The sequence below is a fragment of the Patella vulgata genome, chromosome 7 (assembly GCF_932274485.2).
Source record: "Patella vulgata chromosome 7, xgPatVulg1.2, whole genome shotgun sequence".
Taxonomy (NCBI): domain Eukaryota; kingdom Metazoa; phylum Mollusca; class Gastropoda; family Patellidae; genus Patella; species Patella vulgata.
Window position 1 is genome coordinate 14,075,422 of NC_065885.2, and position 60,948 is coordinate 14,136,369.

Consider the following 60,948-nt stretch of genomic DNA (forward strand, 5'->3'; position numbering starts at 1 on the left):
GACTTCAGACATGGAATGAGAGAAGAAATTTAGAAAATATATGCAAGAACTGAAAATAGAAATGCTATGATCAATCTAACCACGTATTAATAATGATGCTGGGTTACATTTGTGGATTCTCATATTCAGCTTTCTTCCTGTCCGACCATCTGGAGAAATTTATGGCATCAAAGAATGTATTATTTTGGTAGACGCTCTTCGTGTTCGTAGGGTCGCGATAACCAAGTGAGCAAGACGCTGGGTCGGTAGCCAGAAGGTCTCGGGTTTGCTCAGGGTTTTGGCCGAGAAAGTTCCTATGGATTTTTCGGCGTGGTTACCCCTTGTCAGTGGTACAGGACAGATGGCCTGACAAGTATAGCGTCTAGTCGTTCGGATAAGACAATAAAAGGAGGTCATGGGTACACATTGGCGTGCACGTAAAAGAACCCTTGACAATTGGAACTCGATATAAAAGTAGACAGTATCGCAACTGTCCAGGTAAAATGTCCCCCATGGTACACTGTATGGCGTATGCTCGTCTTCATTAGGCCAGTCGGAGCAGAACAGTAGGACGTTAAACCCCATTTCATTTCATTGTCTTCGTGTTCCCAGTTATAGTCACAAGTTCAGAAACTGATTTCAGCCTGTGATAGGACACCTCAAATAACTATGGAATTTTCTGGCGTGATTTTTCCTGTGTCAGTTCCTGGAGAGCCTGGCAAGGAACAGAGTCGTCGTTTGGGCGGGAAGAAAAACCCAGATCAGGTGTACCCGTTGGCGGGCACATAAAAGAAACTTGACAGTTGGAATTGGAAATAAGCTATAAGTTGTAGAGTTACTGTCTTGACATAATTTCCCTGGATGGTCTAAACCCCATTTCATTTTGATTATATATTACCAATTCAAGGAGCTAACATACAGTTAATGGAATTTTTTTTTTGTATTGTTTTGTAAAAAAAAAAAAATTATTAGGATTACATTTTTTTAAAGAAAAACAGCAACTTTTAAGTCCTTATTTTTTAAATTTTAAATAAATGTTGGTATTACAATGTAATGAAAATTTTTTAGTTTGTATTTTTGTTCAATTTAAATTGCTTATTGGTCGCCTGGAATATTAGGGTTTTTAAAGTATTGTTTGTTCTTTTATAAAAAATATATCGATCGAACCATAGTATAAGATTACAAGAAATACATTTATAAATATAATCACATTGAGTAGGGTCGTGGGATTGACAAAAGATCAAATTAGTTTCCGAAATAGGCTCCCCACCATTTGTTAATAAATGGAGGAAATGAGTATTTTGTTTGATGTTGTTCAAAACAAAAAAAAAGAAAGAAAACCCAAAAAAGCCGTAAACAGGACATAAGGGGGAACAGTCAAGAGACACTCTAGTTCACATTTCAAACAATGGAGACACAATTAATTTGCATAGGAAGTGGGCTTATTGTCAGATAAGGTGAACTTTGCTTTGGGTTAAAGTGTTGTTGTGAAAGGGATAGTTAATAAGTCGTATCTTTATAGAAAATGAAGAATTATACAACAATCTGTCTGTAAACAAAAGCCATTAAATTGAAACTTGGCGACAAACTTTGATCCTTTCACGAGACCGGAAATGAGTGCGGATATGTTGATAAATGAGATTTCCAGTAGTCTTGATTGTCATAATATGAGCGTCGTTGAATTCGTATTTTATTATGAACTGGATATCAATGTCTTTTTTGGATAATTAAAAAGATAACTGGTTTATTATTGTTCGTAAAGAGTTTATTCAACAAAATAACGTTTGCTTCTGACAGTTGGTGACTGATCGATGACATCATGTGCATATATTCAAGTAAGTTTTTTTCTCATTTCTAGAACATAAATTGTGGTTATGCATACCCCGATAAAGGTTAAATAGCTTACCGCAAGCAGTGGTCTAATTGTTTCTTCATTTATCAACAATTTGAGAACTTACCGTGGACGTTAAATTTATTTTTCTAATAAATATTTTTTTAAAAACTAGGAAAGCAAATTATCAACCCTGTTCAGAATAACCTCCCATTGTAGGGTATGTCAAATATTTACTCAATTCTGGCTGCACTTTTTTTTATCTGAAGTCAAGATTGTTTTTCAGCATGAATAAATCTTTGGAAATTATGACCTGTAATAATCACATTTTTTCCTTAAAAGAGTAGGGCTTGCGCTGTATAAACAGTCTGTAAACTTTGGTGGCTCGGTCACTAAACTGAAAGTTCATCGGGATTTTCAGGCGTGGATCTCCTTTGCCACCGGTGCAGGACGGGGGCCTAACAAGGAACAACATATAGTCGTTCGGATGGAATAAAAAAACCGTAAAAGACCCTTAGGCACTAGTGCCCCCTGTCTTGGCAAAATGTCCATCATAGCACGGCGTATGCCCCTCTTCATTAACCAAGTCAGTGCAGAATAACAGGATGTTAAAACAATTTTATTTCATTTCTTTGATTTTCCTTGATTGACAATTTATTGTACATAGAGCAATAGATGTGTTAGTTTGATCTCTTAGCCTATAGGGAATAAATGACTTTATTTATAATACTTAGTGAATAATCGTATTAACGACTTGTCTAGGAGATATAACGGCCCCGGGATAATATTTTGACCTATAACAGATATTCTTTAGATATCCGTGTTCTGCAAAAGTACACATGTTCGCCTTCTTAATACCGTTCGACAAAATGGCCGCCTTCGGCTTTTATTGCCATTTGAAAATATAATGTGATAGATAGTCGTCGTAACAAATAGGAAGTCACGGTGGCTCAGTGGGTATGGCGCTGGCTCACACGACGGGTGTTGGCTGAGACGTTCCTCGGGATTTCTCCTTGCCAGGCGTGTAGGGTACGGTACGGAAAGGCGCTTTGTCGTTCGGTGCCGTATATACCATTAAGATTTCCCTGGCTCGGTTGGTACAGAACAGATAAACATTAAACTCCATTTCATTTCATTTCTTGGCTCTCACACATAATACCATTTCTAAATAAGTTAACTTAACTACCGTTAGTGGGGAAACAAAAGCGCCCATGACACGTGTCATTTTGAAATGTTCCTCATAGCACACAGCATGGCGTATGCCCGTCGTTTCTTTTTAGAGGATTTCTAATAGGATCTGAAGCGAAAGCGAAAGGGCTGTAGGTAACAAATGAAATGGGGTTTAACGTCCTTCTGTTCGGCTCCGACTGGGCTAATGAATAGGACATACACCATATAGTATGCTATTGTGCTATGAGGGAAATTTCGCCCGTACATCGAATTTCAACTACCAAGGGGTCTTTCATGTGCACGCCAATGTGTACACAGGACCTCGATTTTTCGTCACATCCGAACGACTATACGTTGCCCATTGCCAGCCGCTCCGTCCTGCATCATTGAGGACGAGTCGGGGGGGGGGGGCACTCCGGCAAATCCCGATGATCTTTCTCGCCAACACGGGACCTCAACAGGCTAGCGAGCTAACGTCGTACTCACTGCGCTACCGCGGTTCCTTGTGGGTAACAAAAAAATTAAGTATCGGCTTCCAACGTCATTGAATCAACATTAATACAAATAAATGGAAATTTTATTAAACAATTATGCAGACCATGTCGCGAAGCCGTCAATACAGATTAGACATCGTCTATTACGCACAATAAAATTAATGTGCCCAAATCCCCGGTTTTCACACTGGGGGATGCGTCCCACTGGTGGGACATTTTGCTCTTCCGCGTGGGACACGAGCATGGCTTAGACTCCAGTAAAATCTTCCCAGCGACAGGAGGTTAAGGCCGGTCGCCGGTCTCGGGCTCAGTCGCTCAGCCAACTAGCTGCGAGACGTCTGACTTAGACACTACAACTATGTTGCTTTGGCTCCGCCTGATATCCAGGAACACCTGATGTTACTAAAGTCCGAGGTTTAGAGATATTTTCCCGACCTGGATACAGCTCAGTTTCAAGTCACCAGAAACCCACTCAGTGTCAGGGTTTCGGACGTAAACGATCGAGTTCAAGAGGATCTCGTTCGCTTACGAGAGGATACTGCATCAAAATTAGTGTTTGAAATCCAAACCGTATCCACGTTTAGGATGCGTATCAAACATGAATATCCCGTGTTAACGGATCTCGCCATACAAAAACTTATGAATTCCCCATCGACATATCTCTGTGAGAGTGCATTCTCAACCTTGACATGTATCAAACCAAAAGTAAGAAACCAACAAAATATTGAGTATGACATTCGACTGTGTCTCTCCGACACTGACCCTGGTATCACGAAACTTGTAGCTAAGAAACAAGCCCAACCATCACATTAATATCTGCGAATTGTGAGATGTCGTGACCGTTCAGTTGTTAAAAGTATAGACTATTATATAAATAATTTCTTCTTCTTGTTAGTCAATTCTGCAAGAAAGATTGAAACTTCGTTCGTCCATGGGACGCGTTATTTGGGATGTCGGCTTAAATGTTGAAAACATGGGGTCTAAATAGTTGTCTCTAGGAGGCCGGAACCAATAGTAACTTTAAATATCAAAATAGTCAATTTTAAAGTTAGCAGCTGAAGATCCTGGTATTTCTTGTGTTTAAATGTCTTTTAATTGTTAACCTATATAGCAACAAACTACTAACTATAAACCTTCCAGCCATACTATAGTATAACATTATTACTAATGTAAACTTTCCAAAAATCGATAAGATCATTTTCCAATCTACATTTTTCATGATATCAGAAGTAATGGAGAATTTAAAAAACAAATGTAATCCACCCATCCACTTGAAAAGGTCAAGCCAAAGACAGCTATTACTAGCGTCTATCATAGGCGTTAACAATCACGTTCTCGGTCTGGTAGACCGGATGTTGGTACACTTTATGATTAAAAATTAAAATGAAAACCCAAAAATATTAGATAAAAATTCACTCATATATATATGTTGAGTCATTATGGATTTGTCAGGTCAAGACAAGAATCTAAATTGTCAAAAGAATATTCGATACCACATGCTTATATCGAAATAAATTAAAATTTAACCATTCTATAAAAATCCACATAAATCTGACTCATGTTTGGAAATTTGATTTGATCTGTCTGATTTTCCGTTTCTTTAATTAACAATAGATAGCCACTCATCGGTTAATTAGATTAAGAGTTTCGTATTGAACGTTTCGCTATCAATAATTATTGTGTAATTAATCTATGATTATTACATTAATGACTTAAAGGGGCATTATGTAAGATTGAGATAAAGTGCTAGCCGTTTTCGCTAAAACATTTCCAAAATAGATAATACAAAATGAATACATTGAAATTTCATTGAAATTACTCTAAGTTATCAGTGGCGCAACGGTTGTGGATTTGACAAGATGTATGCTTTGATCAACCACCGTACTGGTCATTCGGGTCTTAACCTCGCTTCTCCATTACTTACAAGCGGCGCCATCCGATTCCGATGGCATCGAGAGTTGATTATGATCTTGTCATGTTAATACTTGTCTAATTAATAATTTATGTAACATATAAGGCCCAAAGAAAGACCTGCAATAGACACCCTTTTTATAGAAGCCGGCGATCACGGTGGCTAAGTGGGTAAGGCGCTGGCTCGCTAGCCTGGAGGTCAGGTGTTCGATCCCTGCATTGGCCGAGAAAGTTCATCCAGATTTTCCGGCGTGGTTTCCCCTTGTCAGTGATGCAGGACGGAGGGCCTGACAAGGACAGCTGTCTAGTCATTCGGATGAGACGAAAAACCGAGGTCCCGTGTACACATTGGCGTGCACGTAAAAGATCCCTTGACAGTTGGAATTCGATATAAGAGTAGGCCGTAGTGCCGCTGTCCGGGCAAAATTTCCCTCACAGCACACTGTATGGCGTATGCCCGTCTTCATTAGCCCAGTTCGGAGCATAACAGTAGGACGTTAAACCCCATTTCATTTCATTTCTTTAGAAGCCAGAAGAGGGTCATGGTGTTTCAGTCGGTAAGGCTCGTGCTCAGGGAGTCGTGGGTTCGATCACGATGTTGGCCATGAAAGATTTTCGAAATTTCCAAGCATGGTTTCCCTCGCCTTCAGTTAGGGCCAACTAACCCTACTTTTAGCTAACACTAAGATATATACAGAAAGCATGTATTACAAAGTTTAGGGTTAAAGGATAGGGTTACCTTACCCTAGTCTAATCCTAAAATAATAAAATAATATATTATTATATAATAAGTAATGCTATGTTTTAATTAAGACTTGATTTTAATTGGTTTATTTTATATATATATATATAGCTTCGACTGGTAAAGGTGGTGTATTACCCAGAAGGAAATGGCTTCATCGCAACCGAACATCGCATGGTACATATAACACAAGTAAGTAAATTAAAGGCCCTACAACACATCGTTCGTATTGGAGAGAGAGAGAGAGAGAGAGAGAAATGGGGGTTTAACGTCCACTCGACACAAACTAGGTCATTTCGGGACTAACATATGGTTTAATTTTAGTTACATAATTCGCTTGCGCGTAGGGGTCTTTAGCAGTGGGAGGAAACCGGAGGTCCCGGAGAAAACCCACGAGTTTGGACAGGCGACCCTACTCCTTGCCACGTACAACCGGGGATTCGAAAGCACGCCAGTCGACTCAATGACAGACTTTATGATACAGCGCGCGCACGCTAACCATTCAGCCATCCGTTCGTATTGGATTTCATTTCATTGGGCATTGTGAATTGATATAACAAAGAAAAAAATGGGAAGTTTACAAGGCAAACTGGATATATCGTTATCAATCGACTTTCAGCGAAATTGGTGGACTGATTTTTGGACCTTTATGCGATAAAACATGGAATATTCCTTTATTATGACAGTCGTGCTACTAGGTTCAAACATCAACCCCATTCTTGCATATTAAGTAGCCTACCGCAATCTTTACTTTTAAATTTGGTCTCGTTCGTCTTAACACTGTTTACCTACGTCGCGCATTTATAATTATTTGTAGAGTCATTGCTCTCAAAACCGTGTAATCGCTTTAAACAGGTCAGACGTTTGGAGATTTTTTTTTCAAACCCCCTGCCATTGTTTGATAAACTCTGTAAAAATTAAAAATCTTGCTTCAATTAGACCAGCTTTCAGAATTACTGCGTTTGTCATCAAAACCATGTATTTGTAAATACTTTAGTTATAAGCATGAATCCTACCAAAATCAAGAATCACCTATCAAATCAAGTTATTGCTCTTGTCATCGAAACTTCGTCATTTGGGGATTTTTTCTTCTTCAAAATTCGAGAGAATTCTTTTCAAAACATCTAAACATTAAAATGGCGATAAGCTCCATAAACAGTCGGACGATTAAACTGCTGGAAGGTGAGTGTTTCGTTACCTGGCAGATTTCTTTAAATTTGTAAACAAAGAACATTGTTCGGAGCAATGGCAAATATAACGTTTGATCACCCCGCCTTCATTAGCCAGGTTGGAGCAAAGAGGTAGGGCGCTAAACACCATGTTTTCTTTACGTTTGGTCACGAATCAAAAGCCTTGTCAATAGAAATGTGTAGTAGGCCTTGGCTTGAAAAACATCGTATACTGAAGTAGATCAATTTGAAGTGGCCCCGTATATAACATCCGTCATAAGTCTAGCAAAAATATTGAACGTAATTAACTCGATAGAAGAATGTGTGCTTGTTCGTAATGTTACAACCCAGTAACACACATTAACTGAGACGTATTCTAATCATAAATAATTAGAGTTGTTCAACTTCTAGTAAATAAATATTTAGTTAAAAATGGGTTCAGGTAAAGTTATATATTTTACATATAAAGTTAGTTATTAGAATTTTACATATAAAGTTATATATTTTACATATAAAGTTAGTTATGAGATATAAAGTTAAGTTATGAGATATCAAGTTAGTTATGAGATATAAAGTTATATATATTATTAGATATAAAGTTATATATTGAAGATATAAAGTTAGTTATTAGATATAAAGTTATATATTTTACATATAAAGTTAGTTATTAGATATAAAGTTACATATTTTACATATAAAGTTAGTTATTGCCTAGTGGATATAAAGCTATGTATTTTACTTATAAAATTAATTATTAGACATAAAGTAATATATTTAAGATACAAAGTTAGTTATTTCGGACATAAAGTTATATACATATATTTTAGATATAATACTAGTTATTAGATATTTTCTCATTTTAAAAAGACATATTGCACTGTCAATGAATGTTTCTTAATTTTTTGTATCTGAAATTTATACTCTCGTAGATGTTTGTTAAATTTTTTTAATCTTAATGTTATACCCTCAATAGATGTTTGTCAAATTTTTACATCTGAATGTTATACCCTCGCAGGTTTTATCTTAATGTTATACCCTCGTAGATGTTTGTTAAAACATCTGATTTCTATCGCAATGTCTCACTGTTTCTGTTGTTTTGCTGTACAGTTATTCAGCATTATTAACGAATTTAAATATTTTATTTGTTGTTCATTTACAGGTACTGGGATTAAATTTAATATGACACAAGGTAAGGTGATAATATAATAATTATATATTTATATTATAGATCCATTTATTCATTAGTCGTGGGTCTAGTCTCGTGTTCTTGTGGACAGTTCGCTTGTGCCTTTAGGAACCTCGCTGAAAACGATGGGGTTGTTCCACGTGTTTATGGGATTGTTCTACATGTTTAAGACGGGGTAGAGCGTGTTTCTTTAAAACTCGGCCCGGGCGGTGGGGGGGGGGGGCGAATGGTTAATGCGTGCGCGTTGGATTATAAGGTCTGTCATTACGTCAAGTTGAAGTGGCGTGGTTTCGATTCCCCGCTTGTACGTAACAAGGTGCAGGGTCGCTTGTCCAATCCCGTGGGCTTTCTCCGGGTCCTACGGTTTCCTCCCACTCACTGCTAAAAACCCACGACGCGCAAGCGAATTATTTTTATAAAATTAAATCCCTATGTTAGTCCCATTTCTTCCCCTCTCTCCCCTTCCTTAAAACGCGATGTTACTTCCCATGTACACAAGACTAAATTCAATTCTGAGGCATACTGACACAGATAAATAACAAAAACTTAATTAATAATGAAAAACAATGCAATTGGGGTTTACTTTCCTGTACGAACCCAGATAGTGAAGAGGGGCATACGTCTTGCAGTGTGCTTTGATAGATATTTTACCCGAAGAGATGCTTTACGTCCTACTCTTTCGATTTCCAACTGTGCCATCAATGACATACACATGAGCTCATTCTTTCGTCCTACCCGAAGGCCTGGACCCTTTCCTTACCGAGCCCTCCACCCTGCAGCACTGACAAATGGAGGGGACCAATAATGAACAATCAATCAAGGATGTCCGGGCAAAAGACTCCTCTGCACACGTGACCATAGAAAAAACAACAGTAAGCTCATCTAAGCTACACCGTGTTAATGATACCTTATACACCACTCATCTCCTATCCTAATTAAATACTAAATAACAAGAACATGATTTAAGGATAAAACTGTTTACGCGGCTAACCATGATGCTTATAACTGCTTTATTTATTTCAGTTCCTCGATATAGCCAGGCTACGACCAATGATATAGATTTTTGGGATTTATCAACCTTAATTGTAGCGGCGTCTATAATATTTACCTTCACTATACTAGCTATTGTCTTGGTTGTTTTCTTGGATAGAAAAAGAAAATTTAGAAGGTAAATACACAGTTGTTGAGTAAGGCCCGATAGTCCCCAAATGAATAGGAAGCATGGTCCCATAGTTCCAAAAATGAATGGGCAGGAAGGTCCGATAGTTCAAAGTGCTGACATCCAAAAGTCCGATAATCCAAAGACCCATAAAATGAAAATGAGATTTTATAATTCTAAGCCCCGATAGTCCGTAGAGTATGGGTAGCTGGATGTAAAATATGAATTATTACGTTTAAATGTTCTGGATTTGATGTTCAGGGCTTGATATATACTCTTCAAAAAAAAGTAGAGGATATTCAGAAACAATACAAAACTGCGGAAATGCACTGCTGTGTTTATTAGAGGTAACCAGTGTATGTTCATAACAGGCCAATTGCCTACACATGAACATAAACAGTTCAAATGGGCGGCTTATCTGACGGCCCCATTTCACTCGCAAAAAGATACACTGTGAAAAGTGAAAATGAACGTTTTTGATTTTTGTCTTAATAATGAGTAATTGCTCCACCAATCCCCAGACATTCACCAATTCGTCGTGGCCCCCAATCAACTGTCCAGTCACGATTTGGGGCAATCTGACCGACTCCTCATGCAGTGCCACGGGCAATTCCTGCAGTGTTGTCGGTTGACGTTGGCGTTGACGTCGACGAACACGTCTCCCGATCAAATTAAACGCAACACACTAAAGCAAAGGTTCGCTAAACAGTAAACCTTATGCAAGAACCGATAGGAAAGCAAACATGGATAGATAAACCAGCACGCAGCAGTTTTCATCAACCCTTCCTTGACGTGTCAAATTTGACAATGAACCCCTCCCACGTGTATGGCGCTATTGCGTGTTGCATGTGCAGCTCAGTGGTTCTATTGGGGCGATAAGTTCTTCATCTGTGAACATACCCTCAAATCATGTCAAATGTGCATGACTATATATCATCTCACAACCTGCATAGGTATTTGCATTTCAATATCCTCAACTTTTTTTGAAGAGTATATTATAAGACGACAACATCTTCCCGAAGATTTTAACTTCAAAGGATGTCCTCGAAATTGACCTGAACGTAAATAGACAACAGATCGCAGGATACATTATTTGTCAGCTCCTGTATCCTGTTCTAGAATAATGTCCGAATATATATTATATATATCTCCTTTCAGAAAATCTATTCCCATTCCAAAACAACGATTTGGGAAGTGCCGTTGTCAAGAATCTGTATACCATGAGATAAAGAAACCCGTAAGTACCGGTATTAGTTGTGACATGAATTTTATTAATAATGTCAGTAAATGGATTTGTCGAAGGGGGGTCGAATGGTCTAGCGTGTGAACATTAGATCATAAAATCTGTCGAGTAGACGTTCAACTCATTTCTCTCTGTTACAGGGGTTTAAGAATATTGTTCAAGATAGCAGGACACGTAACAAATCATTACTGCATTGTAGACGTTTAATATAACTGCCCCTCACCGTCTTTCGACGAAAGGAGGGGTTTATTAAAATGGGTTCGTCCGTCGGTCTGGTACAGTTGATACAGTTGCGAAAATGTACACATTGGTGCGTGTCTAGCCAAATTCTCCATATAGTTTAACTTTCGTTTTGATTATTCCAGGGTAAAGAGAAACGTCATAAAACACAGGGTTGTTTGCCCAGTCGTATCACAAAATCGACAAACTGCAACCAGAGTGCAAAATCCGAGTTCGCTAGAACCAGACGACCCGTGATCCAGCCTGCTGAGATAGCCGATGTCATCTATGAGACACTAGACGGTAAAGATTGGAAACGAAAGAAATATCAAAAAAGCATTAAAGATTCCCCCCTACCAAAAATAGAATCTGCGTATTCCAATCCATTAGACGCTATCCTGCCCTCAAGCCACCCCCCTGAACGAAGACCATCGTCACAAGTCAACAGTGAAAATAGTCGAGGCTCTCAGTATGACAATCCACCATGTGCACACGCTTGTCAATTCTGCAGAAGTCATTCGGCACCGGCAAACAATTCCTCTCCATATTTTGAGCTAGAAAGTCAAACTAGGAAGACTGAAACAGTAGATCTCAACTTTCGGGGACCTAAATACCAAGAAACGGTACCAGAAGCCATGGCACTAGAAAAGAACTACGGTCGCAGGTTGATCCATAGTCAATCGGTTATACTTCATGATAGACTACCACCACAACCACCAATAAGGACCTTACCACCGCCCAGGAATTTCAATATCTATGAACCCAACCATTATCCAAAATTTCCAAGGCGATTTAGCTGCGACAATTGTGCCCAAAGTGCTAATTTATCGAATGAATATTTCTCGCTTGAACAACAAAACCAATCGAGAGATGTTGATTATTCGGAGGTACGGCGAACACACAAGTCTCATATTCCGATTTGCGAAGAAGCGTCTTTTAAAGAATTGGGGTCTAGCAATTATTTTGTCTTAGAACGCGATTATATTCCAAACCAGTTGCAGCCCATGGAAAGTAAAGATTCAGAGTATGACTTCCTTTCCCGTGGAAATTATTCCCGATTAAGCAATCGACAGAGCAACATTCCTATTCATCAAGATTGTGTCCGCCGAATGCTAAGTTTTGACCAGGAATATTTGGATAGGTTAAGAGACAATGGTGGGGTAAGAATTGTATTTCTGAATCAACAGTCAGAAGGACTAGCTAACAATGACACTGATGATAACCAAAAAGTAAAATCTGACTCGGTGTATGATCGACTATATTTTGATTCTAGAAGGGAGTCTTTATTCGACGATAATGACACAAGGGAAAGAATCCATTCATCTCCTGCATGAATATTATAATGATCTATATCGGGACCAGCTCATCTCCAGCATGAACATTATAATGATCTGGGTCGGGACCAGCTCATCTCCAGCATGAACATTACAATGATCTGTGTCGGGACCAGCTCATCTCCTGAATGGGTTTTTTTTTAAAAAAGTGATGTCATAAATAACTGGTTATCTTAGCACGATCGCCCGTTCACTCTATAGTTATTTTTTTACACAATATTTTATTCATTTAAATTTACAAAATTTAAATAATAAATACAAGATACGATAACGGGGTTTCGGAACAGGCTATTCCGGTTATTTCAGGAATGTTTGGAATAAATCAAAGACTTCACCTTGGGAGAAGAGGAGAGATTATTTGTTCATTAATGTAATGGGTCTAGATAATTCTCACATCATTCGGGCCATTTCCGTGGAAATCACAATCTACGAAATTGATCTAAAAAGCTCGGTAGTGCTTGCTTACAGGTTGGATAAATGAAAATGCACTTTATTGTCGTGAATTAATCTTCGGGTCAGTTCACTGTTATAGTTCTCCCAACATCACGGCCCTGTATTATAAGGTCTGTCATTGACAACCGGCGTGGTTTCGATTGCCCGGTTGTACGTGGCAAGGAGTTGGATCGCCTGTTCAACCTCGTGGGTTTTCTGCCGGTCCTCCGGTTTCCGCCCACTGCTAAAGACTCCTACGCGCAAGCGAATTATTGAAATAAAATTGAACATATGTTAGTCCCGAAATGACCTAGTTTGTGTCGAGTGGAAGTTACCCCCCCCCCCTCTTTCTCTCTCTCGCTATCCAGGAAAATTTGTCTTCGTCTGTGGCGCAGAGAAGTAATACGTTAAACCATATTGCATTTTATTTCATATGGATAAGTATACGATTATTCGAATACTTGATAGATGGAACTATTGGAACTAAGCCAGCGAGTTATTTTGTAATATTCTTCTTGATTGTTATTATATATAGACATTACTATATTCACAGCAAAGCAAGAATATGTCCAATTTAATATACTATTTTATTCTTAAGGTATGATTAGATCCAATGTTTAAAGTGCTCTTCTTTTAATTTGTATATTTTTAGTTATTATATATTTGGTAAAATAAAAATATTATGAATACAAAACGTCATACTTTTAAAGACTACATGTTCTAATTGTTCACTACATGTTTACACCCTCTTGAACACTTGATGTCACTTCTTATTTTGTGAAAGCTACATGTGCAAGCCCCACATGGGGTTTATTCGCCACTTGCGTTCTCTTCTCGTCTTCTAGTGGACCGGTTTTCACCGGAATCAATGTTCATATTCTCAACTTGACGACGTTCACTGGAAACAAGGGGGTGTACTAGACGCCGTCCAACAGTTTGTACCATTGATTTATATTTTGTACATTTGAGCTTTTCCTTTAAAACATATCCCTGTACATGCCGTGTGAATGTAATGTGATACGTTTCAGAAGACAAGTGCCAATTTCCTTCTAGATTTTTTTATAATGACGTCATTCTTTTTTTGAGATAATTATCAAGCATTTGCCAAAAGTGTTCCATCGGAGACTCGAATTAATTAATCTTTACAACAGACTCTACAATCGTCTAGCATAAACATCGTGTGATCTGTCGAGGAGGAAATAAATCATTCCAACATAGGTGTGCGTGCAGTTACACTAAATATTCCATTGTTAAGCTCACTTATCGCCGTTTGTTCCGGAATGTTGTAGCTTTAAGTCTGTATGAGAATGCTTTAAGATCCGGATTATGCAAATACCCATTAGGCTGTCAAAGTTACTGAACTCAATGTTATTTATCAGCCTCTTTTGGTCCTCCGGCTTAGTTTTAGAGCCGGTTGACCACCGCCCCACTCTAACCCACTTCGGCATGATCGACTTGTTCATACGGACCAAATTGTGGCTGCAACCTCCTCAGCCTCCGTTAAAATCTTCCTCTGCTTCCACATTATTATCTAAATGGGCATGGGGCGTTGTATACTTGGGGAGCCACAGTGGCCCAGTGAGTAAGACGTTGGCTCGCTAACCTGGAGGTACCGTGTTCAATCCCGGTGTTGACAGACAATTTTCATCGGGATTTTCCGGCGTGTCCCCCATGTCAGTGATGCAGGACAGGTGGCCTGATTAGGGCCAACGTATAGTCGTTCGGATGGGACGGAAATGGGTGGTCTCGTGTACGCATTGGCGTACAGGTAAACGAACACTTGACAGTTGGGGTTTGCCCAGGCAAATTTCCCCCATAGCACTCTGCATGGCGTATTCCCGTCTTCATTAGCGAGAGAGAGAGAGAGAGAGAGAGAGAGAAATGGGGTTTAACGTCCACTCAACACAAACTAGGTCATTTCGGGACTGATATATGGTTCAATTGTATTTCAATTATTCGCTTCTGCGTAGGGGTCTTTAGCAGTAGCAGAAAACGCGGGGGGGGGGGGCGGAGAAAAACCACGAGGTTGGACAGGCGACCCTATTCCTTGTCACGTACAACCGGGAAATAGAAACCACGCCAGTTGACACAATGACAGACAACGCACACGCGCTAACCATTCGGCCATCCAACCCTCCGTCTTCATTAGCCCAGTCGGAGCAGAAAAGTAGGACGTTAAACCCCCATTTTATTTTGTATACTTGAAGTCAATTATTTGTGACCTGCTATCGGGATATTAGAAGAATAAATTGCATGCCATAATGATAGTTTACACACGTTACATATCGTAATATTAACAACTTTCTTGTTTGTGTATGGCCCATTTCGTTAATGAAAGATTGCTATCAGGGATAATTGCAATTTATTTGAACACAGGAGAGAGTTGGATAACTAAGTTCCCAGCTCGCGGTATGGATTGCAGTATTCTGGTTCGATCAAACGATAATTGATTCAGTTAAGAGCTAGCTCGTTTGAAGTCATCCAGGGTTTATTAAGACCCGGAAGCTTTATACAAGTTGTGCGTTCTAATCGCACATAAGTGCAGAAGAAGCGCACTATAACTGACAGAACCCAGAAGTCAACCCATGAAAAAAGATACATCACTTACTGTCACAAACAACATACAACAAAGGCACCATGAAATCGAGTGAATTGATCCCAGGGCTAACCGCAAGCGTTCACCGCGCTTTACAGTCTCGGGTCTGCAAAACGCTCTTCACTGAAAATGAAAACAAACACACAAGGGAGACAATCCACAAAACGCAAACCACGAAAAAGGGAGGATTTTCAAAAAAATTGCACCATTTTAGTGTTTCACAAGTCCAACAGACAGTGTCATAAACACCAAAAGCTATGGAAGCAGTCGCGAAGTCTGGACACATGTCCCCCATCCTCTTCCCAAAATAATCAAAAAATATTTGCCGCCTCAGTTCCGAAGGTTCTACCCTCAACAAAAGAAAGAAGCAAGGCAAAACGTTGTGACCAGCCCTTGCAGAATACCGTCATCAAATTAGCTACAATGGTTATAATTAAAGACCAGCCTTCATTAGCCCAGTCCTTGCAGAAAAGTAGGAAGTTAAACCCCATTTTATTTCATATAATTAAAGCTGCAATCCCACGAAAGTATTTATAGGCTATTAGGTTTGTTATTTCTATAGAAGTATGACATATTTCGTATATACAGAAAAATAATGTAACGGTCTAACGGACAGTCTGCCTGCTCGGGTGACGCAAGGGGTGCTTCGTGTACCTTGATCTAATGGCTAGCGATTGTGAGAACTTTGGGAGACTAAAACATCCAGAAAACGACAGAAAAAGAAGTGGACAAAGTCAGGGCATCTTTACCAATACTGCTGAAAAAAATCAACCCTGTCATTTTGCACAAAAAAATGATCGGCTATTATACTTGAAAGAATTTGAATCTTGGTATGTTGAAAAAAAAGCAGTACATTTAAAATAAAGGGATCTTGTTCTAATAAAAAATATATAGTTGGTAGTCGTCAGATATTGTTCAAATCGAAGTACATGTGAGAGGCACTTTCATCAAATCATTCTAGAAAACGACTTACTAAATGGATCAAAGCAATTTTTTGTGAACAGTATGTTGACACATTAGTGATTAATTCATCACAATTCCAAGACATTACGAGAAGGTTTAGAGCCTGTATACAGTCTATACATCAGTATCTGGTGTGACCACCGCGAGTATCAATAACAGCAGCGCATCTTCTGTACATAGAGTAGACCAGACGGTTGATGAACGCCATTGGCACCTGGAACCACACTCTCAGAAAAGCCTGGCGCAATCCATCGGCTGTGTTTGGTCTCGGTACGAAGTTATTAAGTCTCTGAATTTCATCCCAAAGATGTTCAATCGGTTTTAAGTCCGGACTAAGGGCTGGCCAGTGCATAACGTTGCCACCGTTCTGCTGTAGAAAGTTCCGAGTAACTCTGGCGGTGTGGGCACGGGCGTTGTCATGCTGGAAACGTTGTTTCGATGGCGTGCGAAATGTGGTATGACGTGGGGTCTGGGAGCTTGATCGATGTAGCGCACTGCTGTAATGCCGCCTCCTCTCCCTGGAACAAAATTTTGGAACACTACAGGACCCAGTCTCTGGTTCAGGGGTTTCGACCCCAAACCATTATGCTTGGACCTCCCCATGAGTCTCGTTCCATGACACATTGGTCAGAATAACGCTTGCCACGTCGACGCCATATTCTGGTCCTGTCATCTGCAGTGATACTCAATATCGACTCTCATCTTTGAACAGAGCAGTTTTCCAATGCCTGTGTCGCCAGTTCCGTTGTTGTTGGACAAACTGTAGACGCTCACGTCGATGGCGAGGGGTGAGGCTCGGTCCACCGTAAGGTATACAGCAATGGATGTTCTCTCTGGTGACAAGTCGGCGCACTGTATCGGTACTGATGGGTCTTCCGTGAGTTCCCACTGTGACGTGCTGTCTCAGATGCCTGTGTGAAGGGATTCTACACGTGCTGTCGCACAACATGGCGGTCTTGTCGCCTTGTGGTAACCCTAAGTCTACGAGTTCGGGGGCGATCATCCGTGGTGTTGGTGGCATGAAAGCGTTGCTGAAGCCTGTAGATGGTTCGAAAATGGACATGGAAGCGAATGGCAACGGCTTGGGCAGTGTGGCCAGCGTCGAGTCTTCCAAGCGCCTCGTGAGTCGTGGCATGCTGCTGACGTTGTAGTGTGAATGATTCAAGCAGGTATGGGGGTGCATTTTATACGGCTGGTCCCGGTGAACAGCACGTGCAGCATGAGTTACATGAAAATCATGTAGAACACATTACCATCTCAGAAGTAAGGTTGCGTTTTTGAGAACATTTCCTGGGTTCAATTCTGTGAAGGAGCCTTATTGCTCAGGTAAAGTTTGAGATGTGGTCACAAATACAATAAAAACATTTGGCAAGTTTTATGCAATGCGTCTATTCAGAGTAACATGCCAACCTGACGTTTCTTTTGCTGCTTAGTATACAAAGTAACATCTGGTGAGTTAATATTAACTTCACAGCCGGATTTAACCCTTTTATTGAATATTCGGACAATGCCGTTATTATTTATACCAGGTATTGATATCTATGCCGAGAACAGGTGTCAGTATTTTCGTTATCCAGGACAGGGTAAAGGAAGTGTGTGTGTGTGTGTGGGTGTGTGTGGCGGGGGGGGGGGGGGATTTCATGTCATTTATTTGTTGAAAGTTCTGTTATTCTGTTATAATTGATAGCTACTCTTCAATAGCTACTATATACTTGATTCCCGAGAGCAAATTCATATAATAGGCAAATTAAAAATTAATCATAAATGAAGGGCCATTCCTACTTTTCAATAGCTACTATGTACTTGGTTCCCGAGAGCAAATTCATATAATAGGCAAATTAAAAATTAATCATAAATGACGGTTCATGCCTTTGCTGTATTACCTGGCAACGAGTTCACAAAGCATTCTCAGGCTTAAGAATTGTAAGACGTTTGGGTTTATTGGGTTACCTTCTTTTTTTTTTCTTTTTTTTTGTGGGGATAATTTTGTTTTATTTTGTGGTTTTGGGTAAGCGCTAGACATCCAGATACCAGAAAGAAAACAACTTACTTGGGAGAAATCCAGGAAACCACTGTTATAGGTCCTTCCACAAAGTGAAAGATGTTAGTTTTTCTTTCGACTCCACTCCGAAGCTGGTTCAAAATCTATAGCGTCATTTAACAGACATCAAAAATATGTCCAATATTATCACTAATCCGAAATAAATGTCTTTGAATCTCGACACGAGCTGTAAAACATTTCACTCTCCATTTTGGGGACTGTAGGTTTATTCGAGGGTTTCTTTGTCTGAACTCAAAGTCCGGGCTGTTGCCCTAAATATCTATACATAGTTAGGCCACGAGTTAAACCGCATTATTCCAATTAGCCTTTGGTGGAAAAGCCTCAAAGATCTTCTTGAAGTTCTTTGGGTAAAATTCTCGCGAATGTTTGAGCAACCTGCTGAATCATGAATGAAGGGGTGGCTTGAACATCTTTTAAAAGTCAAAGATTCAAAATGGCAAAATGTTACTAATGTTATTTTCCCTCTCACAGTCTCACAATCCAATCGTAAGATATGTTTATCTCAAAATGTAAATGGTCAGTATATATTTTGCCCTGGATTATCACCGATTCATAATATAACAATAAACACTATGCAATACCGTACTTTCAGTTGAATCCGTGTCCTATAATTGAGCGTAGGGTGTATTCGTGTTTCCGGTTGAAGAAGGAGTTGTCTCTCTTGGAATTTGACAGATTAAAGGAGAAAAAAATAACAACACTCCTTATTTCTTTTAATTTGTGAATGATAATGGTGACTTGTTTCTGTAAGGAAAGGGTTTAGTTAGAATAATAACAATGGGTGCTGAGGATGCCCTGGAAGCTGCCAAAAATGGAGATTTGGATACTTTAAAGTCAATTTCTGAAGTTGATAAAGTGAAGGACCAATATGGGGCTTCTTGTCTACATTATGCAGCCAGGGCTGATAAAGTCCACATCCTGGAATTTCTTGTTAAAAATAGAGGCCTTGATTCTTTTCTCCGCAGCAATGTTGGTGCTACCCCTGCTCATGATGCCGCAGCATCTGGAAATCTCGCAGCGTTAAAATGGCTTCTCTCAAACACTCCTTCTAAAGTTGATGACCAAGACGGTACAGGGGCCACAGTTGTTCATTTGGCTGCCCGATATTCTCACCATGATGTATTAGAGTGGTTACTGGATAATACAAATTGTGATGTATTAAAGAAGACAGGAAGTGGGGCCATACCCCTACATTTTGCTGTTGTCGGTGGTGCGATGAGTTGCTTGAAACTTTTACTAAGTGAAGCCCCTAGGTAAGTATATATATTATTAGGATAGTTTATAGTGATGAGCCCATATGGGTCATTATAGTTTTATAAATATCAGATAAATGTACTTTCCAACAAAATATCTAATTTATCTATCCATACTGATATAAATACCGAAGTACCGCCGCAATGTCATTTTTACATACATTGTACATGCACATCTTAATTAAGCCTGTGTATATTCTTTTTCCCCAAATTATTTAAAATTCTCCTTTTTTTAAAAAATAGATCAGTCAATACACAATTAAATAATGGAGTTACAGCATGTTACCTAGCTTGTCAAGAAGGACAGTTTGATATATTGAAATATTTAGTCGAATCTGGTGGAAATTTAAAGATGAATTCCTATGATGGAATGACTTGTGTTCATACAGCAGCTCAACTAGGTAGACTAGAATGTATCAAGTGGCTGGTAAGTAAATTGAAATATTTGTTGAATTTATATATGCCTTAATAATAAACGTTGTACATGTATAAGGCTACATCAGTTTCAATTTTTGTTCTTCGGAACAATTGTTAACAATTTAACAATTTTTTGTCCTAAAAGTATTTCGTCGGGGGGAAAAAACTAATTTAAAAGCCAAAAGTACTTGGTTGCTCTTCTCAAAAACTTTTAGTTGAAGTTGTTTAGGTTTGGAACTATCATGGACCTTATGGAAATGTTAAACATAACATTGTTCACAACTAGTTTGACCTAAAGATAAGGATCAAACTACCAATTAAGAATTAGAATTTAATTTATGAATTTTTTTCTATTTCTTAACCCTTCAACACCGAGTAAATTGAAATATTTGATATGCTAGAGAGAGTAACTATTTCAGGTGGTCATTACTGTTTTCCCTGCATTACATGTTTGTGAGATATGAAAAGGTTGTCATTAACAAACTTATTCACATAATGCATTATAGATATAGGTCTTGGTTATAAACAGTCTGATGTGGAGCAATCTACCATGTTACAATATGTATGTTCTTTTTATTGTTCTATTGGACAGGTGGGAGAGCAAAAAATCAATCCAAATGTAAGAGACTTTGATGGAACTTCACCCCTACATTTCGCAGCAAGTCGTGGTCATTCAGAAATCGTTAGTTGGTTGTTGAAACATGGTGGTGCTAGGATCACGCTTGATAACCTTGGAGGAAGTCCTCTTCATAATGCTGTGGAACTAGGTTACCCAAAGGTTAGTAAGTTTGCTTTGTCATAGATATCTGTCTTATTCTACTCTCTCCATAAAATAGATAACAAGTTCCAGTTTAAAAGAATATTTGCTTTATTCAATGGATAAGCACTTTTTAATAGTAAGTAAGTTTTATAATCCATGTGGTGGAGAGGCCACAGTTGACAGCATTTAAACAAGAGGCCATTTTTAGTAATTTACAGGCTAATTACTTTGGAAAGTAAACTAGACAGACTATTTTAAACTGTTTGACATTAGGAACCGAATTTTAATAAATTGCCGGGGGGTTGGATGGCTGAATGGTTAGCGTGCGCGCACTGTATCATAAAGTCTGTCATTGAGTCGACTGGCATGGTTTTGAATCCCCGGTTGTACGTGGCAAGGAGTAGGGTCGCCTGTCAAACCTCGTGGGTTTTCTCCGGGTCCTCCGGTTTCCTCCCACTGCTAAAGACCCCTACGCACAAGCGAATTATGTAAATAAAATTAAAAACCATATGTTAGTCCCGAAATGACCTAGTTTGTGTCGAGTGGACGTTAAACCCCATTTCTCTCTCTCTCTCTTAATAAATTGCCAACAATGTTTGAAACTAAACATTAAATACCGAAACTCCTGCTAAAACAACATAACTACGTGATACAGTTGTAGCTGAGTTGTAGTGCTAGACAACATGTAACATGCACATGATAACACAACACATGATAGACAACTAATATCATACACGATAGCATAAATATCACAACACACGATACTGACGATAGACAACTACATGTTGTAACATACACGAGAGCATATATCACAACACACGATACTAACATACTAACGATAGACAACTAGTAACATATAGTGTACACGATAGCATAAATCACAACACACAATACTGACACTAGTAACATACATGATAACATACATGAAATGAAATAGGGTTTAATGTCCTACTGTTCTGCTTCGACTGGGCTAATGAAGACGGGCATACGCCATACAGTGTGCTATGAGGGAAATTTTGCCTGGACAGCGGCACTATGGCCTACTCTTACATCGAATTTCAACTTCAAGGGATCTTTTACGTGCATGCCAATATGTACACGGGACCTCAGTTTTCCGTCCCATCCGAACGACTAGACAGCTGTCCTTGTTAGGCCCTCCGACCTGCATTACTGACAAGGGAACGATAGGATATAACACAAGACATGATAGACAATGTAACCTACAAGATAGCATACAACACAACACAAGATTCAACACCACCAAAAACCTTTTCATTTGGATCCCGCACAAACCAAATTATTCATTCTAAACTGCGTCTCTCTTGCAGCAATCTAAACGGCCATAAATTTTTACGTCACATTTCTGACAATCCATCCTGTAATTGTGGACATCAATTTGAAGACACCAAACATTTTTTATTGAAATGCTCCTTATATTCAGATGCCCGAAATAAAACAATAAATAATTTATCGACTATTCATCGAAACACTACTGTTTTATTGTACGGAATTGACGACGTGGAAGACTCACTCAATATTTTTAAAACTGTCCATTCGTTTTTCGAAATCACCAGACGGTTCCAGGGACAACTATAAACACTCATCATTGTAAATATATTTTCACTATAATCATACTTGCACGTGTACATTGATTATTAATTTCTAAAATGTAAATACATGTATCTATATCTGACAGGGAGAGGGGTTTAATATAGGCTATGCCTGTTCCCCAATCCCTATTCAGATACAAATCTGAATAAAATATTGCTTATAAAAAAAATAAAAAAAAACACACGATAGACAACATGTAACACTATAACACAACACACCATAGACACCATGTAATATAAACTTCTAGACAACATATGATAAACAAGACAAAACGTAACACTTTGCAACAATATCACTATGTTATATATGTAATTAATTATTGATGCATGTAAACGAAAAATTGATTGCAGCATAATAATTATTGAATTGAAACAAGTCTAATACATTTGTATATTGATGGTTAATTTAAATTTCTTTCATAACTTTTATAATTGAAGGGTGAGCAGGAATTTATTCTTTAGTTTTATTCTAAAATTGAAAATCATAGTTCAGACAAATTGCGTACTGAGGTTTGTTTGCAAACAGATGTTCTTAAAATAGTACCAAATGATGAGTTAAGACAAATTGCGTACTAAATTTTGTTTACAAACATAGAGATAATCTTTAAAAAACTACCAAATGATGAATAATCTTTTGATGTATGTGTACAACTTTTGTTTTATTAGTGGTATGAGATGTTTAGAGAAATAAACAATTATTTGTTAATGTGTAACAGTACTTACATGTAGGTTTGTTTACAAAAAGATTCTCTGATGAGTCATAAAGCAATGTACAGCCTTAGTTTTGAGAAATAAACAATTATTGCATACTAAATAGGTTTGTTTACAAAAAGATGATTCTAAAATCGTAACAAGTGATGAGTAATAGTGGGGTGTACAGCCTTGGTTTAGAGAAATAAACAATTATTGCATACTAATAAGGTTTGTTTACAATATAGCCTTGTTTTTATTAATGGTATAGGTAATTTATTTATAAACAAACCAAGGTAACCTTTTAAAAGGTGTACTGTTCTGATATACAGTATTTTCAATTAGTAATTGCCAACACAATTAGTGTAGACACAAGACATCAGTATAAATTATTGTGGGTTGTAAAACCAACCAGGTGAGACTACTTTACTTTGTCACATGGACCGTAACCACGCCCTTTGACAAATATCCACATTTCCTTTCATATCTATAAAACTCAATCAACGTTAGCCTAGACTTAAAGAGACTTATTTATCAGTTCTTTAAAATGGTAATCTAGATAAGGTTAATGAAAAATCAATTCTTTAAGAAAAAAATCACGACAGGTAATAAGAGTAAAGGGTAGTCTTTGATAATTTTATATCCGTCTATTAACTTACTATCTTTCCTAATGTAACTGAACCACTGCTGTGAGAGACTTAGTTATATGCCACAAAATTTGTTCTTTAAAATTTGAATAAGTGTAACAAAAAATCAATTCTTCAACAAAAAAAAAATCATGACAAGTAATAAGAGTAAAGGGTAGTCTTTGATAATTTTATATCTGTCGATTAACTTACTGTACGAAAAGACCTGACAAGGACAGCTGTCTAGTCGTTCGGATGGTACGAAAACCCAAGGTCCCGTGTACATATTGGCGTGCATGTAAAAGATCCCTTGACAGTTGGAATTCGATATAAGAGTAGGCCGTAGTGCCACTGTCCTGGCAAAATTTCCCTCATAGCACACTGTATGGCGTATTCCCGTCTTCATTAGCCCAGTTCGGAGCAGAACAGTAGGACATTAAACCCCATTTCATTTCATTCCTTAATCATTAAACTAAGTTAAACCACTTTAAGGAAATTAAAGGGTAGAGTAGTAAAGTGAGATGTTAGTTGATTAGTTAGTTAATCTGTTGTTCGACTAGTTAATATATAATGTTTTATACTAGTCACTGATATATAAAGACAAGAGAATAAGATCAAAGAGTTACTTTGTATGTGAACCAGATAAATGATAAATGAATACCATAGTTATATAAATAAACAACCATACATGTCTTAGTTTAAATTATTGGTGTGATTTTAGCCATATGGCTTATTATAAAATTGACACTTGAAATATTAATTTGGAATTTACTGGTTATTTACATTGCTGAAATATTAACTCATCTATGACTGTTTAGGGTTTGCTATTCTATCTAACAGATATTTTTCTGTTTTCTGTTGAGTTTTTTTAAAAAAATATTAACAAAACTCAGAAACCAGAAAAATATCTATAGGACAATGTAACGCAAAATTTTAGAATTGTCGGATACAACTAATATTTCTATTTAAAGCCTAAAAGTGGTCTGAATCCAATCCAGACATGATTATCACTAAAGGCTACTGTAGTCATTTAGAATAGAATCTTGACATATTATCAATTTAACATTAAGTTACTAGAAGTATTTGAAAAATTTTGAAATTTTAAAAAGTTAGTGGAGTAATGCACCTAAGAAATGCAGCTGCTCAGGCAAAATGTCTCCCTGGATGGCATATGCCTGTTTTCATTAGCCTTGTTGATTCAGAAAAGTAAGAAATTTGGAATGAGAAAATTTTAGTTGGGATAATGCACTTAAGAAGTGAGGAGTTCACAAGATAAAATTACAATAAATATAGATGTTTGGATCTACTCCAGAGTTATGATTAAGTTTGACAGGTTAATCAATGATCTTTCCACTTGATTAACTACAATGATTATACAATTAACTTCTTGTGTATACAGAGAATATAACATAATTTATGATAAACAATTCATTGTACAGTCATGCTTGAGTGTAGATACATGTACGTACATGGTTTCTTAAAGGTGTAAGAAGATATATTTAATTTTAAAATTCTTAGATGTTTGAAGGTAGTTAGTTGGAAAAAACATTCTTAGATTCCAAATTAATGAAGATAGCTTTTTATGTTTCAACAGATATTTAAAGATACATTATGGGAGATTCGATAACGAGTTGGCAGTTCTCACTATAATAGTTAAAAACTAGATAATGTAAAGGCAATTTGCTGAAAATTTCATTTAAATTGATCCACTATGAACCGAGAACTAAGCGATTGAAATTTCCTCCTAGCCTTGATCATCATTACTAAAGTCAGTACGATAAACAGCATAGTCTCGATTATCCATTTAATCGTTAAATCGTGAAAGAAAGTTATGCAGTAGTTCGGCTCATAATCCACTAAAGATCGCAGGCTAGCGATGCCATCTAGAAATGATTATGGTCTGGATAGGTTAATTAATGTCTAATTAATAATTTAGATAACATTTCAGGCCTAAAGAAAGTCCTGCAATAGACAGATTTAGCTCTTGCATAATGTATGTTTAAAATATCTGATTTGAAGCAAGAAATGTATTATATCTTACACACCCAACACATATGTACATTGGTATTATATGTTAAAAAGTCTCTGAACCTCATTTGAAGGATTTCAAATCTATTGCAAACTACAATGTTGTAAAAAATGGTCTTTGAGATTAAAAAGAATTATCAGACTAAAAAATGTTCAATTCCATTCAGTATTTACAAAGATATGATAAATTGGTAATTCCATCAATCTGTGTAAATCATCCATCATTACGTTAAATAATCAAAACTCAAGATATTAGGGTTGGACGATATTTGAAATTTTCATTATTGTGATAACGTTATAAAAATCCACAATATATTGCCATCTTTGCAGTATTAATCAGGACAAAGAAAATAGAGTTCTATAAGAAGCATGTAAATTTAGATTATTTTAAGGTGAAATTTACATATGTTTCAATAAAATATAATTTACCGTGACATGACAATAGACAAGTATGCCCCCAGTGAGTGTCTTAGTAGACAAATATAACAGTAGGCCATATATTATTAATAAATGACAGGAAAATATAATATACGTAATAACAATAATGTAACAAAAATAGACTAGAACACAAAAATACCACATTGGGAATGATTATTATGAATTTCAATACTGATTATATTAGCTCAATGACATGTGTTCCTACCAGCCAGCCATGAATTGAAGCGCCCTCTGATACATGTGAGTTAGCCCCCTTCTTCGATCACCGTAAATGCTATTTACCTTGTTTGGATAAATATTACTTTTACCGGACATGACTACAGACAAGTATGCCCCCCAGTGAGTTAGGGAAAGAAAAACAGGGTGAAATGATATATGGGATTATTTCAGTATCAGAAAATTATTTTCAGTAAAATTTACATATTGAGATATATATTGATTTATAAAAGTTATTGTCGAGCCCTAATTAAACACTAAACTTATGCCTTAATACAGCACTGTTGAGTATGGATTTATTGAAATTATTGTCCAGTCCTAAAAGATATTGTCAGTAAAAGTGCTAATGTCGACTTTAATAATCCAGCACAGTAATGTCTGGATGTGTTATTATTACAGTATGTATGGTATAGAGGGTGTATGTTTATAGTCTACCTGAGCAGTGACTTTAATCCAGTACAGTAATATGTAGGTGTGTTATTATTACAGTATATAGGGTATAGAGGGTGTATGTCTGTATATACTCTACCTGATTGGATGTAAACCTATCACTGTTAGTTATTAATGCTTCACTATTCAATGTCATGACTTCATTCTATAATAAGGACAGTTTGTGTATAATATATTGTCACTGAAGACGTGTAGCATATACATAAAATGTGTTTTGAATACTTCTAAATACAGTTACAGCATACCCTTAATATAGGTGGATTTCACCTGGATTTACAGTCAGAAAGGTGAGATACCATTTGTGTGTTATAATTAATCATGGATTAACTTTTTTTGCTTGGTTTGAATTATTGAATAGTGTTGGATATGGTTTAGTTTGGATCAACTTTTCATTAGCTTGAATATTGTTCTTTGATTGTTTGAAATGTAATATTGGTTAATGTAGTTATTTTATCTAGTGGCTCAGTTCTTACATTCTGCTAAGTTTCACCCACCATTTCTGTACTGCACCCATTGTTTTTAAGGTGTCATTGGGACCCCACCCCCAGCTTTTAGTTGTGAACCACCTGTTTCAAGTGTATCTGTACTTGAGTCATGAAGTTTTCATGTATTTCATTCAGAGTATTTTGACCAATACAAATCAAGGGTCTTGGAAATTCCTGGGGAAATTATTTAATGGTTCTTGGTTCACAAAACTTTAGGAGTTTGTTAATAGTTATCAATGATATTAATTTGTATTCAAAATGTAGTTAATTAGCTTTATCAGTAGCCCCTTCTATAAATTACTCTAATGCATGTGTGTTCTCAATTTTTTAAAGATACTTTCCCACAAAAGTATTTATCGGTTGGTTATTTCCAATAAAAGTATGGCAATTATGATATTTATGGAAAATACTGGATTCCTTGAAAAACACCTATGGAGCATGCACAGGACAAAAATTAGAAGGTATATCACTAATTGGCAGCCTAATGATTAAGGGCTGTCTGCAAGAGTGACGTCAAAGGTTGCACACGAAGATTGTCTGATCTCTCAGCGTAAGGGAGCGCTTGATGAATATGTTGATAAACTTGATGGTGAGTGGCTTGGAAAAAAATGAGAGACTTAAACATACAACAGTTTCTGAGATAAAAAACACAGAAAAAGACGCGGGTAGTGGATAATCTGAGAATTTAATTAGGCTTCGACAAGTATGATAAATGGACAGCGATTAAAGGCAACATCGTCTTTTATATGCAATGAATTCTCATCCGACTTCGCACACATTGCTAGGTACTGTGACAGCCAAGTCTTGTGACACAAACATGACTTCTTTTTAATGGATATTTTCAAATCACCAAGTTTGTATGCTGCAAGGTATCATTAACAATTTTTATAAACCAGGGTATAAAATTAGAAAAATTGATCACCGCACAATGTGCGCATCTTATTTTCTGGTTGTGATAGACTCTAGCAATTATTGTAACCAACCATGCATGCTACCATATACCGATTATCGTATGTCTAATGATTACTTTAACGCTTAAGTGCATCTTCTAATCATACAAGATAGTCATGGATTACACTTTATTATCATTTTAAAAAAACATAGGTATACACTGATAAATATTTCTGTAAGAAGGTACACTTCTAAACATGTCCCACATATCATTTAATTAATGAACAGAATGAGGATGATCACTGCACATTTTTTGAATGATCACTGCACATTTCAGGTTTATCACTGCACATTTTGATCACCCCACATTTTTGAATGATCACTGCACATACCAGGCGATTATTGCATATTTCAGGTGATCACTGCACTTTTCAAGTTGATCAGAGGCGCTATACAAATTCATTATTATTATTATTATTTCAATGTGCATTTTTATAGATTACTGCACATTATGCACTGTTATAAATAAATTAATATTTTCCATGATTATGCATTTTGTGCCTGTAAATGTTTAGATCGAAAAATTCATTGCTTTCTGAATCCCATATTTCTTTTGGGCAATTTGCCCAGATACATAAAGACACAATTTATTATACCTAGAGAAGGCCTTTAAACATATTATGTATTCCATTCTGTACACAGAGTTATACATAATTCAAAAGAGAAATTTAAAGTGATAGCTATTTGATACTGGTCTTATGTACAGTATATTTGCTGTTTAAGTGTTTATCAGATAGTTATATAAACACTGTACAGCCAGAATTTATTGTTAACTTTTGAGAAAAATACAACAATAATGAAGAAAAGTTCGATCTTGACACCAATTTATTTTATTAGGATCGTCTGAAGAGTTAGTTTGAATTGTTTTATGTGACTGTAATAAACCAGAATTTTATTTATAAAAGGGAAAATTGTCACTAGTTTTATCTAATACCTTTATAAATTCATTCAAATGTCTAGAGGTCAAATGTCTAGAGGTCCCCACTTATTAACAACGAAATGAAAGTAAATGTTCTCACTTTATGCACATGCGAATGCAGACATGCCAGTGTGGAACTTAGATGTCATCCACCTCTGACAATTTATCGTCATTACTACCGTTGTTACAATAATAAACAAAGTCTTGATTATCCATTTTTATGGTAACCGCATCAACCACAGAATGTATTTAAATCTACATGTACTTATAACTTACATGTATATCGCAGTCATCCGATGGCATCGAGAATTGATTATGGTCTTATTAATAATTTAGATAACATTTCAGACCTAAAAAAAGACCTGCAATTGGCAGATTTAGCTCTTGCATAATGTATGTTTAAGTTTATGTATATTAACCTGGCTTTGTGCTATATGCTATTACATATGTGATGTTTAACCTAGGATATTAACAAAAGTTACAGATAGTTTAATACCATTACACCATTAACAAATAAAACTAACAAGTCACCCAGGCTGTCATTATACAGTCTGTATGCATAAGGTGTGATAAACTGTAGTCTTGATTTATTAGGCCAAACATAAGCAGACAGGTTGCATAATAAAACCCAACATTTATATTGGATAACAATTACAGACAGTTTTTTAGCCCCTGTCATCAGCATAAATTTACATTAAATGAGAATTTGAAGCTGGTTTAACAATACAGAGTGTAATACATCAGTGTTGTCGCTCCTGGGATTATTCTTTGTCTTTTCAATAAGCTGTCTCCTGCAAGGTAAGACATTAAGTTAAATGTTAAACCTGAGTATGGGAAACATCTTAGTCCCATCACATCAGCTTCTTTTTATGGCGCTAGTCTTCAAGCCTAAAATAGTCCTCTTCATGGACCTATTCTTCAGTCCTGAATTAGTCCCTTCAAACCAGCGTCTCTTTATGGGCCCATTCTTCAGACCTGAAATAGTCCCATCAGTTAGCTGCTCTTCATGGGCAAATTCTTAAGTCCTGAATTAGTCACACCAGTTTCTCTTCGTAGGCCTATTTTTTAGGCCTTGATATAACCATTTTAGTTGTAATTGCTATTTTAATATTTTTGCCAGACATGTGTTAGAATTGATACAAAAAGAGAACTGTGGCTGACAAAGCCTGATATTACCAGTAACAAGTGGTTTACTTCCAAACTGGTTAATTTTTAAAGGGACATTAGGTAAGATTAGATAAAGAGCTGACAGTTCTCGCTATAATAGTTAAAAAAAAAGATAAAGTAAATAGATTATGCTGAAAATTTCTGAACCGAGTTATCAGCTTTTGAATTTTAGGCTAGCCTCAATCATCATTACTAAAGTCGGTACAATAAAAAAAAGTCTCAATTATCCATTTTTACATTTAATCATCCCTTCACAAAATACATTCCGATCCACTAAATATCTCAGGCTAGCGATGGCAGTAAGTGTTGATTATGGTTTGAATAAGTTAATTAATGTCTAATTAATAATTTAGATAACATTTCACGCCTAAAGAAAGATCTGCAATAGGCAGATTTAGCTCTGGCATAATGTATGTTGAACTTTTGATTGATTGAGAAACAGAATGATATTTGTACCAAATATGTTTCAGTTCATTGTTTATTACAACTGAGTTACTGATGTATGTTCGGTGAATGGCATTTAGTAATTGAAACATAATCAAATAAAACACTATTTATGGATAACAATTACTATGGTTTACTGATGTATGCTAGCCAAAGGTAGTTTGGCATGGACAGGGAAAAGGCCAAAGGGTTTCTTTAAATCTCTGGGATGTGCATCATTACTTGCATGCATTAGAGTAAGGTTTTCAATTAATTTAAACCTTGAAATTTACTAGTTCATGATAGTGGCTTCTATAGTGTGGTATTATATACAACTGAGATTGGTATACCAGTACATGTATATATTCAGATTACCAAAGTAATTAGTAAACAATGAATAATTCAATGATTCAGCGTTGTATTTTTACATTTTAAATCAACCTCTCTTTGTTCTTGTGGTTACATAAAGATTATAGATGAGCCATGCAAGGGGAATTAAAATATGTATAAAATGTTTCCCGTACCGCATGGTATAACTTTGCAATACCATAACACATCTTCTTTAAGTTTACTTCAGACACCAAATTACATGTACAGACGTTTTCTGCTTTTGAATTACAGCTATAATGACACAGTCTGATCGGAAAATTTCAAAACAGGATAGTTTCAAATAAACAAAATTTGGGTCAAAACAGAATAGTTAGAAAATCTATGATAAGTCATTTATAAATATTCATAATGTCATTCTGAATCATGCCGGAAAATGAGGTCAAGTATTCAATCAGGTAACATTGAATTGTCAGTAACCTTAAATATTAACGTGGAGACTATTCCAGAAATTCTTGCTAGTGTGTAGAAAGGGGAAAACCTCTGTTTTTCTCTACATCCAATAACTATAAACACTCTGTACTTGTCAGCTTGAAACAGTTATTCTTCGGACAACTGGGAACTACCCTAGTTAAAACTGGGTCTGTAAAATCCAGAAAGTTCTCAGCCTACGCCAGGATTTGAGCCTGGAAATTCTACTAGGACTTTAGTTCCTTAATCACTAGAGCTGCTGCAGTATAAATATAAATGTAGACGTATATATAATTTCATTAGTGCTTGTATAAATAATAAATGTTGCCGTGGTGTAATCTTGTAGATTATCTAAGATTATAGAATACAGAATTACCATATTATCACTTTTACATTACACAGTTACATTTATATACATTATTTAATATCTAGATCAGCGGTCAACTGAAACGCAATTTATCCTAATCGAAATAGTTCAATTCTAGTAGCATATGGAATGTGGACTGCTATAAATGTAATAATATTGGGAGATTTATGCATAATAACATTAGCCGAATATAAGAATTTTAGGGCTTGGACATAAACAAGTTGGATATGAGTGCACCTGTGGACATGAACTTTAATTTGATAAACACATCTGTCATGTGTCTTATTCGTTGTCAAAATATTATGAAAATAACAGGACATGATGTCAACAGTCAAGGTTGACTTGTGTATTGTTCAAAACACTTGTGAGAGAAAATTACTTTTACGTCATTAGGTGATATTGATCAATCACATAATTAGTTACATTTATTTGGCTAATTGAATGATTGATAGCAGAAGTCTAGGCATATAAAATGTAAGATCTGTGCGTGCCAGAGGAGACAAAAGGTAGATTTTTAGGCCTAGAGATCAGATACCATGTAGATTCCTTAGGAGATACCACTGAGGTGCAAGCGACACCATCTGGTTTCAGTAAACCCTGTTGAATTATAGGGGAGCCATGATGTAGTGGGATCCTTCAGTTACTTGCTCTGCGAGTTTGGTGGGATTTTGAGATAGCCTACAAGACATGTAAATTCTATGTAATCCATGCTTGTAACCTATGTAACCTGTGCTTGACATAAAATGTAGAAATGAAATTGTTGTATTGTTGTTTCTGATTGATGAGAAGACCTATAAATAACAGAAGAGAATTAGAATAATCCACGCCAGAGACAAATCTAGACGATCTAGCAAGAGAATATCAGACATCGGATGTGGTAAACAATTTGGTGGCACCACTTAAATGTCCAAGAACATGTATTGCTACATATGTCAGAAGAATAGCCATATAAGCATATCTTATTGTCTGAAATAAAGTAATGAAATGGGATTTAATTTCTTTCTTTTCTGCACTGACCCAACTTATACAGTTGGTTGTACAACATGTAGTGTGCTGGACAATGCCAATTCGGCCTGCCGGTACTTTTAAAATCCTAAGACTTTTTACACAGGACCTTGTGTTTCGTCCCATCCAAATGACTAGACATTTTTCTTTGCCAGCCCCTCCATCCACAACCACTTACAAGGGGAAATTAGGCTGGAACATCCAGAGAATTTTCTCAGCCAACCCAAGACCCCCATTGTTAGTGTGTCCTTGCCATATCCACCAAGATAGAACTATACTAGTGTTTGAGAATTTATACTTTGCAATTCAGCCTTGTATTGTTGAGGCTGTTAAACAGGAGTGTCAAACATGCGGGCTAGGTCCAGCCCACCAAGGGTTTAAAAGTGACCAGTGGAGCAAATTTCAACAAAATGACGTGTCGATAATTCTTAGAAACTAGCGGTGGAAATCATTTATTTTTATTTTCCAGTTTCAGTAAAACTCTGACTTCTGTACTGTATGTCATTCATAGATATCTAAGTTGTATGTAACACAAGAGAGCATTGTGTATAATTTTAGTCAAATAAATCAATAAAATTTTCTTTATCTCCAGCCCACTTGATGTAAGATTTTAGTTCATGGGGCCCCTGAATCAAAATGAGTTTGACACCACTGCTGTAATACATTCATGTATACATATTCATATACTCTGGAGGTTGAAAAGACCTATTTCAAGATATATTTTTTTGACAGTTTTCATGTAGAAAAAGCTAAATTTAGTTGAAATGAGAATAAATGGTTTATTTGAAAATTTTGTCATATTTGATTTTGTCACGTTGGCTATATGATTGGCAGCTAAAGAGTTGATTCATATTACTATTTATGGGTATGAAATGTATCTATGCAGGTAGACCGTCATTTACAAGTACTGTTTTTATCAACCTGTGAATGCTGTTTTGTCGTGTTGATCCCGTGCACCGAGAAGATGTGAGTTTATTATGTGAATCACAAACTTACCATTTGTCATTTCTTCAAACTTACATAAATCATGGATTTTTCTGTCATTTTTAATAGATGTTCCCACAGAACAAAATTTAAAATTGTTGTGGCCTAAGGAAATTTATTGTCTATGATTGCTGTGTAACTTTAATTTAGGATAACTTTGGTATGACTTTGTAGCAACCGGATAAATTTGGAGAGGATTTATCTGCATATCTGTATCCATGATTCAGATTTAGTCTTTAATTGGCAGTTAGTCTTGATTAAATGCCCTTTAAATTCAAGTTCTCCTGCACTCTGGGTATTTTGTTTTCCCAAAACATTGACACTAGATCAGTCCATGGACAGGTTATCTTAATCAACCTAATCATAAACGATAGGATGGTCATATCATATATATCTGTAAAAATATTGACAAGGCTTCTGTTTTGTGAAAACTAGCTTAGTGATAAAGAAATATTAAGTTCAAACTTATTAAGTTATATGCTTAGTCTACTTGTATATTGACACTTATATAGTATTATATACTTTTGTAATACAAACTAATAAGTAAGACTAGGTCATAGTGTATACTTGGTATATATCTTACATACTTATTTGTCTATATATAGGTTAGAATAACACTTTGAACATACTATATTTGCTACCAATATCTTTAGGTGTGTTGAAAGTTTATTTTCTGTTCCACCTTTGGGTTATCAGTCTTTAAAGTGAGATTATGAGTAGAAGCTCAAGCTTTTGTTATAGACATCTTACCTAGAAATTTCATCAAGACATAACCCCAATATCCTGATGACAGGTTTGCTTGAAATATTACCTTTTTTCACTGTGTTGATAAATAGGCCTACACATATACTTGTATAATCATGTGACCTTAGGGCGTATTCAATAGGCCACATTCAAATCAATTTTTTTTTATTTACATTCAATATATTTTGTATAAGTTTGTTGGTATTTGTTATTTTAGAGTTCAGAGTAATAAATTTTATATCGATATGGTGTAGCATCATTGTTTTGATTTCATTAGGGATTTGATTTTGAAATTGACGCAAATGGATTCGTTTTTATCAAACACAGCCCAACACAAGATTGCTAGTGCTTCTGCATACATACTGAAAATTCTTAACATCTATATTGGGAATTATGGATCTCCACTGTATGGCGTATGCCCGTCTTCAATTAGCCCAGGTTAGGTGCAGAAGAGTAGGACGTTAAACCCCATTTCATTTCATTTCATTTCATTTCATTTCCATTAATGAAAGTTTTGCATTTTTTTATCCTTTACGTTAATGGTACATATATATACTGCATGAAATGTTATTTAAGAAAGGGAGACAACTTTACCAGTAGAATTGATTCTGTATTGTTAGGAGATGGATAGCTTAGCCACTCCTTTTTACGATACACGTACTTCATAGGATTTGAAAAATATCAATAATAAAGCGACTTTGAAAGAAAAGTTGGTTGAGGTTTTTCTTTAATAAAAAAAAAATTGTAATAAAAGTTTGATTTAATTTTAAATCTTGAATTACCCACTCACAAACACTGCCTTTTTGTTCAATTTTATTTATTCATGACATAATTTTTTTCCGCAACTTTCAAGGGCCACAATATAATAGATAATAAAATTTTATTTGATAATGATAGCATATCATTATGGCATGTCATATTCATGCCCCTTAAAGAAACTTGGGAATATTTTAGCTATTGAAAAGGAGCCGCAGTGGCTCAGTAGGTAGGCGCTGGCTCACTAACCAGGAGGTCCAGGGTTAGATCCCGATGTTGGTCGCGAAAGTGCACGTCGTTGGCATGCCCTAAAAGAACCTTTCACTGTTCAAATTCGATAAAAGAGTAAACCGTAGTGCTGCTGTCTTGACAAAATTTCCCCCATTACCCCAGTCGGTGCAGAAAAGTGGGACATTATACGCCATTTTGTATCATTTTAGCTATTGAAATTACTTTGTGGTCAAGTTATTGCTGTTTGTATTATCTATATATCTTATGTCATATGTAATGGTACCTTTTTAGTGATTAAAAAATTGTATTGATAAATCAAATCTCTATCCAGATATAAATAGTATCTCTTCTTCAGTGATTAGTGTAATATTATGTTTTGAACAAAAATCAATGTTTAAAAAAAAAATTCTGTATAGCAGCTGGAAAATTATACTACAGGTGTGGTCTGGTAAACGAGGTACAGGTGGGCAGATAATATAAAGAGGAGGAGATAGTGGGCTTTTACCAACATTTGCCCAGTTTGTTCTTATCAGAGAAATCGTAGTTTTAGAAAGTGGTTGATTCATTGTACACAGGATCAAGTATAATAAAGGGAGTGAGATCAAGGTATGTTGAGGTCAATGTTTCGTCTTCCTTTAGAATTTACAAGTCAATAGTTAGATGTCTGGTCACCATTTGCAAGTCAATTATATAAATTCTGTTAAGGTATTGTGTGAATTCAAATGGGTACATGTAAATATCTTTTTCCTAGAAGTTTGACTTTCTTAAGAGAAAGTGGTGGAGAGATGTATGTTATAGGAAATCATAAAATTGCATGTCATATCAGCCATGTTATGTAATATGAGGTCGTCTATGATTTATATGATAAATAAGAAACCATTTGATTTAATGACAAAAGCAAAATCAAATGTAATTGAATTTTTCTGCATTAACTGGGCTAATGAAGGTGGGCATATGTCATGCAATGTGCTATGAGGGAAATTTTGCCCTGACAGCAGCAAGGGTTCTTTTACATGCACGCCAATGTGTGCCCAGGACCCAGCTTTTCATCCCACAGTGTTCCTTCTATCATGCACATCTGACAAGGGGAAAATTTCTTGGCAGACATCAGGATAGAACCCAGAACCTCGAGCTTAGTCAGTCAGCATCTTACTGAGCGATTTTTTTGTAAATATTTTCCTTTTTTTTTGTTTAAAGGAGCTAAATCGCTAATATTTTGGACCTAGAAATTGACACAAATGGGTCGTAACGCATATAATAATGTAATAGGAATATATATAAACTGTTTTACATTCAATCGTTTCCATTTTTACTCTAATTTCAAATCAGTAACGTTCGGCGAAATATGTCAGAAGTCTCAATCGAATGAAAATTTCTAGCGCCTGGTTATTTTAGTCTACATTGTATTTATTGCGCATACTCTCCCGATATGAATATGCCATCACCGTTTCACATGACTTGTTGAATGTCTAGCCTCGTTCTTCGAGTCCCTTGTTAGAATGGGCCTGAAACGCACTATGGTACACGATTCGTGTACCAATGGTAAAATGTTTATTTTGTCTTAAATATTGGATATCAGAAGCCCATCTTTTCCTGGTAAGATCACAACATCAATGTTGATTTAAATTGACAAGTAATTTGTGTTTTCAATGTCGAAGATTTTGGATGATATTGAGTTAGAGACTTAGCTACTTTAAACCATTTATTTTGAAGTAATAAGGACGATTTATTCATTTGGGGGGGAGAGGAAGTACTCTACCACTGATTATCCTTCACTCCCCCCCCCCTTCCCCATGCTTGTTCTTTTACATCTTCTCTGATTAATAGAAATTGCATTCATAATTCTTTTTGTGGTTTCCATTCTAAACTGATAACATTTCCGCACCAAAAAGAAAACAAACAAAAGAACAGATGGTGTTTTATTTCATGGAAGATGGAATAGGAATTTAGTAATATATGAAAATATTTAACATAATATAAATATATACATTTAAGAACAAAAACTAAACTCATAATTCCAGCTTAAAACTTTGGGTGTCCTTAATAAAATAATGAATAAATGGCCAAACACATTACTTCTTGTCCAAACCATAATTCTTTTTTTCTTACTAACTTTTCTGTCATGTGACTTTAATGATCTGCTAAATAAGCTATTTGTGATGTTTTTGTGTGTATGATGTGAAAATACTATATTAAACGGATAAAAAGGGCTAGTTTGTACATGTCAGGAAGCATGTTGATGTTGATGTGGTATTATTGTTAAAAACTATACATGTATTAATAGTGAATTCAGTCAAATTGGACATTAGCATGAACATGGAAGCTAATAAATATGTCAGTTTTGGCAAATTGTCATCAAATATGGGTGGACAGGAGTCTAGTCTTTCAGACATAGAAATTGTTTTTATTTTTAAATTTTGTTATGGATTTTTATATCCCCTCACATGTCTTCAAGACATATAGAAATTTGTTTTTGTTTTTTTTATTTTGTGATGAATTGTTATTTCCCCTAGTTTTTCTTCTTAACGTGAATATCAAGAAAATAAAATTTAATGTATAAACTGTGATTAAGGGGCAGACTGAGAATAAGTCTGGTAAGATCTAGCTTGGTGGCAAGTCAAGTTCCGCAACTCAGACTCGAGTTCGACTTAGTCACGGTGAGGGTGCATAACTATAACTTACCTTATTCGTCAATTGATAAACTGGCAACTTGAATGTGAAGACTTGGGACTTGACTTGGTACTAAAGTCAGCAACTTGGGACTCGAGGTGCAGCAACTCGACTCAAACCTGAAGTGCAACGTCTTGGGACTGAACTCGAAATTGAGGTCCCACAACTTATCCCCACCTCTTGAAGGATCAGGGTTTCTTTAAGATGTTAATGCTCGCACATATTTTAGGGACCCTTTCTAGTCTTGAATTTATACATTTTTGATGAAATGGTGACATTGCCACACGCTGCATTTGTGCTTAAACTAGAAACGTCAGGATATCTGATTACCATTTTTTTTAAAAATTATCATGACAAGGGATCCCAGTCAGTCCCTGCTGTGTTTCGAAATTCTGATTCTCACATTTTGCACAAAGGAAAATAAGGTAATTGACACTTTACAATATTAAAATGGCTGTAAAATTATATAGTGCTATATATGTAGGCTTGTAAAATTGGTATTAAAGATCCACTTCTAATTTGATCAGAAAAGAATCATAACAACACAAGCTTGCTATCAAAATACACTGATTATTAAATTGTGGCAGGAATCTAATCAAGTGATTTCATCTCTTGTCAAGAGGAATATTAATCAGTTTAAATCATGTTAAGAATTTATGGGGTTTATCTATTCTTCTGTTCTCTTAAGAGAGAGAGAGAAATGGAGTTTAACGTCCACTCGACACAAACTAGGTCATTTCGGGACTAACATATGGTTTAATTTGATTTCAATAATTCGCTTGCTCGTAGGGGTCTTTAGCAGTGGGAGGAAACCGGAGGACCCGGAGAAAACTCACAAGGTTGGACAGGCAACCCTACTCCTTGTCACGTACAACCGGGGATTTGAAACCACACCAGTTGACTCAATGACAGACTTTATGATAAAGCGTGCACACGCTAACCATTCAGCCATCCAACCCCCCTGTTCTCTTAAGAGTTGACATTTAAGTTTTCCTAGTATTTTGGGTCATATTCATTAGAATTATCTAGGCAAAACCCCCAAATCAAGTTATATTTTGTGTCCATATTGACATGTCATTGTATATTGTTGTTATTTCCTTCCATCTCTCTATCCACAAGAGGCTAAAGTTCTCATCTGATGTATTTACTGTCTGAGTTATGGCCCTTGATCAATTTGGAAAATCTTGTGGATGATCTAGAGGCTAAAGTTATCATCCATTTCAATTTGAAATTTGTACACAGTGTATGTTCATGAGATGAAGAAGCCTATTCATTTCCAATAACTCGATCAGTTGGTACATATTTTGTGTAATAGATGTTAGCAGGAGGATGAACAAGAGACCAACCAATCAAATTTTGATTGCTACTGTGTTTTGTTGCCTGGCAACCTATCTGTTTAGTAAGAAAGATCAGTTGTACTCGTAATGTATTTGTATTGTATCTTTAAGATGTATTTTAAAATAAAGAAGATCATATTGTATTTGATATATGATATCTAACCAGGATGTTATATATAGATATACTATTTAGGACTTTATTATCTGTTATATCGTATTTAACATGATGTACAGGTGAACTGATAATGACATTGTTTTACCTGGATTTTACATACAGGTAGGTATTATCAGTCTATATACATGTAACCTTGAGTCAATTCTACTGAAATGAATCCCTGTTCTATCTCGTATTCCTGAAGCAATGGCCTCAGAAATCCCTCTCTGGATCTTTCCTACGACTTTGGACAGTGATTAAAGGTATTAAAAACGTTGATAGTATTGTTCGTCTCCAAATAGTATTGTTTACATTAAAGCCGTTTTGATAGCCTCGTTTGTCATGCAATTAGTTTTCTGCACTATTCTGCTATGCACTGGTTAATTGGACATAATAAATTTCGTGAGTCATGATGTAACGTTATGTAAACAAATTTGGAGCTATGTTTTAAACCGAATGATATTGTTACACAGTCATAATTGGGAACAGAAATTTGCAGTGTTAAGTAGGATTAGGTCTAATCAAATGAAACACTGTGAGGAGTATGATTCTATCCAGACATCTTCATTCAAACATCCAACTTTTCAGGATATAGACATATCAGTTCCGGACAAAATGACAGGTACTAGAGGTTTAGTGCCTGACAAAGCCTGAATCTGATATTGTCTTGTGACAGGTGCCTTATTTCCAGGCTTGACGGTAAACCCCATTTCATTTACAATACTACATGAATTCTGTGTTTAATTTAACCTTGTAGCCTCCGGTTTCCTCCCACTACTAAAGACCAGTACACGCAATCAAATTATTAAAATAAAATTGAACCACATGTTAGTCCCGAAATGACCTAGTTTTTGTGTCGAGTTGACGTTAAACCCCATTTCTCTCTCTCTGTTTTATTTAGCCGAGACATTAAAATGATATACAGACTACCTGTTACTTACTTTTTTATTCACAGAAATTAATCAGATTAAATATTCTCATGTTGATTACTTTTTATTGATTTACATGTATGTTTCATATTCTATTAAATGCAGACAGCCAACATGCAATCTATATAAGTAGAATATGTATTATGTTAAATGAAAGAAGATGCTATTATTATTGCATCATAGACAGTAAAATTTACCATTTTAGGAAACATAAAATGTATCTTTTGAATTTGATAGGCATATAGAAAATTTATTTTCCTTTTAGATATTAAATATTGCTAAGATATATGAATAATTTTCTTCAAAACATTGATGTAATTATACATTATCTGAAGTTTCATGGGATATGTTATACGAATTTATTATTGATTTAAAAATTAACTGTATTGCTAACTCAACATGAGGACAGACTTTCTGGCAAGTTTGTAACATTAGAACTACAATTTGAAGAAAATTTCTTTATAGCGTTAATGTAAGTAGTTACTGATCTAGACTTTGTATATACAAGATAAAGAAGACAAGAATACCAGCCACCATGTTTATGCATCAGAAATCGGATAGCCACTGTCTTTTCTACACACTGTAAAGAAAGTGATAAATTTCTCGAAAGCCAGATTAGTATCCAGAGGGCTAATGTAACATTTTTGGACAGACAACTGTAAAAATGGAATAAATGATGGTCTACCTGTGTCACATTACCCGTCAACTGTGTGTAAGATCAAGACTACACATAAAATATTAAACTAACATTTCACTAAAACTGGGCCGACACAAATTCAATGAAATGTTAGCAATTTATATAGCATCCAAACCAATCTCCTGCCATTTTTTAAATGGCATACACTAAAACAAAAACAGCCATTCCAGAAAGGGACAAATTTATTTCCATGTGACATAAAAATACAAATTTAACAAGACAAATATAAGACCACTTGATTAATGTAGTGGATGAACAGACCTTCACTGGGGTTTGAACAAATTAATTTTCAGATCTTTTTTTTTTTTTTCATCAGTATATTTTTAAGTCTGTTTTAAAGAAAACACTAACCATTATAATTATGCAAAAACAAATTGAAATAAATGTTATTTCAAAATATTCTAAAATCTTGGTAAAAATATGATGAGAAAAATGTCTGTCTTAAATGATGTAGTTTATTTTAATCAAAAAGTACATCAATAAACCTGATATTAAGTATTTTATATGTTCAATATATGCTGATTTTGAAGATAAGAAAAAAAACGTAAAAACTCTTTTCCTTTACTAAAAAAACCCATGACATTTGTTAAATACCCTCTGGTACACTTTATAATAAAACATGCCTTACAGGCCTGCCAAATGTTCTTATTTTACACAATTAGTTCACAGTAAACATAAAAACAAAACATTATAGAAGAGCACTTGTCGGCCGCATGGTTTTCCCACAAGGAAATAAAGGAAATAATTCATAACAAAGGTAATGAATTGTGTAAGATATATTTTTTAATGAATGTCTTTAGACACCCATTTTTAAAGGTGATCTTTAGTCTGTCAGCTTATGTAATATTCACACACTCTAGAGGTAATATTTATGGAAATTACTTGAGATATCATTTATTTGGTATTTGGTGCGTGATAGTAAAAAGTAATCTTATTCTTATTCAGTGTGTTATTTGGCTCTATATATATGGAAGGCCAAACAGCTCTTTATTCAGTGTTCTTAATTCTTAGTTCTTAATTGATAGTCCTTAAATCTTATTTCTTCATTTGTTGTCTTATTTGGGGGGTGGGGGGGGCTTTGGATCGGCTGTAAAAACGAACAAATGAATATCTTTATTCTGCATGCATATCATCAAATATGCACAAAATTATACAGCTTAAAACATCGGTTGAGACGTGTTCGGTTATATTATCTCAAGCACTCGACTTAGTATCTCCTAAATCAGTCACCGTAAGATATATATAATACATTGGGATAATTTTTTCACAAAAAATATGTTATTAACCTGAAGTATACAAAATACTACAGAGTCTGTAAGAGGAATATAGAAAAGTAAAAGTAGACTGTCTAGTATGAGAATGCTAAATAAAAACAAACAATTAGATACTGTACCAAGTTATCAGAATTTCTGAGATTACTAAATAAAAACAAACAATTAGATAAGTTATCAGAATTTCTGAGATTACTATATAAAATCAAACAATTACATATCAAGTTATCACAATTTCTGAGATAGCTATATAAAAACGAACAATAAGGTAATAAGTTATCAGAACTTCCCTATTGGGACATTACATCATAGATACATTTACGGTTGACACCAGGATCAATCTACTTTTGTTTAATACTGTCAAAGTTTGTGTGTCTTGTCTGCAGGTTTGTTTTATAGGTGTTTTGTTAATGTGTTGTATGCTGTGGTGTGGTCCTCCTGCATGTACTATTGTTGATGGGAAAAACAACTTGTTATATTAAAGGCGTGTATGTATGTCACATGTAGTCTACTATTAACTGTATTATCATAGACAAGGGGTAGTAGTTAGTGAAAGGTTATATTATCTACAAGATACATCCATAAATCTACTTATATCATCAGCAAGGTAAGAATAAAAATATACTGAGCATGTGTGACAGTTATATATAAGTATATGGATGTTATTAAATGGTAGCCTTATTAAAGCTATACATGTTGTATTAAATGGTGTTGCAGTGTCTTATTGTTTGGAATTAAAGTGTTATGGTTCAGGGGAAGATTATCATTAGTTTTATTCTAGAGTTGACCTTGGATTAATATGATTATCATTTTTAATAGACATGTGGTTTTGTTATTATGTTATAGTTATGTGAAGGAGAATATCTAGTTTACTAGCACCTGTAGTTCGATTTTACTAGGGCTTCTTCAGACTTGACAAATTAAATTTCGATTATAATCCACATTGACAGGAAAGCTTTCACTTCAAAGTCTTGCCTGTCTGTCAAATTTATTGTGTTGACTGATGATGGACAAAAATCTTATATAGTTTATGTACCCGTTTGTTATTAGTAGAGTGGGAATTAAAGTATTATTCTTTAAAATGTTTGATTTTATGGCAGATAAATTGCCTTATTGTGGTAAATTCGTCATCTAGCAAAAAGCCACAAATATGATCAAAAAAAGCACTTGATATAGATGAAGATATATTGAATTGATATTTGAACTGAGAAAAAAGCGTGAAATAAAATGGAGTTTAAAGATACATTATGGGAGATTAGATAAAGAGCTGTCAGTTCTCACTAAAATAGTTTAAAAAATAGATAATGTAAAGTGCATATGCTGAAAATTGCAGTCAAATTGATCCACTCTAAACCGAGAATTTAGCGATTTAATTTTCAACCTAGCCTTGATCATCCTTACTAAAGTCAGTACGATAAAAACATAGTCTCGATTATCCATTTCATGATTTAATCATGAATCAAAGTTGAGCGACAAATCCAGTAAATATCGCAGGCTTGCGATGACATCGAGAGTTGATTATGGTCTGGATAAGTTCATTAATAATTTAGATAACATTTCAGGTCTGAATAAAGACCTACAATAGGCAGATTTAGCTCTTGCATAATGTATGTTTAACATGCTACTTTTCTCCACTAATCTAATGAAGATGGCCATGCAGTGTGATATGATCGCAATTTTGCTCGGACAGTAGCATTTCCATCAAATTCCAACTGTCAAGGTTTTTTTATGAGCATACCACATATCAAACCGGAATTCCCAGTGACTAAAAGCATTACCTTGCCAGGCCCTCCATCTGCAGCCAGTGAGGTAGCAAAAAACTCACTCAGCCACCTTGGTTCCCATGGTAAAGAGTACATATGTAACAACTGATTGAAGAATTTTAATATGCCAGTGATTTGATATATCTGTAGCTGCAAGTTACTATAATGAGTGACAATACGATGTAATGGAGTATCTTTAAATCCGAACAATCATCTTACTCATCCTTCATGATAATATTATCTTGTTAAAATGTCAGAATAAATAAAACAAGTTGAGGAGGTGTTAAGATACAATCCATCATCCTCCATCTTTATATCCTTAACTAGAAGTACTGTTGTTTTTAACAAGTTTGTATTGTCCCAATATGGAGTTCAGTTATTTTTTCTGCATGTTGATTTGAATACCAGTGGAAAGAAAAGAGGTGTTTTTGCCTTCCAGTAGACTAGGTGTTTTTGCCTTCCAGTAGACTAGGGCCTAATTCACAAAAGCTTTAAAAAAAAAAATATATATATATTTTAAGAATGCATCTTCTTTTTTTTTTTTTAGAAAATTTCATAATATTTGCACTTGGAATAAAACCCTCATCAAAAAAAAAAAAGCTGTATCCTTGAAATATTGTAGTTCAGATTTTCATAAATAAGACCCCATTGTAATCTTTGTGGGTATTGTTGCCTACAAGGCATCTCTCTTGGTATTGTTGCCTAAAAGGCATCATTGTGCACATTGCTGTCTAGAGGGCGTCATTGTAAGAGACATGTCATTAACTGTGTGGAAAGACCGGACAAGTATTAAGATTAATTATTAATAAGTTAATTTGTTTTATGTTTTTCAGTGTGTAGAAGTTTTACTAGAGAATGGATGTGATAAAGATATAACAGATAATCAGGGATTAACAGCACTAGAACTGGGAATTAAATGTCAACAACATCAGTGTGTTGCTTTACTTAAAGGAGAAGTTGTTCCAGTAAATCAGGTAAAATCAAATTTGATAATTTCTTTGAACATTAGCGTCTACGAAAAGGTTGTATAATTAAGGTCCGTTTAATTGAATATTTACTTCTCAGTTTATCTATGAGGGTTTTTTGTAATTTAGGTTCATTTAATTGAGGATTTACCTCAGTTTATCTATGAGAGTGGGGTGTAATTATGGTCCATTTAATTAAATATTTACATCAGTTTATCTTTGAAAGGTTTTTGTAATTAATTGAATATTTACCTCAGTTTGTCTATGAGATAGTTGTGATATTAAGGTCAATTTACTTTAGGACAATTATACATTTCTTTTACATACATGTAGCTGAGAATTATTATCTCCAAAAAATCATAGCTTTAAGTGATGTATTGCTTGAGGCAGGGTATATACATCAGATTTGTAAATCATTGAACTCTCACAATTAGGAGATCAGTGGCAGAATAGGAAGATATTTACAATGAAGCATAAATCCATACTTAGTTGACCTGATATAAATCATTCTGAACCAATGGTTTCCATCTGTCACTAGTCTCATCTCTTAAAACGATGTGGTTTCTTACATTGGTTTACAAAAGAGTTTCTCAGGATTTTCTAGCCTCTTTAGAAATCTTGTTGTTCGAATCGTACAAAAAAATGAGGTCTTGAATATGCCATTGTAGCAGTAGCCTACATGAAAGATCCTCTGACTGTTAATAAGAGCAAAATTTCCCATATAGCACACTGCATGGTGTATGTCTATCTTCATTATCTTTTTATTATTTCATTTTTCTTCAATGTTTTTTTTCTTAGCCTGATCCTGTCAGGGCTGATCCTATTCCTATCAAATCTAAAAACCTACCTTCGAAACAAGAGCCTATTGCTAAAGACACACAACAACCTGCTGCCTTTCAGAAACCAGTTTTATTCCGACCCGTTTCTCTCCTGTCAAGTAAATATTCTTTTTAATTCTTTTTTATTTCTTAATCAGCTAAGACTTAGCAGTACACAATACAACAATACTATTCCGTATAATGATATATATCAACCAGGTCTCTCGTTTCACGCACATTTAGGGGTCTTGGTCAGACTGGCAGGGAATTTTGTTATTTCAAAGAATAAACCTCAGATTCAAAGACAATAAATACAATTAGATTTATTATTTTTATGTGTAATAAAATCACATAAAAATTAATTTACAAATTGGGCAATGCTATAAATTGTCATAATCTTTCAAAGTAAATAAATACAATTAGATTAATAATCTTTAAAATTGATTTACAAATTGGGCAATGCTATAAATTCTTTCAAAGTAATGTCTTACAATCTGAGATAAACAATAATGCATGGGATATTGACTGATGAAGATGAGAGCCTTGATATCAGTGTACCATTCAATGATATAGGTACTGGTATATCATATGTGACTCTGTCTCATTTTAGATCATAAATTTTGCACTCTAGCTCTGTTCGAATCTGTTACAAATCTGTATTTAGTGAAATTGCACTGGTTACAACAGATCTGATTTTAGTGAAATATGCATGTATGTGTGTTATTTTCTGGGTAACATGAATGAGACGAGACATTTTATATCAATTGAATGTTTCTTTTTTTTATATAGCTGTTTCAAGTGAATCAGACTTTGGCCATTTTGAACCGAAGCCTGCAGGAAAACAACACAGAGGTATGCTAATTAATTAATTATCACTTGCTATATAATGATACAGGTCCATCAGATACAAGATTATCTATTGTATAAAGACTTTTTCGCACACTTCCTTAATTGTCATTTTGTGTTAATGATAACAATAAATAGACCGCGCATGGTGTATGCCCGTCTTCATTAGCCCAGTAGGAGCAGAACAGTAGGATGTTAAACCCCATTTCATTTCCAAGCCGCTTTAAGTGTAGAACATCTATTAGTTTCCTTATATACATTGTTTGTTTTTTTTTCTTTCCTTATATACATTAGTGTTTTTTTTTCTTTTTCTTATATACATACATTGTTTTTTTGTGTTTTTTTTCCTTACATGCATTGTTTACTAATCTGTTTTATTTTATTTTATTTTATTGTAGTTTTAGTAGACGTTCATACAGGACAGAAAGATTTGGCAGAAACAGGACAAAAAGAGTGTGTATCTGTTAAAAAGTCAACGGTTAATAGTCTGCCTTCCACATCCTGTAATAATATCAAAAACTTGGATTCTGCTTCGCATTATAACTATTTACCCACAATTCCTTCTTCATCGCGTAACGGTGCTCGTTCTTCAATAGATAGTAACATATCTTCACACTCATCTGGCAGTAACAAAGTGTTTCATATTAAGGAGCAATCGAAAAAAAGCAAGAAAGTTCAACGAGAATCTTACGAGAGATCACGAACATACAGTCAAGGGTTTGATAGTTGTGAAGAAAGCGGGGAGATAATTCCAGTCTATTACAAAAACATGGAGAACGGAAATGATGTAATCAATCAAAATGAAGTAGATATAGTTGAGGATCATGGAGTTAATAAGTCAGTGATTAATATTAGTAAAAATAATGTTAAAATCAACCATATTGGTTCAAATTACGATCAAAATCATTTAACTAACGGACAAGTTGTTCAGTCTGATCCCAGAGATGCTAATATTGCTAGGATATCCATATCAGGATCGGATAATGATACTTTAGATGCACCCTCTTCCCCACCACTTCCTCCCCCTCCTACTCCCCCGGATTCCTTACAGTCTTCACCAAGTAAAACAGCCACAAGTTTTCCACCCCCACCCCCACCCCCACCATCCATAGATAACAGTAATATGGTGACAGATGGGAATAGCAATATAAAAAACAGGTATGCTACATCTATATGGTGCATGGTTTCTAATACTATATAGATTATAAAAAAACACTAACTTTATTCACACATCACCTCTGGGTTCCTAACAATCTTATAATTTATACTAATTTTTTGACTCGATAACTAATATGTCTGCTAATTTAAATCTAATCAAACACTTTGATTGGTTGAAGGTATTCCTTTCATGTTATGAATATTCATTTATTAATTAAAGGGATACAGAGCAGTCAAACGGACTGGATGTTGAGCACTCTAGAAAAAGTTCAATATTATTATTATTTGTGCTATTTTTGAAAGCTGTATGACAATGATTAGAAACTAGAGGTGATGAGAAGCAGGAAAGCCTTGATGGTTTTCCTACAATGGATGTTCTAGTTACTGTAAAGCAATAAATTTATTTGAAATGACCTATTGTGATCTAAGATATGACTAGATTGAAAATTGTTCTATGGCATGAATTTAACGACACTTGATATCTTGATTGTTTTTAGATTAATAAACTGGAACCATTAATTTATTTCTTTACAGTATCATTCTTTTTTCTCACCATTTGGTCATAATAATTACTTTGTTTGCTTGTTTCCTAACAATGTTTATGATTTCTGAAATAATATTAAATGTTTTAATTTATCAAAACCAATATATACGGCAAACAAATGGTTTATTATTGTGGCCTAAATATGCATTTTATACTTTGGGTACAAGTTTCTTATTTATGAGAATTGTTTTTGTTTGAAGTTAAATTGAAAGAAATAAGATCTTTAAGGTCTGCATGCACAAATTGATAAGTAAAATATATATAAACATTTAAGATCATCCTGCTTAGATTAATACTGCTCTTTTATATTGAAATGATTTTGTTATTGTTCCATGCCTTTCAGAGAAAATTCTATACTGAATTATTTATCCTACATAAATCTGATTTGTGAAATAATATGTATGTTGCATTCATAGCCATATCTGTCTTTACTATCCCAGTTTATTGATAAAATATTGGATGGGATACTAAGATTTTAATCTTTATATTTATATCAAAGGATTTTTTAATTTTTCAGTAAACCAGTGAGAGATATACAGAATAATAATTACAGTTCACCACCACCACAACACCATGGTAACGGACCGTTCCCAGATATCGCCACAGAAATATTGCGATCTGGTGGAAGTTCTTCACTTAGAAAATCAAAACCTCCAAAATCTGGTGGAGAAATGAACTGTGTGTTTTCTTTTGGTGGAAAAAGTTCAAAGGCTTCTCAAAAATCTGAAACTAATCGAGTAAGTTATCTCCCCTGACACATTAATTTTATTAGTTGTCTCCCTTGATACATCAAAAATTTTGAAATTAAATACGGATCATTTTTAATCCTTTAGCTTAGCCTGATTACACGTAAATATATACTACCCCAATCTCCAGAAATAATCAGAGAAAACTGATGATTTTAACACGGAGTTTTATAGCTCATTTTCAAAACTACTGCTCTGTAGTCTGTAGACCCTTTCAAACCACCCACAAATATGAGTATACAGTTTTTAAATAGTTCAGAGTAATTTATGTGATTCAGGGGTTTTGTGGCACATGAGGGAACATTACTTTTAGTGGGGGCGGTTAAGGAAGAATTTTTGGTAGAATCATGCATTTTGGGTTAAAAGCATGAAACTTGGCACATAGATGGCATCAACCCTACTGATTATTTTGGGATGTGGATCCACCTCAGCAGCTCCCCCTGGTGGTCGTTACGGCCATCTTTTCAAAAATGGCTGCCTATTCATTGATATACATATAACTAGGGGTGTCACAATAAGACATTTTTTTACAAATCATTTCAGGTCAGCAATTTCCAGATGCGAAATTGCTAGCTGAACTCGATTTTTGAAAAACGATTTATCTATGACGTCATTTTCGTTTGAGGTTTGCCTGATTTCAAAAATGAATTTCCAGATAGGATGGGTGATTATCACGCAATGTGTGCCTTGTAATATATCAAATATAAGGTTTTTGTTGTAATTGAACTGAAAAATAATCTCTAAAACTAGTTTCCCCAAATCCAAGATGGCGGAAATTCAAAATGGCGGCCAAAATATACCCAAAATGGCCAATTGATCAGATTAAAGTCATTTCACAGTTTGATTTGGTTTGTAATATATAATTTAAAGGGTTTACATTGTCACTGAACTTAAAATTAATCTAAATAAAAAAATAGTTTCCAAAATCCAAGATGGCGGAAATTCAAAATGGCAACCTACATTTATCTAAAATGGCCTATTTTTCAGATAAAAGTCATTTCACTCTATGATATGGTTTGTAATATGTAATATAAAGAGTTTTCAAAGTCATTGAACTTAAAATCAAACTAAAAAAAAAAAAGTTTCCAAAATCTAAGATGGCGGAAATTCAAAATGGAGGACAGAATTTGCCAATAATGATCAAACTTTAGGATAATCGTGAATTTTCTGTTTGATATGCCTCATAATATGTCCTCTATTAAGTTTTCAGAGTCAGTGAATTTGATAATTGTAGATAATTGTTTCAGAAAAAAAGGGGCAATCACCAATCTTTCTATTGGATAGGTTTATAATAGCAAAGTGTAATAGTTTTTCAAGGGCAACTGAAATTGACCGGACTCAGGAATCTACCCGTCAGTCAATTAACCATGTGCAGAACTTACCAGTCAGCTAATTAGAATTTCAAAGAATTTAACCTTAAGACACAATAAATGTAGTTTAATTGTTTTATGCATTAAAACAAATGATGCGAATGATATTGATAATGTTAAGAATTAACACATTCTTTGTAGAAAATATCTGGTTAGTCCGACCCTCCACCCCTATCCCATAACAATACAACGGGGCCAACTGAGGCATTTTTAATTTCATCTCCTTTGTCTTTGCACCATTTTACCGGAGTGAGAATCATTTATGGTATATGCAGTTGTTAAGAATTTAAGTTCCCTTATTCCTTCAGAAATGGTAATGTGATCCGTTTTTGCATCGAAGACTCTGTGTCCAGTAACTTTTGTGGTAGAGTCTAGATGTGGTATCCACAGGTAATTTTCGTCAGTGACGTATTTCACAACAAGTTCTACATGTAAGAACAACACATTAGAAAAGAGGAAATCGTGGGGGGTGACTTTTTGGGGGATACCTATACTAGTCGTAAATGCATTTCAAATTATTTTTGTGATGATTATTTTTAAACTTAGAACTTGGTGTGCGATACATTACAGAAGAAAATGATCTGTGGATACCATATTTAGACTATACGACAAAAGTTGACCGACTTTGATGATTCATTTTACACTTTTCACTGGTTCAGAATACTTATGTCCGGAAACCGTTTGTGGTATCATCTAGACAGATGGATTCATACTTGTCAGTCATGTATTTCACAATGTGAAAAGTGTAAAATGAATCATCAAAGTCTAAATATGGTATCCACAGATCATTTTTGCTCTAATGTATTGCACCCCAAGTTCTCAGTTTAAAAATAATCATCACGAAAATAATTTGAAATGCATTTACGACTAGTAAATGTGGATACCACATCTAGACTCTACCACAAAAGTTACTGGACACAGATCTTCCGATGCAAAAACGGATCACATTACCATTTCTGAACGAATAGGAAAACTTAAATTCTTTACAACTGCAAATACCATAAATGATTCTCACTCCAGTAAAATGGTGCAAAGATAAAGGAGATGAAATTAAAATGCCTCAGTTGGCCCCTTTGTATTGTTATGGGGTGGGGGTGGAGGGTCGGAATAACCAGATATTGTGGTATCATATAGACAGATGGATTCATACTTGTCAGTCATGTATTTCACAAAGTGAAAAGTGTAAAATGAATCATCAAAGTCCGGCAACTTTTGATGATTCATTTTACACTTTTCACATTGTGAAATACATGACTGACAAGTATGAATCCATCTGTCTAGATGATACCACAAACGGTTTCCGGGCATAAGTATTCTGAACCAGTGAAAAGTGTAAAATGAATCATCAAAGTCCAGTCAATTTCAGTTGCCCTAAAAAAACTATTACACTTTGCTATTATAAACCAATCCAATAGAAAGATTGGCGAATGTCTCTTTTTTCTGAAACAATCATCTACAATTATCAAATTCAGTGACTCTGAAAACTTAATAGAGGACATGTTACAAGCCATATCAAACAGAAAATTGCTGATTATCCTAAAATTTTATCATTATTGGAAAATTCTGGCCGCCATTTTGAATTTCCGCCATTTTAGATTTTGGAAACTCTTTTTTTTTTAGATTGATTTTAATTTCAATGACTTTGAAAACTCTTTATATAACATATTACAAACCATATCAAAGAGTGAAATAAATGACTTTTATCTGACAAATCGGCCATTTTAGATAAATGTTGGTTGCCATTTTGAATTTCCACCATCTTGGATTTTGGAAACTATTTTTTTATTTAGATTAATTTTAAGTTCAGTGACAATGTAAACCCTTTAAATTATATATAACAAACCAAATCAAACAGTGAAATGACTTTAATCTCATCAATCCGCCATTTTGGGTATATTTTGGCCGCCATTTTGAATTTCCGCCATCTTGGATTTGGGGAAACTAGTTTTAGAGATTATTTTTCAGTTCAATTACAACAAAAACCTTATATTTGATATATTACAAGGCATACATTGCATGATAATCACCCATTCTATCTGGAAATTCATTTTTCTTCAAATTTTGGCGGCCATTTTTTAAATCAGGCAAACCCCAAACGAAAATGACGTCATAGATAAATCTTTTTTCAAAAATTTTGCATCTGGAAATAGCTGGCCTGAAATGATTTGTAAAAAAATGCCTTATTGTGACACCCCTAGTTATATGTATATCAATGAATAGGCGGCCAATTTTGGAAAAGATGGCCGTAACGACCACCAGGGGGAGCTGCTGAGGTGGATCCACATCCCAAAATAATCAGTAGGGTTGATGCCATCTATGTGCCAAGTTTCATGCTTTTAACCCAAAGTGCACGATTTTTTGCTTAACCGCCCCACTATTTGTGCTAAAGGGTTAAGCAATTATAATTTTTAGTGATTATTTTGAGTACATGTCCAAGATATGGTAACATTATAATAAATAGCAATTATTTCTATAAGATGATGTTATATACAGTAATTGTTTCATAGAAGCAGTGATCAGTTTTGAAAAAAGAAAGTGGTATGACATGGCCTAGTAAGTACATTGATTTTACTTACCTTGTTTTTTGTAATTTTTGTTCACTTAGAAATCTGGAAATTTAACAGGAGAATTTGATCCCAAGAATTTCTTAGATCAGGTACCAACAGTTGACTCTTCTGGTGTTCAAATACCTGATTGGCGCCGACAGGTCCTCGCTAAAAACTTGGCACAAAAAGCCATGACAGATGCCTTAGAGAAACAGAAGGTTAGTAAATAGAATATAAATACTTGCTTGTGGTTCACTTTGAAGCTTGACTGCATTGGTAAAATAGCAGAATTATTTACCTCCCAAATTTGTATCTCTACTATTATGTTTAGTACACCATATCTAAGAATAAAGGCTGATTTCAAGTCAGTTAAGAGACTCTCATTCCAATGTTACATCAAACTTGTTGTATACACAGTTAGTTTTAGTTTATATTTCTTAATATACAATTATCTATCTTGCTTTCTGTAGTTTATCGTTTTTCTAGATATACAAACATTAAAGAATAGATAATTAGATTAATTAGTTTAGTGTGCTGATGTGTTAGAAGCATGAAATTTGATCCAAATAAAGATGCTGAGATGCTGATGATTTTAGAGTTGGTGCTGAAATAGACATGTTACATACATGTCAAGTTAAGATTTCGTGGTCACTGATTCGTGTTAAAAGAAAATATCTGAACACTAAATTCCTTTGTTTCTACATAAATTTTCTTTGTTTTGAACATATTATTACACACTATTGTAAATATATAATTGTTTAATATTTTGTTCAAAATTCAAAAGATGTTGGAATAAAATTTATGCTATTGAAATAATAGATTTGCTGAACTGTAAATATTTAAAAGAAAAAAAAAATATTTGTAGTTTTTAGTCTATGTGTCGAAGAGATAACAAGCTGCTCATCTGTCGTCTTCTATGGAGATTTTTTTCTGTGAATTGTTTTAATTTAGAGCTGAATTGGTTTTAAAAGGGTCTTGTTTTTTTCGTATCATTGTCAGTGTCATGAAATATATATATAGAGAGAGAGAGAGAAATGGGGTTTATGTTCCACTCGACACAAACTAGGTCATTTCGGGACTAACATATGGTTTAATTTTATTTCAATAATTGGCTTGCGCGTAGGGGTCTTTAGCAGTGGGAGGAAACCAGAGGACCTGGAGAAAACCCACGAGGTTGGACAGGCGACCCTACTCCTTGTCACGTACAACCGGGGATTCGAAACCACACCAGTTGATTCAATGACAGGCTTCGTGATAAAGCGCGCTCGTGCTAACCATTCAGCCATCCAACCCCCCAAATATATATAGAATCATACGGTCTGTCATTGAGTCAACTGGCAGGGTTTCGATTCCCCGGTTGTACATGATAAGGAGTAGGGTCGCTGTCCAAACTCGTGGGTTTTCTCCGGGTCATCCGGTGTCCTGCCACTGCTAAAGACCCCTACGCGCAAGCAATTATTGAAATAAAATTGAACCATGTGTTAGTCCAGAAATGACCTAGTTTGTGTTGAGTGGACGTTAAACTCTATTTCTAAAAAAAAGTTCTTTGGGGCCTTGAAAACTTAAAAATTTGGAACTAAAAGCTTTTGAACAGTACAAATGAATACCTTTGGCTTTTAACTAATTCTTTTTCATAAAGAAATAAAAAGGAAAATTCAAACAGATATTCCTGAACAACAGAAAATCAATTTGGTGTATCCTAAGTAAAATAAATGTTTATATTCAGTGGCTAACTTAATGAAATGGAATGAAACAAGTCTACATTTACTGAACTAGAACTATTTCAACAAAAGACAGATATTATCTGTGAATTAGGTTATATACCTTACTGACCTCTTTCACTAGAAATTTCAAACTGTATAAAATTTATAAAGTTTATAAATATTAGTAAATGGGGTATAATATATTGAAATAAAAGACGGTGCAGATTACGTTTCTCATCGAATAGTATCAAAATTAGTTAGAAAATATCATTCTCAGCAGTTATAATCACGCCAACTCTTAAAATGATCCGTATGTCAAGATCTATGAGTCTGTCAGATTTCATGCTTTTTAACACAAATAACACATTATACCAAATTTTTGTTCCACATATCTATCTGACATACTATTAAACATGAAGGTAATTGCATCTTGATATTATTCTGATTAACTAATATGTCAAACTTAGTGCTAATTAATGATGCAGATAACTTCAATGAAAATCCAACATCAATTTCTCGTAAGAATGCAATCAAACATTCATGAAAATCCAGGACATACATATTATCATCAGTAAATACTTACTGTGAAACATGGAAAAGAAATGAACATTGATTAAGAAAATAATTGCATGAATATGATGTTATAATCTACAGGATTTGATCTTTGTTGTGTATCATTAAATTGTTTGATGTTTGGCATGATTTCATGTTCTACAGTATATATACTCAGCCAAATTAAAAACTTGACACTCAGGATTTTTGGGACTAGATTTTTAATATTTGGTTTAAGGCAACTATTTTAGTGTTATGTTGTGTACAGACGACCTTGACATCAACAGAAAGCAAGAATAAGTCTCGCCGAAAGTCCTTGACATTGATAACGTTTGTGATGTCACAGTACCCCCCAAAATGAAATTCACAGACTTGGAGAACAATCGGAATAAAGTGTTTAGTAACGGTTGTGGCCTCCTCTAGCGCCTCGTACTGCCACACAACGTCTTCTCATGGATCTCAGAACATTAGTTAACACTACCCGAGGAAGACGTCGCCACTGCTCAGCAAGAGCATGTTGAAGGTCCTGCAACGTCAGTGGTGGATTCACTTGCTGACGAACACGTCGACCCAGTTCGTCCCAGATGTGTTCAATAGGATTAGGGTCGGGGCTAAGTGACGGCCAATCCAGGACTTGGACACCAGCATTTCTTTAAAAATTCTGGGTAGCAATTGCTGTATGGGGTCGAGCATTGTCTTGTTGAAACGTTAGTCCAGGCCCATGTCTCTGCATAAACGGAAGAAGAACAGGTTGCAAAATCTGATCCCTGTACTGGACAGCATTTAAGTTCCCTTGGACAACAACAAGAGGAGAACGTCCATGTGCACAAAAAGAACCCCAAACCATGACGCTGCCCCCACCAAATCAGTCAACTTCTCTGACGCATACTTGAGCGTAACGTTCACCTCGTCTGCGGTACACTCGGGCCCTGCCATCGGCAAATCTCAAAGTGAATCGAGATTCGTCACTAAAGACAACCGAATTCCACTGTCTTTGAGTAAATCTTATGTGTCTTGTGCCCCACACAAGTCAGTTACGGCGATGAAGAGGTGTCAATATTGGTCCATTATAGGGCTTCCGAGCTCGAAGACCAGCAGCCTGCAAGCGATTTCGAACAGTTTGTGCAGTTACCCTTCCACCAAACATCTCTCTACTTGTGGAGGTTGCAGTGACAAATCTGTTTCTAAGATGACGTAATCGTATTGCTTGATCTTCCTGGAGTGACGTCACACGTGGCGCTCCCGCCCTTGGGCGGTCGGCAATAGTTCCAGTTTGAAGCACTCTCATTCTAAGATTAATTATTGTCTGGCGTGAACAATTAAAGGCTCTTGCAACAGTGACCACAGACTGACCAGCATAGAGCCTACTTACAGCACGTAGACGTTCTACATTTGAAAGGCGCGGCATTTTCTAACAAAGATGAAAATAACAATTTTAATTTGTTTTTCCAGTTCAAGTTACGTGTGCATGTTCAGTTTAAGCAAACTTGCATCGATTGACCTCACAAGTTTGTGTTTGCACGTGTTTTTCAGATTTTTCATCTTTATATGCTCAAAAGTCACGTGATCCACGTGACTTTACAATTTTATGAAATTAAAGGCTTCTTACTACTTACTATCTTTAAAATTTATTTGACTTACCAGAAAAAAAAATTTGTTGAAATTCATCAGTGTCAAGTTTTTAATTTGGCTGAGTATATATAACTTGTATCTCGTATATCCATAGTCAGTAACTTATTATTAATACCCAACTGTTACATTATGGCTGTGGTGATCACATCATGTGAAAGAGGCATTAGAACTTTGGTGATCCGTGCTGGTCTGCTCTGTTCCTTCCAACCTGTATGCTTCTGTGCACACACTCATATTTTGCCACACCTGCACAAAGAAATTAGGTAATATCAAAATTATATTCTGTATTACCTATAAAGGCTACATGAACTGTTTTTATTTTCTAATACAATTTTATTAGGCATGAGAGATAGGCTGTGCCAAAAATATCTTTAAACAATTTGCATGCCATAAGGATTCGTCTCATCCAAGACATAGTGAACAACAGGTAGATAATGATAAGTACTGACTAATATAAACTTTTATTATATAGTGTGCACAATATTTATTCTACCTTACAAAATACATCTTGGTCTCACCATCACAGCAGTTTGTATTAATTAGTTGAAAATGTAATTTGACCCAAAGCTCGTGTTTCAGGCACATTTGCCAGTTTTCACTGACTGGTAGTGAAATTTTCCGTCACGCAAATCTACTTGCCAGTCAATTAATCTGCCAAAAAATTTCAAAGAATTTAACCATAACACACCATAAATACAGTTATATTTTAAAAACTGGCATAATTCTAAAAAAAATTTTGAAGTCAATACCTGGATTGACCCCACCTGCAGTTATAGCCTGATACTTCAATAGTAGATCGAGGGGGAAGACCAAGATGTTCAAAAGGCAGCCATATGTGTACTATTTGGTACAAAATCAATGCAATAACACACGTTATTAAGCTGGACATATTGATGATACAGTTAATTTGATAGTAGGTTGTATGGCTGCCTTTTTCAGTTATAAATATTTATCTATATATGCCTAATGCTTTATAATATTAACCCTGACTGTGTGCAATAGGTAGCAGAGAGTGAAGCTCGCTTTGCGAATGTACCAGCATGGAAACGGGCAATGATGGAAAAAAAAGATGCAGAGAAAAGGTGAGATTTGCCACTTCATGTAGTGTGCAATTCAAGTTTTCTTCTTTGTTTTGTAGCACTCCCAGAACAGAAGGACATTAAACCCCATTTCATTTGTAGCACTTCCAAAGACTTTGATTTTCAACCATTTATATCCCTCCCTATAGTATTTGTATGTATATATATATATCTGTATGCTTAGCTTTATGGTATTTATTAGTTAGTAGTTTATTTAATTTTGTGTGTGAAATATCTTTATTTAATGTCCGCTTTCACTGTGATATTGTAGTGGTTTTTTAATAGATTTATTAAAATATGTGCTATTCTGAGTGATTGAATTTACATATTGACATCGCATGTTCTGTGTTCTTATGTTTCCTACTGATTTTGTCAGGCAGTCTTTCCTTTTGAAGGGAGCCGTGGTGGCTCGGTGAGTATGACACTGGCTTGGTAACCAGGAGGTCCTGTGTTTCCCCCCATGTCAGTGGTGCAGGGCTGAGGGCCTGGCAAGTGAAAATGTATAGTTATTTGAATGGGATGGAAAACCAAGGTCCTGTTTACACATTGGCATGCACGTAAAAGAACCCTTGGCAGTTGGAATTCAATATAAGAGCAGGCCATAGCGCCGCTGTCAGGGCAAAATTTCCATCATGGCACACTGTATGGCATATGTCCGTCTTCATTAGCCCAGTTGGGAAAGAAGACATTTTCGTTTGCTTTCCTTTGGATCAGTTGATAGTAGTATATGCATTCTATACCAAACATGACAGATTTAATACAGATTTTTATATATGACACACCTGATTTATAATGAATGATGGGATGATCCAAGGGTAGCTAAAAATGTGGTTTAAGATAACTGACCAAATAGACCAAATAGAATATGCATTCAACTTTCAATGAAAAAAATAGACATCAATTATGCATATATTTCAAGTGCCCACTCCCATGATCCCAATAGAATCTTTGATTTTAGACATTCTTGGGCTCAATACAGATGATCCATGAAATTGAAATGGAATGAACACAATACTTTGTTTAGTTTGAGACTATGATATGTGATATATTTCATATACATGTATATGTGTACAATTCGAGAGGTATATCTACTTACTCCAATTTGAATTCCAACTGGGAAATGGTATGTGCAGGCCAATATGTACATAGGTTATATTACTATGAATACTTTACTTGTTAGTCCCATTAGTGAGCACACCTGACAAGCAATAACTTAAAGCCAGATTTAATTAATGAGGACTTTAATTTGATACAAGAATTGAAGGAAGACATTCCTCCAGGTTATAACTGCATCTAATTAACCAAACTTTATTTAATAATAGTCTGTATCCATGGGCATGCTCAACACAGTCCAAAAGCAATCACAACTGTCTCAAACCATTTCTTATGGTTGGATCTAACCACTACTATATCTATAGAGTTCTTTATTCTTGACTTATATAATTCTTTATGAATATTTTACAGAGCTAAAGAGGAAGCCATGGCCCAAAAAACAAAAGCAGAAGATGTAAAAGATATACCAAAGTATGACAGTGAAGGTCAACCACTTTCACCTTGGCAGATAGAAATGTACCGAAAAAAGAATGGACTCGTCTGATATTGCTAATGTGTTATATACATATCATTGTTATTTGTTGCTCAATATATTTTTACATATCTTGTTTCACAGCCATAATAGGCTACAGTGGTATTATAGATTTTATATAGACACATGTAGATATATTGTTAATTACACCTGCATTACCTTTAATTATGTATATAATTTTTACCCAAATATGCTTCACCCCCCCCCCCCCCCCCCCCGATACATTGTTTCCATAGTGGTGTTTTAGGTAGAGTTCATAGTTCATACCATGATTTCAAGTTGTGCAGCAGTATCTAAACTAAATTGATATAAATTTAGATGTAATGTTAGAAACTTTTATAGTTATTCCCACTAAACAGCGCATTACCATTAATTTTGTCAGTAATTATTACCCAAAGAAGCTTTGCCTCAGAAGAGTTTTCTGGCAATTATCTCACAAAAAGGCTATTCCCAAAAGGTTTTATCGGCAATTATCTCACGTATACGTTATTCCCAAAAGGGTTTTTTGGCAATTATATCATAAATGCATTGTTTCCATAGTGTTTTTTTAGGCTTGGTCCATAGCATGATTTCTAGTTGGCTCAGAATATGCAACAGTGTCTAAACAAATTGAGTATTTGGAAATTAAATTTCTTGCAAATAATTTAAAAACTTTTTCTACCAGAAAACTCTTGTGAAAATGAATTTTAAAAGAAAGAAAAAAGAAGCAATGTCGGCCGTCAATGGATCGAATGTTTTAAAAAAAAATATATGGTTACATGATTAATTTTGTTCA

General features: G+C 35.2%; 2 protein-coding genes across 5 annotated transcripts; both read left to right on the forward strand.

The window, feature by feature from the left end:
- Positions 1 to 1,694: 1,694 nt before the first annotated feature.
- LOC126828221 (uncharacterized) lies at positions 1,695 to 13,563 on the forward strand. The gene is made up of 6 exons (XM_050557867.2): positions 1,695 to 1,814; positions 6,239 to 6,319; positions 8,456 to 8,485; positions 9,506 to 9,650; positions 10,800 to 10,878; positions 11,250 to 13,563. Exons 1-6 carry the CDS (start codon positions 1,799 to 1,801, stop codon positions 12,435 to 12,437), a joined length of 1,539 nt encoding a protein of 512 aa, XP_050413824.1. The 5' UTR covers positions 1,695 to 1,798; the 3' UTR covers positions 12,438 to 13,563.
- A 5,603-nt stretch (positions 13,564 to 19,166) lies between these two features.
- On the forward strand, positions 19,167 to 60,380 carry LOC126828218 (espin). Of its 4 annotated transcripts, none has more exons than XM_050557855.2 (11): positions 19,167 to 19,743; positions 19,987 to 20,170; positions 20,753 to 20,938; positions 45,463 to 45,603; positions 46,393 to 46,531; positions 47,202 to 47,264; positions 47,657 to 48,416; positions 49,478 to 49,697; positions 53,682 to 53,840; positions 58,512 to 58,591; positions 60,053 to 60,380. In XM_050557855.2, exons 1-11 carry the CDS (start codon positions 19,268 to 19,270, stop codon positions 60,183 to 60,185), a joined length of 2,541 nt encoding a protein of 846 aa, XP_050413812.2. In that variant the 5' UTR covers positions 19,167 to 19,267; the 3' UTR covers positions 60,186 to 60,380. The 4 variants fall into 4 exon arrangements, with proteins under 4 accessions (XP_050413812.2, XP_050413815.2, XP_050413816.2 ...); XM_050557858.2 differs by having other exon boundaries at positions 47,657 to 48,095; XM_050557859.2 differs by having other exon boundaries at positions 47,657 to 47,711.
- Positions 60,381 to 60,948: the final 568 nt, after the last annotated feature.

Coding starts and splice junctions, on each gene's coding strand:
- LOC126828221 (XM_050557867.2), top strand. Junction 8,486..9,505: donor TAAATTTAATATGACACAAG/GTAAGGTGATAA, acceptor TATTTATTTCAG/TTCCTCGATATAGCCAGGCT. Junction 10,879..11,249: donor ACCATGAGATAAAGAAACCC/GTAAGTACCGGT, acceptor TGATTATTCCAG/GGTAAAGAGAAACGTCATAA.
- LOC126828218 (XM_050557855.2), top strand. CDS start 19,268: ATGGGTGCTGAGGATGCCCTGGAAGCTGCCAAAAATGGAGATTTGGAT. Junction 45,604..46,392: donor AAGTTGTTCCAGTAAATCAG/GTAAAATCAAAT, acceptor TTTTTTTCTTAG/CCTGATCCTGTCAGGGCTGA. Junction 58,592..60,052: donor AAAAAAGATGCAGAGAAAAG/GTGAGATTTGCC, acceptor AATATTTTACAG/AGCTAAAGAGGAAGCCATGG.